Genomic DNA, 72,089 nt, shown 5'->3' on the forward strand with positions numbered 1-72,089 from the left:
GAGAGTGTTATACCTCCTTTTAGGATGTTTTTTAATAAATTGATTTGTTTTCATTATTTCTGACCCTGACTCCAATTGACTGTGTGCTGCTACAGTATCTTGTTGAATACACACAGGGAAATACAGAGATCCAGTGTAAATCTAACTGTAAAAACGATATAAATCCTAACTGTAAGGCAGGTGAGGTACATCGTAACCATAGATCATATCACAGTATACTAAACTACAAATAAAGTCACACAGAAAGGCACCATATTATAATCAATGTCCAGGCTCATCTAGGGTATGGAATCCACAGGAAAACAGACAGACAGCAGACAGACAACAGACAGTCCATTGAAATGTACCTACTCACTGCCGTAACAGCGACTGTACATCAGTTCAGAGATCAACAATTGGAACAATTGATATAGTTTTTTCTTATTTTTTTCCCCTGTATATAGATGGTTAAATATGGGGACATCATAGGTAAAACTACATTGTGCACACTTTCCACATCTACTGTATAGTAGATAACTGAAGAATTCTTCAACTATGTCGGTATACGGTATGTTTAAATGTACTGACAACTAAGGTATCGGCTAAATTCCTGGATCACTTGTGTACTATCCTAGTGGGTAAGGGATAGATAGAGAAGATTCTTCTCTGCCAGTGCTCAAAGTGGAACTAATTGCTTCTCTTGGGAAATAATTGGATATTGCACTTTTTAATGTTGGGAAAACCAGGAAATGTATGTTGAGTAAAGCTGTATAATGGTCAAGATATGCTCAGAATAAGGGTGTGGGTAACATATAGAAAAGGGATGTCAAGGGAACCTGAGTGAACTAGGGACCCTGACCCCTATCTAAATAGTAACTCCAACAGCCCTCAGAGCTAGACCATAAAAATAAAATACAGTGTCTATGACAGATTACTCATGACCCTTAGGCTTGCGGTCCTTCTGGTTGTTGCGTGCTGTCGGCCCGATATGTGCAGAGGTAGGGGATCACCCTAGATAGGGAGAAGAATGGCGGTGCACAGCGTGCCAACAAGTGCCTCGTGCGTTCCGGAAGCAGGAAGAATACCGTAAGCTGGTTGTCAATATTCATACAAAAAAGTTTAATGCACAGCAGTGAACAGCAAAGACAAGAAGTTTAAAAAGAAAAAATCATCTTTGAGAAAGGACTCTGACACGTTTCGTGCATCCACTGCACTTTGTCCGAGCCCCTGAGCCACTACACGGCAGACCACATCTCAATCTAATTGAAGCTCACCCCTTCCCACATTTAAATGGTTAAAAGCTCACTCCACAGCATCTCCCACTCTCAGGGGAACTTGCTTGCTTGCAGTATGATTGTGACAAATCTAATACAGAGTGCTTTTCCTGGTAATGTACAGGTTAATAAAAGCTTCAATCAGACTTAGAACTATGCAACTAATTTTGACAGATTTATTATAAATCATTCTTCCTGGAAATGCACAGGTTATTAAGAATTTATATTAGTGTTAGGGACCCTTGAGATGTGGTCTGCCGTGTAGTGGTTCAGGGGCTTACAACAATTTGGCCAAAATGTTAAACTAAAAGACCATTTTATTTAATAGATATCTATACATATATATTTAGGCACTGTACCGTGTATAAGTTTTCACTGGATGTGCTACAACTGAGCTTTGTCTGTGTTTTATGTTCTGTCTCTGGTTTTAAATATATATTGCCATGCTCAGTAGCACTCCTCTGTGACACTTATATGCTTATATATATGTTGTGGTTATTTTGGGGGTTCAATATGAACTTGTAGGTGTCCTGTATGTTCTTTCTTTTGTAGCAACATTTTTCTATCACTGACGCAGATTTGTCATAATCATTTTGTATCAATTTTTGGGGAGAACCCTTTCTCTAGACCTGTCTGAGCAAATAGTTCAGCTTCTAAATTGAAGAATAATATAATTAATTCTAATGGTTGTTTTTTCTTGTACAGAGCTGACAATGTAAGGAGCACTGTACATAGAGTTTTTACAGGTACAAGTCCCTCCATAGATCTTATAATCTATTGTATTAACTGGAAGTTAATTGTCTAATAGACACAAGGAGGAAGAGGACAGGAGAAGTGGGCCTTCTGAAATAAGATTCAGAAATGTGATTCATTGATAGTGTCATTATTGTCCTTCTGCTTATACTTCCTGTGAGTTTAATGATAATGTGTTTGAGTACTAGATCATCAACACTTCTAACAGCACCAATTTGAACTAATTCAGCTTTATCAGATTCATTACCACCACCACCAATTCCATCACGACAATGACCTCCACCAAAAAGATGTCAACCTCTTCTTCCGCCGCCTCTATGTCTACTTTCCAAATATTTATCCAAAAGACTATCATTGGTATTTCTGCTATTAGACATCATTATTTAGTTTGCTTTGCTTGTATATAGAGCTATATTATTATGCAGTGGCAGCCAGTGATTGCTGCTGTTGATGTTTGTCCTGCTGCCGCTGCGGAATGGACGGCACATTAGGTGCACTGCAAAGAGAGAATGAATGAAACTTAATTTGGGACCAGTTTAGTTTCCCATGGATTATCCATAATTGATTGTACAAACTGTTCTGCAAGCTTAATTATTTTTGGGATTAGTGTTACCAAATAAACAAGAAAATGGACAGCCTTGCTTCAACTGTTAGAGGAAAAGGAGAGTGCTACCTAGGATTTGAGCTTACTTATGTAGCCCAGTGCCCCATGCTACAGTATATATTCCTGGCCCTAACACTATGTCCTGGTAAGAAGCAGGCAGTGTTAGGGTTAAATTCCTCTCACAAGGGCCGACATGTGGGTCTCCCCACAGGAATGATAATTTGCTGCGGTTTACAGGTGCTAGTCTGGAAACCGTTGGAGCATATGCCAATAGTCATATTCACGATGTTTGAGGGGTATATAAAGCAAAATCCAAAATCAGTGGCAATCCTGATGGTCTTGGTAATGTAGTGGGCGATTCGGTGATGTGCTCATGGGAAGGAAAAAAACACAGCAATAGTGTAGATAGTAACAGCAATATTTTACCACATAAACTTCCAAATCAAGGCTTACATCAGCTCAGATATATACGGCATTGGTGTGTATGATGTCCTGGGGACCTGGTAAGTTGTAGTCTCAACGTGCGCACGACATCCACCGCTCGCCTCAAGCTGACGGTGAGACTGCAGTTGTGGGGTGCATGGTAAGAGAAGAAGGTGATGAGTGTTGTAGTTACATTGGAGGACAAAGCAGCATATTGAGTTGTAGAAGGTGTCTATGTCCTCATAGTCTATAATTGGTATTGGCATCTGCTGGGCGATTCGCTTTCTGACCAGCGGACTTGGGAGGATTTGTTCCTATAAAGTACACCTACTGTAGTTTGGCATAGGGTTTGGATGACAGGGTATCAATGTGCAACCTAAATGTTAAATAGGAGTCAAAATATATGCCCAGATATTTGAAACTAGTGACAGGGGCTAGGATGGTATTAGAGTTGGTTCTGATCTGAAGCTTCATCATTGGTAGCTTTACAAATGTAGCCCTGGTCCCAAATACCATTGTTCCAGTCTTGTCAGTGTTTAAGAACAGTTTGTTTTGGGAAATCCAGTTTTCAAGTCTCAAAAAATCAGAATGGAGTACGTATTCAAGGTCAGAGAGGCCAGGGTTGTGTGCATATAGATTGTGTCATCTGCATACATGTGTATTGAAGCTCCCTTACAAGCGGTAGGTAGATCATTGATGGACTGAAAAGAGTAGGGGCCCCAGAACAGAGCCTAGTGGGACACCCCAGGTGATATCCAAGGGGTTGGAGCTAGAACCCGAGATAGACACATGTTGTGATCTACCCAATAAGTATGAGTGAAACCAGTTTAATTCATGTTTCCCTATTCCAGAGCACTGAAGTTTGTTTAGCAAAATAGCATGATCAACAGCATCAAAAGCTTTTGCAAAATCTGTAAATATGGCATCAGTAAGTTGTCCCAGTTCCATTCCACACTGGAACTCATTGCAAACTTTTAGCTACTGTGGAGTTCCAGTTTTCCATTACTTTGGATAGTATTGGGGGAAAAGAGATTGGACTATAGTTTGAAACAGTGTTTTTATCCCCATTTTTGAAGATTGGGACAACAGTTTTCCAGGTTTCGGGGACATGGCCTGCAGAGAAAATAGAGTTCATTAGCGAAGCAAGCGGTTTGGCAATGACTGTGGCACCAAGTCATAGGAACTGTGATTGCAGCAGGTCAGGTCCATATTGGCTGCTTAGATTTAATTTGAGGAGCGCTTGTGTAATCTCCTCTCCAGATTTTGGGACAAATTGAAAATTGAGAGCTGGGTTGGGAGCGGGTGGGGCAGCAGGGGTTCTCCCAGACTGAGCTTCATGTTTGTAGTTCGGGTTGCGTTTTGCTAATAGGGAGGTAGCACACCCCAGAAAGTATTCATTGAATGCGTTTGCAATGTCAGTGGGGTTTGTCAGAGTAATATCATCCTTAATGTAATTTGATGGTTGTTGATGACCTTCCAGACGTTAGCTGGATTTGATTGTGATGGGAGGGTGTAACCAGGCTATATAATAAAGGTCTTGCCCGTTTTGGGTACCCCTACTCCGTGTATAATGGTGCACAAGAGTTAGCTCTTGGGCCCAGTAACATTGTATTGTTGCCTTGAACAGTATTTGCAAAATATAATAAAAAAACATTGGTTGTGTTTTTCCCTTTCCTGTCATGCAATCAAGCAGGGGTTGCTAGTGGGTGAGTTTCAAGGGGTGTTTGCGGAGGAACTGTTGACAGAATGTATCAAGAAGGTTGGGGTCCAGAGTTACTGGTTCCCCAATAAATGTACCCGGGAATCATGCCTGATTCTCAGATACATGTAGGCACATTGTCCCTGCAATACTTCCCCTTGAAAACGTAAGCGCGACTCACCACTAGAGCCCCCTGCTTCAGCACAGCCCAGAAAGGAGAATGATGCACAGGGATAAATATGTATTCATGTAGCTGAGGGAATCCCTAGATTAAGGGGGGTACCCCAGCTAGTGCCAAGGTGACCCAGATCCAGTATATGGTTTCTGGGTGCCCAGCAGTATATAAGGTTGGGGGGACTCTGAGAGTCCAAACTGAGTCAGAGTGAAAGTGTGTGGGGAAGAAGGCAGGCAGAAATAAAACGACAACTTGTTTCTTTTTCTGTTCCCTGTACCCCCAAGACCTTCACCTAAAGTCGTACATAGCTGAAGGGGTTCCCCGAGTGTTTATTAAAATGTATTTCAGTGCGTTTTACATTCGGAACCGATTTTCAAACAGGCAGGCGTGCGAACCCATAGGCGCCGGGAAGGTCTGCTGTACATCAGAGTTCAAAGCAGCCAGAGGATGCCCAGAAGTGTGAACAGCATTTGGTCAGCGGGGAAAGGCGGAGTACTAGGTCCGGAGATCAATAGCAGTCCTCCGGGAAGCCACTTGTTCTGCCAGACCTAGGGGCGCCTGCCCAGCGAGTGGCATTGGGATAGCTGGGGGAGAGATGTGTCAGGCTTGCGCATGTCTCTAGGCTATTTCAAATTTCCCGCTGACCCGGCATTTCTACCCCACTTGGCTCTGATTGGCTGCTTGAGAAAGTTCCCACGCGCTGATTGGCTGTCTGATTCAATTTTATGAATGAAGCAGAGAAGCCGTGAGCCCTTGTGTTCCCCTTGAATCAGAGCCGAAAGAACGCGGGCGGGCTTTCAAAGATGCTTTGTTTGTAATAGCAAAGTAACCGGCTTCGATTTCAAGCCTGAAAATCCTGCCCAGCATTTTGTGCCTAAATTCTCAGAATCGAACGTAGCGGTCGCGGCTGGGATTTTATGCCGATTTTGAGTTCCAGGAGATTTGGGCTGACTCACGGTCAGGAGGGACCAAGGTCTCAGAAGAGAACGTAGCGATGGTGTATGGAATTTTATGCCGATTTGGGTTCATGGAGATTCCGGGCTAAGTCCCGGTCAGGGTAAAACTCTCCCATAGAGTTACCTACACGTAGGAAAGTCTAGTTTTCATCCCCAGCCCCAAAGTAAATGTGTATTTTTGTCTGTATTTTGTGTTTCCCTGTGTGTAAGCGAATTTATGCCGAATAAATTACAATTTATTTCTCTACCTTGTTTTGCTCAATGAAAGATCCCAGTAAAAAGGTGTAAATAGCCTGGTCTCCCGTGACATTGATGTATTCTGGAGAAGATTTTCAGAGTAATATTGGGCTTTTGTGTGTCTTGTTTGCCTTGTGCATGCATTCCACAGGCATCTGTACCGGTAGTTATTAAGATCCTTGGTAGTGCCAGTTATTTTGCAGCTTTTCCACTATGCATCCTTAAAATGGTAGAGCGCTATAAGGTCGGTTGTAACCCAGGGAAGGTGGACCCTTATTCTGCATAGTGGAGCATGGGTAATACAGAGTTTTAAGAACTCTGATTGGAAATAATCGAGCATAGAATCGGAGTCAGGTATTAAGTTGATTCTGTACCAAGGGCATTCGGTAAGATCAGCCAGAAACTGTTGTGTGTTAAAGTTTCTAAATGTTCTAGTGAGGAGAACTTTAGGGCTTGATTAGAGTGGTCTGATTTTCCTTACACGGTACACTATTGCATGGTCACTGGAAATGTCAGGTAGGATACCACAGAATTGGATTCTGTTGAGACTAGAGGAGAGAATCCATTTTAGCAAGGAATGGTTGTGAGATTTTAGGTTTGTGCATGTGGGTTAGGAAATTAGTTGGGTTAGGTTTAGTGACTTGGTGTGTCTGGATTTTGATGTTTTTAGGGTCAAGCCAATTGAAATTCAAATCCCCAAGAACTAAGCTCACACTTTTAGAGAGGAAATTGAGCCAAGAAACTGAGTGATATCAGTCAGGGACTGTAGTGGGGGTGTAGGGGGGCGGTAGATACCAGCAATAATGGGCTTAGTAAAGGGGAGGCACATTTTGCCATCTAGGATTTCAAAAGAGGGTGGCTTGGGGGGCAATTTAGCAGCGTAAATTGTAAGGAGTCTTCAATACAAAGTAACACACCTCCTCCCCTCTTTGACCTATCTTTCCTAGAAATGGAGTATCCCTTAATGGTGATAGTTGCATTGAGGGTTTTAGGAGTTAGCCATGTTTCTCTTAGCTAAATTCCCACACACGCATGCTGTGTTCCTCCACTCATTTTTCCGAACGCCTCTGGAGGAAATCTCACACTCTCGCAGACTTCCTTCACTACAAATTTATGCTATCCTGTTTCAACTCTGCACTCTCTCAAGCTACACAAACCTACTTTTGTTCACTAATCAATATGAACAAGTCTAACCATGCCGACTCTTCTCTGTCTTTGATGCTCTACTCAAACCACCCTCAGCTGCCACTTCTTCCTCCATTTCACCTCAGGACTTTGCTGACATTTTTAAGGAAAAGGTGGAAACCATACGTCAGAACATCCCCTCTGTTTCTTCTTCCCATCCTACACCGCTTCCTAACTCTCCTCCTGCCTTCCTTGACTTTTTTTCCACTGTCTCAGGGGAGGATGTGTCACTGTTGATCTTTTCTTCTCCCTCTACCACTTGCTCTCTTGACCCCATTCCCTCCCATCTCCTAAAACCTCTTGGTCCTACAATAATCCCTACGCTAACACACATTATTAACTCCTCCCTCTACTCTGGTACCTTTCCATCCTCCTTCAAGCATGCAACAGTTATACCATTACTCAAAAACAGCAAGCTTGACCCTACCTGTCTTTCTAACTATCGACCTGTCTCTCTCCTGCCTTTTGCCTCTAACCTCCTTAAACGTCTTGTATTCTCTCGCTTGCTCCATTTTCTCAACACCTATTCTTTCCTAGACCTTCTACAATCTTGCTTCTGCACTGCTCACTCCACTGAAACAGCCCTCACTAAAATAACTAACTGATGACCTTCATGCTGCCAAAGACAGAGGTCATTACACTCTGCTCATATTACTCGACCTCTCTGCAGCATTTGACACTGTGGACCACCCTCTTCTCCTTCACATTCTCCAAACTCTTGGTATTCGGAGCAAAGCTCTATCCTGGGTCTCCTCTTACATCTCCCATCGTACTTTCAGTGTCTCTTCTGCTAACACCACTTCCTCCTCTATGGGGGTACCCCAGGGCTCTGTCCTGGGACCTCTTCTCTTTTCTCTGTATACACTCTCTCTAGGTGACCTAATAACATCTCATGGGTTTAAATATCAGCTCTATGCTGACGACACACAAATTTACTTTTCAACCCCGACCTTACACCTGCTGGTCAAACCAAAGTTTTTGAATGTTTCTCTGCGATATCATCCTGGATGCCCCTCTGATGCCTTAAACTTAACATGGCAAAAACAGAGCTCCTCATACTTCCTCCAAAACCTGGCCCTACAACCTCCTTCCACATTATTGTTGGAAGTATGATCATACACCCCGTAGCCCAAGCACGCTGCTTAGGGGTCACACTCGACTCCTCTCTCACATTCTCCTCTCACATTCAAAACGTTTCTAAAACCTGTCACTTTTTCCTCCACAATATCACAAAGATACGTCCGCTCCTCTGTTGCTCGACTGCTAAAGCTCTGACTCAGGCCCTCATTCTCTCCCATCGATTACTGTAACCTCCTGCTGTCTGGCCTTCCTGCTTCTCACCTGTCTCCCCTACAATCCTAAACGCTGCTGCCAGAATCGCTCTACTCTTTCCTAAATCTGTCTCCGTGTCTCCCCTGCTGAAATCCTTCTCCTGGCTTCCGATCAAATCCCGCATCTCACCCTCAATTCTCCTCCTCACTTTTAAAGCTTTACACTCTTCTGCCCCTCCTTACATCTCAGCCCTAATTTCTGGCTATTCATCATCCCGACTCTTGCGTTCTTCTCAAGGATGTCTTCTCTCTAACCCCTTTTTATCTAAAGCCCTCTCCCGCCTTAATCCTTTCTCATGTACTGCCCCGCACCTCTGGAATGCCCTTCCCCTCAATACCCGACTAGCACCCTCTCTATTCACCTTTAAGACCCACCTTAAGACACACTTGCTTACAGAAGCATATGAATAGCACTGTGGATAATACTGGACACATGATACATTGTTTGGCCCCCTGCAGACGCACTTACCAGAATTCCCTCCTACTGTCTCTGTACGTTCTCCCTTCCTACCAATTAGTTTGTAAGCTCCTCGGAGCAGGGACTCCTCTTCCACAATGTTACTTTTGTGTCTGAAGCACTTATTCTCATGACCTGTTATTTATATTATTGGTTCTTTATATGATTACCACATGTATTACTACTGTGAAGTGCTATGTACATTAATGGTGCTATATAAATAAAGACATACAATACAAAGTAGGTAATTATGGTGAGTACAGAATTAAGAGACTACAGTACAGTAGCTAACATTTGCGGTGACCTTGCTTCATTTCAATAGCAGTCCAGGATAGAAGATTAAACAAAATGATAAAACTACAGTACTGCCTCAATGCAGATGTAATAATACTCAAAGTGAACATTTTACTTATTTGTGTCTTGTGAAAAAATGTATACATTTGTATTCCCAACACATCCTGTGAGATATATATATATATATATATATATATATATATATATATATATATATATATATATATATAATGTAACACACGTGTTGTCCTTACAATAGCATCTTAATTTAGGCTACCTTTCCAATTAATCAATTCCAGGTTTATATATTATTTGAACTAATGGTAAAGTCCTTGTTTCCTAACACATATCACTAACTTATATTTACCCTAGAACATGGTTTTCTTGGAAACTAATGTGACTTATTCATCTGAAAAGGGATCTTTGGTCTAAGGAGAGTTCACCTGCAAAACATTCTATAAACACATGAGCATCATTGTAACCTGCACAGGTGCAAATAATCCTTACGGGATTACGTGTGTTTAACTGCTAGGAAATGAACTGTGCACTGTACAGTAAATTGAAGTGAATGTTGATTAGTCCCTCGCTTATTCATGTGAAACAAAATAACTTTCACAACTCAATGCCTAAGGGCTGCTGAATAATAACTCCATGGTCATTAGGACCCAAGGGGAGGAATTCTCATTGGAGATCCGGGGAATTATTTACTAAAGTCTTCTTGCTGCAAAATTGGGGCAACACCAGAAGAAAATAATGAAACTATATATTAAAAAATCCAATAGCTTTAAATCTGACCGATTTCCTTTGATAAATGTAGTTCTGTTTTTGACTTTAGTAAAAATGTATCATCTCTGTGCCATGTTTGGAAAGTCCCTTTGTTTTCCTGTCTCTGGCATTACAGGATACATTTTAATTTCTTCAAAAGAAAGACTTTGGGGGTTATTTACTAGAGTCTCCAGGCCTCAAAACTGGATCAGAACCAGTGCATAAGAATTGCACCAGATGTATAAGAAGGAAAAGACTAATCGCTTTCAATTATATTCCTTTTCTTTGATAAATCTGGTGCTCATATTTGCAATGACATAGACCCCTATGAAGAGATTCAGGAAACGGTGATAGCCTCAACAGCACATTGATCTTGTGTTAACAGCAATCCAAGTCAGTTTGTCACACACAATCCCAGTGGGATCATTGCTATCGTAATTTAATTAGTCTTTGTAAACCAAAATTGCATGGCACAAAAAAAAAAATATTCTGGCCTCTACCACTTAAAATAAAATGCACTGCTTGAGTTTTGCACCTGTAATTTTATGTCTAACTGAATTGTTGAAACATCCATGGGAAATGTAGTTCATTGAAATCATTAGTCATTCTCCAGGGGAATTAAAGACTTCCCAGGGCGTAAAGTCATGTAAATAAAAAGTAAGGGTTTTTGCATAAAAAGCCAATTCCCCTTTCAGAGATTTTGATAGCATGATAGGCATCTCTTGCCAGAATGAACTTAAACCAGTTGCTGTTAGGGTGGAGATTTCTCTTTCTATTAAGGGCCCGAGCTGAAGTAGAGTTCCACCCAATCTGCAAATTGGAAGGACAATTTGACCTGCCTGATGTCATGAAGACAGGAGATGTGGATATCGGAGGAATCTTTTCTATACACTACGCTGTGTCAGAGCCAGATATATCTTTCAGGAAAGTGCCTGATACATTAACATGCATGAGGTAAGTGCCAGGCTTTTATCCCCCCATCTCACTCTTACCCCCCTCTTCCTCACTCAATCTGCCATCACCCCCTCTTATTCACCCCCTATCTAATCTCACTCCTCCCCCTCCATCAACCCCACTCTCGCTCAATCCTCAATCCCCACTCCTCACACTCATTCTCTCCCCCACAGCCTGGCTACACACAATCCCCCCCACAATAATTACCCCTGCACAAAATACAAATCCCCCCCAATACATACAATCCCCCCCCCCCAAATACATACAAACTCCACAAATATATACAACCCCCCAATACATACAAAATTCAAACTCCCCAAATACATACAACCCCCCAAACACCCAAATACATACAAAAAAACACCCCCAAATACATTAAAAAAAACTCCATCCCTCAAATATATACAAACTCCCCCCATCCCCCAAATACATACAAAAAAACACGCCAAAATAAAGCAAAAAATAAATAAAAACACGCACCCCCTATCCCAAATACTGTACATACACAATACAGACGTCAGGATAGTTTTCTCACTATGATGACACAAATATGTTTGTGTAACTACTACATATTTGAAAGTTTAGGAAAATAACTTATATGGGATAGGAACCGCAACATACTACATTATTCTGACCCTGCCTTCCTTTCAGTTTCAGTTTAAGAAATTTCCGTTTTTCACAAACAATGATTTTTGCCATTGAAGAAATAAACAGAAACACCAAACTTCTTCCTAATGTGACGTTGGGATACAGAATCTACGATGGCTGTAATGCGATCTCCCAGTCAGTACGGGCAGCAATATCAATGACAACTGGGACTGGAAAGAGGGTTTATGATTGTGAGCAGCTTCCCTTAGTACCAGTAATTATTGGAGATTCAATGTCCACCCAATCCATTGCTGTGGCAACACTGATGGGGGTTTTTAACATCCCAATGGTATAATTCAATTACATTTTAATCTTTTTTTTAATCTATGTATTTGTTATTTTTTTTATTATAGAGGGCATGTTTACATTTGCACTGGGAGCATTGTTCAATAAAAGCAGATAGTACAATGTACATTAGCACTGCAAGTATGTATGTATGTACAGTATGTACAGTATATCTTTATTTGTAAAGCATCCTCCATGTACATAGCTCTTCACAGCAATAATGTGCTTGACATAAAAAAAAAAGGAGACATAATAGGCATAAACACTTCATATATAAAAGTAGACATTACGAAAATGAGTCCCTGTCCCAAAGAGCTTACAATCTACGTTTTAATTAGGTAGAACATACAGTGGCGACACGTTTTATTCTAATGCGGCTAGAGCCGCAAACCGCGCTACTGTCTCCGTTAGAATAAACTCGGCCGCGACAGTACAGAGACAGTAGCAGGTTGTTAGGGTTAATGTGTATTCAAGGGGTCATGGTAAATGCATATGAGATGTATAGTATCAGCAAAGGGAGCTACGCAAATGCTTCAGTAAAGAGGTGTGGTCTAAGATATATTTTACCTCCAGTTTTCTTGTAAAAAAAACCCCTAACTGGTACATCTGCATCAAATGTAACAAGCTTAATAACAGGCATCTTATCCTTAATGAAGCCACACGCAGAAATAAAAGCCAACGTTTGATATGCATCCTGAGAAGCTTGATTTCTTCACCAATATTATTGAGAAAGCAAAGAAAACAATCCTTCCAAAATGGCAGGGAAATCTAGAAACCAAGATACAACTTAATAAAAGTCCCTAGATATAAAGCTGAAACAACCTGGAGAACTGTACGATATAATGAAACCGCCAGTATATGGACTAAGAGGGACCAAAGTTCCTGCGTTGTTATAGTTAGTAACCAGGGTACCGGTGTGTATGTGTATATATATATTTGATATATAATAATTTCTTGATACCGGTAAGTATATGTACATGATCTGATACTTTATGGGCAGAGTGCAGGGTTATGTAAAGATTGAGGTCAGAAACCAACCAATAAATAAATGATAACATTGCATTTTCCTGTAAGTAATATTAGTATCGTCTGCATTTTCTTGTTTTCCTGTATGTAGTGTTCATCTTTCTCAACAACTGTCGTGTGTGTGAGACTTGTGTGTGTGATATATATATATATATATATATATATATATATATATATATATATATATATATATATATATATATATATATATATATATATATATATATATATATATATATATCTTATACTATATTAGTGAAAGCACTGTATGTTTGCCTGCCTGGATGTCCGGTGTCCCTAGCGGCAATCTCATTGGTCCCTTGGCCCGCCCGCCCCCGCACACCTCTCATTGGCCTCACACACTCACACCACCCCCTTGGCCCGCCCCCCCCACCTCTCATTGGCCTGAGGCGGAGTGACGGGCCAAAGGTCCAAAAAAATAAATAAAACACACACACACACACACACCTCTCTCCCCGCTCCAAATCACCTCTCCCCCCTCCCCAGTGGCATCACCTCTCCCCCTCCCCGCTCCAAATCACCTCTCCCCCCTCCCCAAATCACCTCTCCCCCCTCCCCAGCGGCATCACCTCTCCCCCTCCCCAAATCACCTCTCCCCCCTCCCCAGCGGCATCACCTCTCCCCCTCCCCAAATCACCTCTCCCCCCTCCCCAGCGGCATCACCTCTCCCCCCTCACCGCTCCAAATCACCTCTCCCCGCTCCAAATCACCTCTCCCCGCTCCAAATCACCTCTCCCCGCTCCAAATCACCTCTCCCCGCTCCCCAGCGGCATCACCTCTTCCCCCTCCCCAGCGGCATCACCTCTCCCCCTCCCCAGCGGCATCACCTCTCCCCCTCCCCGCTCCAAATCACCTTTCCCCCTCCCCGCTCCAAATCACCTTTCCCCCTCCCCAGCGGCATCACCTCTCCCCCCTCACCTCTCCAAATCACCTCTCCCCGCTCCAAATCACCTCGCTTCCCGCAGCTGCCACGCGGCGCATAAGATGGCGGACCCCCTTCCTCCCTCGCGGCGCCGAGTCAGACGGTGGCGGCGGCCGGAAGTACAGGTAGGTGTCGCTCCCCACCTCCGGCGCCAAACGGAACTGAGAAAGGGCGCATCAACTGAGGTGTGTGTGTGTGTGTGTGTGTGTGTGTGTGTGTGTGTGTGTGTGTGTGTGTGTGTGTGTGTGTGTGTGTGTGTGTGTGTGTCACTGTCCACTGCCCCCCTCCTGTCCACTGCCCCCCCCTCCTGTCCACTGCCCCCCCCTCCTGTCCACTGCCCCCCCCTCCTGTCCACTGCCCCCCCCTCCTGTCCACTGCCCCCCCCCTCCTGTCCACTGCCCCCCCCTCCTGTCCACTGCCCCCCCCTCCTGTCCACTGCCCCCCCCTCCTGTCCACTGCCCCCCCCTCCTGTCCACTGCCCCCCCCCTCCTGTCCACTGCCCCCTCCCTCCTGTCCACTGCCCCCCCCCCTCCTGTCCACTGCCCCCCCCCTCCTGTCCACTGCCCCCTCCCTCCTGTCCACTGCCCCCCCCCCTCCTGTCCACTGCCCCCTCCTGTCCACTGCCCCCCCTCCTGTCCACTGCCCCCCCCCCTCCTGTCCACTGCCCCCCCCCTCCTGTCCACTGCCCCCCCCCTCCTGTCCACTGCCCCCCCCCTCCTGTCCACTGCCCCCCCCCTCCTGTCCACTGCCCCCCCCCCTCCTGTCCACTGCCCCCCCCTCCTGTCCACTGCAGGAAATGCAGGGGGAGGAATCCATGCCTTTGAGGCGCCCCCCCCCTCCCTTTGACGCCCCCCCCTCCCTTTGACGCCCCCCCCCTCCCTTTGACACCCCCCCCCCCCTCCCTTTGACGCCCCCCCCCTCCCTTTGACGCCCCCCCCTCCCTTTGACGCCCCCCCCCTCCCTTTGACGCCCCCCCCCCCTCCCTTTGACGCCCCCCCCTCCCTTTGACGCCCCCCCCCTCCCTTTGACGCCCCCCCCTGCCTTTGACGCCCCGCGCGCACACACTGACTGACTGCCGCACGCACGCACACACTGACTGACGCGCACACAAACCCTGACTGACGCACGCACACACTGACTGAGGCACACACTGACTGTGTGTGCGTCAGTCAGTCTGTGTGTGTTTGTGTTTCTGCCTCAGACTCACTGACGCGCGAGCAAACACACAGTGACTGACGCACACACGCTACATGAAGCTGTAAAGGAGGGAGGGAGGGGGGGGACTGGATTGATGTGAATGGGGGACAAACAGAGAGAGGGGGGAGGAGAGAGAGGAACGGGAACATTACATCCCGGGCAACGCCGGGTCTCTCAGCTAGTATATATATAAATGTTAAAAAACGAATAGACGATACCGTTCCGTAGTTAATGAAATGCTTTTATTTGTGCAAGATGTCGAGATACACTGTTCTCTTCTCCGGCGGTGTTACTATATATATATATATATATATATATATATATATATATATATATATATATATATATATATATATATATATATATATATCTTCTTCACTTAAAAGTATTCAGTGGTCAAATAAAAGTTAACAAAACAATATCTTCTTTTTTTTGTCATGTTAAAAAAATATACAAGTCTATCTACCAAGTTGTTCTTTATTCATTAGTAGTTTTGCTTTTTGTCACTTTGAACCCGTTTTCCTCCTATAGATCAGTTACTTCTCCACATGTGCCTGTTTAAGCAATAAACAGAAGTATCCAACATTTCTTCGCACCATCCCAAGTGATCTGTTCCAGTCCCGAGCATTAGCACAGCTGGTTAATCATTTCAAATGGACATGGATTGGCTTTATAGCTGAAGATACTGATTATGGACAAAATGCTGCCAGCATATTTAAAGATGAAGCTAAAAGACTGGGCACATGTGTGGCTTTCACTGAAATTATTCCTACAGTTCCTACTCCTAGAAAGATCTCACAGATTGTAAACAGTATCTCAGTTTACAAGGTAAAAGTTGTCTTGATGTTTACTAGTGACTATCTAGTGCAAATTGTCTTCCAAGAAGTAGTTTATCAAAATATAACTGGAATTCAATGGGTAGCAAGTGAAGCCTGGTCTACATCCAGCCTGTTGTCTAATGATAATTCGCACACATATTTTGTTGGCACCTTAGGGTTTGCCATTCGCAGAGCAGACATTACTGGGTTGAAAAGTTTTCTTCTCAAAGTCCACCCATCCCAGCACAAAAACAACCCCCTCGTTGTTGAGTTGTGGGAAAACATTTTTAACTGCTCACTGGGGAGTGTTGCGAATGTAACTAATGTGAGCAAACCGATTTGCTCTGGGCTGGAAGATTTAAATTCAAGGGACAACATATTTCTGGATGTGAAAAACCCAAGGATTTCATACAATGTGTATAAAGGAGTTTATGCCGTTGCTCACGCTTTGCATAATATGTTGGCACTGGAAGAAAGCAATGGTCCTTTTGTCAATGGAACACACATTAATTTGGATACTTGGAAGGTAAAATATTAATTAACAGAAACCTGATTTGTAGATATCCCTGTAAAATATATTAGTACATGAGAGTTGTGGATCATCAACCTTCAAAGTTGTAGACTCTACTGCCTCCCACCCCATCTCAGCTTTGATTTCTTGCTATACCCCTGCTCATCACCTACGCTTAGCTCATAATCTCACGTCTCTTTTCCACCCTTTTCACCTCGTCCACTCTCTCTTGCATATACAATATGCCAAACACCCCCACATTTTGATTGAAGCATTTCAGTAGCCTGGACTCATGACTATTTATTCTCACACCCAAAAAAAGCATTAAACAATACTCTTGCCCAGGCACTTCTATCTTGCTGTCTTTATATACATCCCAACATACCGCTTAGACTATAATCGCTCTGGTGAAGAGACTCACCTGAAAAGCCACCTTTACAATGAGGCTTTCCCTTACAGTACTGTACATGACATGAATGATACCTACAGACTCTCCTAGCTCTACACAATGTTCACTTCTACTGTATGTATTCTTTTTGTATGTGTATGTTTCTCCATGCACCCGTTAGATTGTAGGAGTTTATGTGTGTTTTGACTCACTGCTGCGTTTTCTTTGGGCATAGCTGCAACAAATGTAAGAACTATTTCTTACAGCTGATGCAGAATTGTAGACTTCCACCACTTCAGATATGGAGGACTTTTGGGGAGGAAATAAAAGGTGAAAAGATTGATGCAAGAATGTGATACATCTCCTTAAATACTTTGATACATAGGAGCAGGATGACAATGACACAGTTGTGCACCAAAATTGCCTTTTTACATACTGTAGGCTCCTGGGCTCTATGGGGCAGGAAGTCCTTCTATCCAATGTTCAGTCTTATATATCATTCACTAATCCCTAACTATATCATTCTTTTATAATAACTCTATAGAGCACTACTTTCACTGAGTGACACTATATATATAAAAACACAGATAAAGTACAACACAATAATTTCTATGTTAGAATGCGTCTGTGTTGGGTAAAACATATCATTTATTCGTAATAGCTGTTTTTCTTGAAATACTTAGCTGTTGAAATACCTGAAACGTGTTAATTTCACCACAAGTGCTGGTGACAAAGTAAACTTTGACCAAAATGGAGATCCCTACCCATCTTATGACCTTGTGAACTGGCAGAAGAGAAATGATGGATCCGTTGTATTTGTCCCTGTGGGAGAATTCAATGAAGATGGAAACCTCAGGGTGAATGAAGATGTAATTATGTGGCAAGGAACCCAAAAAGAAGTATGTTTTCTTCATGCTACAGTACAAATTATAACTTGATATATAAGTAGTTCATGACACTTTAGCTCGAGTCTATAGGGATTCTTAAAACCTACTGTATCATTGAACATGGCAGTGATTAAGATATATTGTTTAACTTATCATTACTTGGGTGGCACTTTTTGTTTATGGTTGCTAACAATTGCCCCAATTGGCATACTTATTGTAAGTAACCATAATAGTTATTTCTGGTATTCATGCTACAAAACCAAAGAAACCAGTGAAGAAACTTGCCCTAGGTTTGTTAAAGGGAAAAATCCCATTCTATGGAATTCATTTCATTTTATAAACATGGTGCAGTTTTGCGTACCCGTTCTGCAGTCAAGACACTTTGATAAGTAGACCCCAAAGTGACTAGTAAGTGTATTAAAATATTTGCCTAATCACTATATATAGCAGCTGTGGGTTTATGAATAATTCCCTTATTAGGCTAATTTATATGTACACAGAATATTTCTATCTGCAGTATAAACACTGTATGAAGTTTCAAGATTCTGAAAAAGGGGATTCTGTGTGTTTCTTTCTTTTTTTGTACTTACTATCTAAAGTAGACAAAGCACACAAACATGCAAACAAGACATTCACTTAAATATAACTAACTCAATTTGCCAGTAATAGACGGAAATCCTCTTCTACAGGTACCAATATCAGTGTGCAGCAAAGACTGCCCTCCAGGGAGCAGAAAAGCAGTCCAAGCAGGGATGCATCCTTGCTGCTTTGATTGCATATCATGTGACAATGGCGAGATCAGCAATCAGACAAGTGAGTTATCTATTCTATATCTGCTGAAGATGCCGTTTCGGTCATTTTGGGCTAAAAATCCCCATAGACTTCAATGACACAAAAACATTAATGGCCGAAATAAAATGACTCACTAAATGTGTTGCCATTTAATTTCAAATATTAGCGTGCCATTACCATATTTGCTGCCAGAGAGGCCAGCAATGTGAAAGGGTTAAAACCTAGTGCCAATCTTCTATCAAAAGGGTTACGCTTTATTTAGAATAGAATACGACAGACTGGTTTTAATGCAAACCAGTGTACGTACGTATTTAAAGTGTATGTATTTAAAGAAATTTTTTTGCTATGTTCCTTTAGTCCCATTACACTGAATTTAATACACTTTCCAAAGGAAGCTTAATTGCAGTACAATTAGAGAGTGTAATCTTTTTAGCAGTTAGTGAAACATGTGACAAATTCATATCTGTTGGTGTCCACGACATTCATAATATCCTGTTTTGTATGCTACAGCACCATCTGATACAGACAATATTTCATTGTAACAAGTTCAATCAGAATTTGTATACTGTAAAACTGAACAAAAGCTCAGTGAGCTAATGTGAACATCACAGGATAAGACGTATGAGCACGTGGGTTACATTCATGTTACTGAACATGTCTTTGCCCTTCTTTAGGTAGCCCAAGTACAGTAGGAAGGAGGCATTCATAGATACTATTCAACTAACAGTAAATAAAATAAAGATTGATGTAATATGCAGCTTCTCCTGGAAAAATAAGACCAGATATTTAGTGGATCATGAACTAAAGACCCCTGGGTGGAAAACTGGAGCAAATCAAGTGCAGCAGACTTAACTCGTATAGCCCCCCATGGCATTTGTTTTCTTACTCTGCTCTTTAGTTTGTAGAGAAATAGAGTTGTTTACAGTATGCGTCTCAGACAGGCACACCCTTCTCTGTCACAGTACATACTGCATATATTACTTGGTTGTTGATGGTTAGGAGGCTGGAATATATTGTTGATAACCTTCTGGAAGGTTATCAACAATATATTCCAGCCTCCTAACCATCAACAACCAAGTAATATCACTAAGGGGGATATTACTCTGACAAACCCCACTGACATTGCAAATGCATTCAATGATTACTTTGTGGGGTGTGCCACTAACTTATTAGCGAAACGCAGCACAAACCCCAAACATGAATCTCATTCTGGGAGTATCCCTACAGTCCCACCCCCTCCCAACACTGCCCACAATTTTCAATTTAGCCCAGTATCTGAAGAGGAGATTACACAAGCGCTCCTCAAACTAAAACTAAGCAGCCAATGTGGACCCGACTTATTACAATCTAGGTTCCTACGACTTGGTGCCCCAGCCATTGTCAAACCAATTGCGTCCATAGTCAACTCTATCCTGTCTGCAGGCCATATCCCTAAGACCTGGAAAACTGCCAGAGTTGTCTCAATCTTCAAAAGTGGGGACAAAAACACTGTCTCAATCTACAGGCCAATCTCACTTCTCCCAATTCTATCCAAAGTTATGGAAAAATGTGTCCACTCCCAATTACACCAAGACAAATTTCCCTAGCCAATTCCAGTCTGGGTTTCGTCCCAAACACTCCACCGTAACTACCCTGCTAAAAGTTTGCAATGAAATCTAGTGTGGAATGGAACGGGGACAACTCACTGGTGCAGTATTCCTAGATTTTGCAAAGGCTTTTGACACAGTTGATCATGTTATCCTGCTTAACAAACTCCAGAGCTCTGGAATAGGGAAACATGCTTTAAACTGGTTTCAGTCCTACCTATCAGGAAGATCCCAACATGTGTCCATCTCAGGCTCTAACTCCAACCCCCTTTAATATCACCTGTGGTGTCCCGCAAGGCTCTGTTCTGGGGCCCCTACTCTTCTCAGTGTTCATTAATGATCTTCCCACAGCTTGTAAGGAAGCCTCAATACACATGTATGCAGATGACACAATCCTGTATGCACACAGCCATAGCCTCTCTGACCTTCAACACATACTTCAGTCTGACTTTTTGAGACTCGAAAAATGGATTTCCCAAAACAAACTGTTTTTAAACACTGACAAGACTGTAACAATGGTATTTGGGACCAAGACTAAATTTGTAAAGCTTCCAGTGACTGAGCTCCAGATTAGAACCAACGCTAACACTACCCTAACACCTGTCACAAGTTTTAAATACCTGGGCTTATGGTTTGACTCCCACTTAACATTCGGGATGCACATTGATACCCTGACAACCAAGACCTATGCCAAACTAGGGGTACTTTACAGCAACAAATCCTCCCTAAGTCTCCTGGTCAGAAAGCGTATTGCACAGCAGATGCTAATGCCAATTATTGACTATGGAGACATAGTATATGGCTCGGCTCCTCAAACACACCTTAGCAAACTTGACACCCTCTACAATTCAATTTGTCGTTTTGTTCTCCAATGCAACTACAACACACATCACTGCGAAATGCTCAAAGAACTAGATTGGTCATCACTAGAGTCTAGGCGCAAAGTTCACCTTTCCTGTCTCACCCTCAAATACTTTCTGGGCAAGCTACCCAGCTACCTGAAGAAGCTTCTCACCCCTACCACATGCAGCACCTATCACCTGAGATCAGACTCCAAAAGACTATTCATGGTCCCAAGACTCAACAAAGTATCCGGACGTTCCTCCTTCTCCTTCCGTGCACCCCAAAACTAGAACAACCTACCAGAGACTCTCATATCCACCACCAGCTTAAGTTCTTTCAAATCTAAGGCTGTCTCACACTTTAATCTGGTCTGTAACTGTTTCATACGCTCATAATATATATTAACTTTAACTGTGCACGCAATGTCTTGTATATAATGTATACCTTGTTCATTTATGTAACTGTACTTGTAACCATGTATTATTTGTTTTACTCTGTGCCCAGGACATACTTGATAACGAGAGGTAACTCTCAATGTATTACTTCCTGGTAAAATATTTTATAAATAAATACATAAATAAATATATATTTCAATCGGAATAAGGAGGATCGCACACATCAAATCTGTGAAGCTCTGTGGAGACCATTTATTTTGTGTATAGAGACACAAAACGTTGCACAATGTTCCGGTGAAACCTGTTCTAAACATTTCAGCCAGGGTTTTGCAATTGATAATAATTGTGCATTTAGAGCAAATTGACCTGTTTGAAATATATTAGGTACATTTTGGTATTATTTTTTCTTCCGTTTTTTCTTTATTTCTTCCATTTATCCTTTCTAAATCTAACCAAGCCATGTATTTGTTATTGTTTGCAGATTCACTGGATTGTATAAGATGTCCACTTGAGTACTGGTCCAACAAAATGAGTGACCGATGTGTGTCCAAGGAACTGGAATATATTTCCTTTAAAGAAACATTGGGGTCTATATTACTTGGAGGAGCATTGCTTGGAATTTGTCTGACAGTATTAGTTGTTACAGTATTTGCATATCACAGACACAGTCCCATTGTAAAGGCAAACAATTCTGACCTCAGTTTTTGTATATTGGTCTCTATCGCACTCTGTTTTCTTTCCTCAATTACTTTTTTAGGCCAACCAACGTCTCTGTCCTGTGTGCTGAGACACACAGGATTTGGGATCACCTTCGCCCTCTGCATGTCTTGTATTTTGGGTAAAACTATTGTAGTACTAATAGCATTTAATGTTCAACTTCCTGGCAGGAATGTGGCTTCATTTTTTAGCCCTTCGAAGCAAAAAGCTCTAATTTGCCTGTGCATTACGTTTCAGATTATTATCTGTGCAACATGGAATATCGTATCTCCTCCTTGGCCTGTAAAGCGAATCACCTATGATACTTCTACAATCGTTTTACAATGTGATGCTGGCTCAGTATTGGCCTTCTCTCTTGTCCTAGGTTACATTGGGATTCTTGTGTGCATATGTTTTATTCTTGCTTTCTGTGCTCAGAATCTACCGTCTCGTTTCAATGAAGCTAAACTCATAACGTTTAGCATGGCCATTTTCTCTGCAGTTTGGATAGGATTTATTCCGGCCTATCTGAGCTCTCCTGGCAAATATTTGGAGGCTGTTGAAATGTTTGCAATATTGTCTTCTAGTTTTGGTCTTCTCATGTGTATATTTGCTCCAAAATGTTATATTATAATATTAAAACCTGAGAAAAATGACAAAAAATACATGCGGAGAAAATGAAACACATAAAATTAATATGTTAAAATACTGTAGTGGCTAAATTTGTAGCAAATACTATACAGTATGTTTATATAAATATATAATTTTATTTATATATATATATATATATATATATATATATATATATATATATAACAAAAACAAACAAAAGTGAAGTAGCGCCTCTATTATACCCTGACCAAAGCTAATACATTGAAGAACTAATAAAGCTAACCATGAGTGCGTTTAGTGGGGCGGTATGATATTAACTAATACACAATGATAAAGACTATGTAATATCAAAAAATTAAATAAATTGATTCAAAATGTTTGTATCAACACTGTGAATACTTATGAATTTATGAATATAATGTATGTTTAATAAAAATATATATTAAAAAATAATAATAAAAAATATATTATTTAAAAAATTTTTTTAATAAAGTGAAGAAAAAACCCTTGAAAAACAAAGTCCTGTTCCAATGCCAATAGCATCCAGGTTACTGCAGCCCGTTTCAAAGGGATCACCAATCCCTGACCAAATCTGTGAAAAAGAAAGAAAAAACAGGCGCTCACCTAGTGCATTAACATAATAAAAATTGTATTCAATGAACATAAAATCGAACAAATGCCCACTCACAAAAGTACTGCAATAAAAAGCATGTATGAGATTGGCTCTCATGTGCCAACAACACGGTCCTCTCAGTCCAGCTCGAGGCAGCGGCGTCCTCACGTGACCCTCCTTCCAGCTGGCTGGCAGATTGGACTGGAGGCTGGAAGTCAATTCTCACGACTATTGGATTGATTTTGTTATGTTTATTTGTCTTTGCTATCCTTGTGCTTTGCTGTGTCATCCCTCTTTATCGGAAACTAATGTATAAAGTGGTCGGAGCAGAAACAATGATGAATACAGGAAGTGAACTGGAATCATTTTTGCAAACTAAAGCTAAGTCGGATATGCCTATCCGAAGCCCCCCGAAATATATTATGCGTAATTCTCTATTGTGAGGTTCAAGGTATCTGGGGAGAGAGACTCCTACGATGTTGACAGTCTTGATGGAAGGTATGAACATCTGTTAGGGATGTATTGTGCCAGTAGTCAAGTGAAGAAGTCCTTTACCCATTCCCCACATCGTAGGACAGCTTGTATCCCCTAGGGAGTGAACGAATAAACATAAATTCAAGGGGGGATTGTGAGGGTAGAAAATATTATGTGAATATATGTTTATCCATTATTCCGAAAGTTATCCAACTCAGCAATGCAAACAGATATTGTACAGTAAAGATGGTGCCTGTATCCGGGAACACACCCTGAGATTATCCTGTAATGGAGACATCCGGCTGATGAAGAATGTACAAACAACTGGCTTATCAGCACGAGCTGACTCACGAGCTGATCACGCACCCATGCATGAAGGAATGTACACCAATGAGAGATGAAAGAGTGTCCCGGATCAAGATATAAGCAGCTTAAGCCCAACCCTTGGCTCGCCCCATTGCTATGCTACATAAACTTTGTGAGCTGAATAATAAAGCAGCAGTTCCTGTGTTACCCCTGGGATGACGCATGTACTGAGATTGAAGCTGAACTTTGTGTCAGAGTCTTTCTTAGTGAGCTAGCGCATGCATGACTGAATTCGGAGCAAGTGACTGAAGAGAGAGACCCTGATATAGTGAGATTCACGACCTCATTAGTATAGCCGGAAATGGAATTACTCCTATTCAGTGCTCGGCGAGAGGGGTCCCTCCGGAAACCAATGTTTGGAAATCCTCTGTGCTGATGTCGGGGCCGTGTGAGACACACAGGAGCTTAATCCTCACGTCTGATAGCGGCAAAGTTCATGAGCAAATGGCGGCAACAATCAAACCACGCCCTTGGAGGAGGGTGAAAGAGGGTCACGTGAGGACGCCGCTGCCTCGAGCCGGACTGAGAGGACCGTGTTGTTGGCACATGAGAGCCAATCTCATACATGCTTTTTATTGCAGTACTTTTGTGAGTGGGCATTTGTTCGATTTTATGTTCATTGAATACAATTTTTATTATGTTAATGCACTAGGTGAGCGCCTGTTCTTTCTTTCTTTTTCATATATATATATACTATAAAAAAAATAACTAAGGGATAGACACTATAAATATGCAAAAAAATATATTTTATTGGCCTAAAAAGGACTTTTTTTTGCATATTTATGGTGTGCCAATCTTTTTCTGCAGTACATCATAGGTACTCTGCTAGCAGCACCCTCTCCAGTAGTCTAACATACTAAATTACTGTAAGTGTGTGCCCCTTCACACTGTAATTATATATATAGTATGTATTACCCTTATCCCCCGCTAAGGGAGATCTGTAGTTACAGGATGTTGTTGTGGTGCTGTGTACTGTAGCCCACCTGTAGGCTCTCAGGAGGTCTGAGTCTCCGCAGATGGTAGAGGGAGTAAGCAACAGGACAGGCTTTCGTTTCATTTGTGCAGTGCCTCCATCCTGCAGGGCTTTGCCATAGGCAGGGAGCATTCCCTACAGGAACCTTTCCATAAACTCACATCCAGGCAAGGAAACAGTTCAACCATTTATTGGCCGGCCAGTTCTGATCCTTCCTTCTCCTGCAAGAGAGGTACTTGTCACACTGCATTAGTCATAGAATAATTCCCTCGCAGCTTGCATGCTGATCAATTCTTGAAAAGGCCCCCGGGAGCTTGAGGGCCCTGGGCTAGTCTCAACCCCCCTACCACCTGATGGGGTAAGGTAGAAACATTACCCACTCCCTAAGGAGCAGGCTAACTGGAAAAAACTCAATTTGATAGGGAGCCATCTTTTATACCGGGGGAGGGTCCCACTCTTAGGCTCTTGTAACTGGGCAGCACTCCTCCAGTGAGACCTTCCCCTTTGTCACATGCTCCAATGGTTTCCAGACTGCACCTGGAAACTACAACAAATGAACTATATATAGGCTAAGAGAATTCACATGCTGGTCTATGTGAGAGGGATTTAACCCTAACACTATCTGCGCCTTACCAGGACTTACAATGATAGGGATAGGAAATATATAGCCAGGGGCACTGGGCTACATATATATGTATGTATATATATATATATATATATATATATATATATATATATATATATATATAATCCTCGTGCTTTCAATTAGTATATATTATATACTAATTGAAAGCATGAGAATTCTAAGAAACCAACCTCATCCCTCTCTTCCTTCTCTTACCACCTACCACCTTCTCTTCCCCCCCCCCCACCCCTCATCTCTCTCCCTCCCATCACTTTCCTTTAATACCTTATGATGTTCCCAATTATTTCCACCTCTTTCTTTCTCCAGCATGCTTACTTTCTCCTCACGTGACACCTGACTGCCTCTCTTTCTTTCTTCGTCTACTTTCTGTGTAAACATTATTGCTACAGATGCAGCGGCCGTTACCCGATCATTTTACGGGTTGAATTCCTTGGTGCACCCGGTCTTGGTGCGTGATTTCTTGAAATGTTCACACGTTAAGACGCGAGTTTACTAGTGTTTTAATCGAGTGCAGAAAATTGGATTTTAGCATTGTCTGCAATTCCGTCGAGAAACTCAAGTGGGCGATCGCGAGTTGTTGTCTTAAAAATCTAATACAATGCAACCTGTCTTTTATTCCCGTACAGTACTTGAAGTGTGTGTAATTGTAATTTGAAGATTATAAATATGAACACACACAACAAAAAGTATTTTTAATGAATTAAATGTTTTATTTGTACAGGATAATAAAGTTAAAATAAATAATACAAAAATATAATGTCGCCTCTTCTTCCGAATGTAAAATGTATATTCCGTGCATGCGTGTATGTCAAAATGGAACCTTGTTGAAACGCATATGCGTGTCATCACATTTCTGCGCATGCATGTCATTATGTAACCTTGTCCAGAATTAAATTACTGTACAGTAAGATACAGTACATTTCCTCACTGTGCTGTATATGTATGTAAACAGTAAATGCAACATATTTTAAAGATTTTTATAGTGTATGTCAAAGATATATTCAAAACAGTATATTTAAATGACATCAGTACTTTATTTATAGTACAACTGTAAGTTTATTTAAGCACTAAAAGCAACTTAATTTCAAGATTTATATATACAGTATGTGAGATATTTATATATATTTAAATGCCTTTACAAGTTTATTTTACAGTATGTACAGTATAGTGCTACTGTAAGTATATCTAAACAGTAAATGCACCTTATTTGCAAGATGTTTATACTGTATACCAGTGGTGTGCAAAGTGGCGGGCACGAGATTCACTGCGGGGGGCGCAGGGTTTACAGAGGCCCCGCACACTTCCCGAATACATTTAAATTAATGGCGGGGGAGCTGCAGGGCCTCTGTAAACCTTACTTACCTTGATTCAGACGCTCTTGGCATGTTGTCGTCGCCCAACTCCAGACTTACAAATTAGAAAATAAGCATTAAACAATGAAATAATTTAAAACAATCAACATTTTTTTTTTAGATTTAAAACATTGGCGGCGCATCTTTATTTGTAAATACATTTATAATGTGTAGTCGTCAAACAAGTTGATGCACCTCCAGGGAAGAGCCCTTGTATGCCTCAAAAGGCCATTGATGCTGTCTCACACGGTTCTCGCAAGAAGACTGGTAACACTAAAATAGCGCTTCACTTTGTCCAAAATTGTTCTCCTTAAATTTGCAGGAAGCCCCTTCTTGTATTTATTGCCTTCATAATTTACATTTTTTGTCCACTCGCTGTACATCTCAAAACTGATGTTTTGTTTAAAGATGAACTGGGTATATTTCTGAGGTAGACCACCACATCTGATCCTGTATTTCTCCCGGACGCTCTGGGCAGGTCGTTCTGCATGATGTCTGGGAGCTGTAGAGTCCTGGGTGCTAGAGCGGGTGTGCTTCTGGCAGCGGGCGGGGGTAGATGGTCTGGGAGGATGCTTTCCTCCTGTCATGGCCTAGCTCTTACTGGGGTTGTCATCGCCTCCAACAGAAGGGTATGCGTGTAACCTGGAGATGGAGGGGGTCAGCGCGGGGGTCCCATGGTGTGCTTGGTGTTAGCAAGCTGATCCCATTAAGGTTTGAGGGTGGGGATGTTACATAGCGGGAGATGGTCAAGCTGCAAAGTTGATCCCAACTGGGGTTGGAGGGAGTGGGATTTTAGATGTATTCAAGATAGGCTTCTTTGAAAAGGTGAGTTGTCACAGAGTTTTAAAATGTCTAAAATCTGGGGGAGTGTCTGATGGTGCGTGGTAGGGAATTCCAGAGAGAGTGAGCAGCACAGGAGAAGTCTTGAAGGCGGGAGTGAGAGGAGGAAATAAGGTGGGAGGAAAGGCAGATGACATGGGCAGAACATTGGGGGTGTTTAGGGATATATAATCCCTATGACAAATCTTTATTTCTTGAATAGTGAGCAGAGATGAGCAACATGTTTGCCCAAGTTTCCAAATCATACACGATTGATCCATTTTGTTTGAGAAAAGTTAGCAAATGTTTTTTATAGCAAGACTGAGAATTCAAGAAACTAGAAATCAAATCAAAATCAATATTGTAGGGTCTACTGTACATCAAATGTAAGAAACTTGTTAATCAAGTTCCTTACATTGTGTAAAGATCTGTAGGATAGGCAGTATGTTGTCACTTTAGCTCAGGCACTTGTTACGATACACAAAAAAGAGAATAACATAGCCCTGAGCCTTTGAATGAAGGGTGGCATGGCTTCTAGGGGGAGGTACCCGGCCCCCACCCCATCAATTTATATCCTTAAGCAATGGGGAGGGTCATGATGTGGCGGTGACAGGTGTGACCTGCAGGGAAGTACAGGGGTGGGAACAGGCATTCCGCACATCTTCTGCAAACAGTTTCCCGCCCACCCTTCCCCTTTGCCGGTTTCTGTTTGACTTTGTACTTGTATGTGATGTCTGATATATTTTAAAAAAATGATAATAAGAAAAGAAAAAAAAAGTGTTTTTCTCAGAGAATATGAGTTGGGGTATGTTGTATGAGTATGTTGCCTCTGTCATGCTCGCTGATTGGTGGGTAAGTGCGGGGTATCCTTGCCAGATGGGTCTCCGTAGGTACAGTAATTGCCTAGTGGTGGCATTGATTGGCGAGTGGACAGAGATAATGTGGTTTGGGTACCTGGGGCCCATTATCACAGCTGTTGATGCGTTATCTGAGGGGCTGGGGCTGTGCGGTGCCTGGCTTGTGGGTTTTGTGGGCAATGGTTGAGCACTATTGACCTTACTGGTTGGTGGAGCAGCCTGGCTGGGTTTTTGGCAACTACTGTTTTGTTATTAATATTTTAATGGTATATATTGTGTGCACGTTTTATTTGAGGGTATGCTTTAAGGGGGTGGGGAGGGGTCTGCATTAAAGTCTCTAAAGTCAAAGAATATCCCAAATTGGTGTAATTGAAATTGATGGAAATAACTGGAAATTATACTGAATGGTAAAACATGAAGACAGTAAGAGAAGTATTAGAAATAGAACAGGAAAATTGAAAAGGCAGTATCTCTAGTTACAATCTAAGCCTAGATCTATTACGGAAGGAATTTTGATGTCTTGGTTTTCTTTAATTAAATTGGCCCTGTAAATAAATTTCTGCTAATGCTATTTAACACATGTGACGTCACAGCACTGGATAGCCGGAGCACTATGGAAGATGCCTGCCGCCATCTTGTCACAACGGTCAACGCTCAGAGACCGGCGTTGTTTGTCATCAAGGGGTTGGGAGGAGAATTGGGTGCTTGTTTAGACAATATTTAGGGGGATCTGACGAAGGGGATGTGGCCCTGAAACGTTATGGTTTTGCTCTCCTTTCTTGTATTAATATGCCTCATATTAATATGCCTGTGCTTAATACCTCGTGTTTTCCTTTTGCTATTTAACGTGGTACAAACTGTTATTGTTAAAGTACATTTGCTTTGGATTTACTGTAGGAAGGATTTAAAAAAAAAAAAAAAAAATACATTTGTCTATGCAGTATTGTAAAAATGCAAATATTCCTTCCCAATAAATGCATTGTAATTTATTAATGATATTGTTTTCATGACTTGAATGATAAACTGAGATGTGTAATGTACGTTTCACTCTCACATCATGTACTCTTATCCATGTGTTGTATCATACCCGCATTTAACATTTTGTGTATGCTTTTCATAAAAACTATTGAATACAAGGATGACACTGTGCCGAGTAATAAAACACATTCTGTAATTGTAGTATTCTCTGATTAAATAGTTCTTGGTTGCCATCTGGTGGAGGTAATGCGTTCATAGATACTGTGTACAATGTAAGCACTAACGTGTGTTTTTTCATAGAATATTATTATTATCATTTATTTGCAAAGCGCCAACATATTCCACAGCGTGGTACAATGGGGGTAAAGAGTGATGTAAACATAAACAGAATGACACAGATAAAGGCGGATATGAGTTATTATTATATTTATTGTATTATTGGGAGAGGGAGTGGCTCAGTGAGTAACGACACTGACAGGCAGGGGAGCCTGGTTCAATTCCCGGTGTCGGCTCCTTGTGACCAGTAGTGGGTGCCGCTGATGATGGGGCCAGATGTCCAGTGCAAGCACGGGCTGGGTTATCGGACAGGTAAGAGTAGTAGGGGAGGGAAGAGCATGTATAGTGTAGCGGTGTGAAGCTGCCTTGAGGTAGTGATTGTGAGGAGCGGTGGCGTGGACGGGTAAGAGGGGGGGGGTGGACATCAGAGAGGTGGAGCGCCACTTTGTGACAGTCGCTGTTCAGACAGTAAGCGGCCTGCTGAGCGCGGAGCGGGCAGGAAGGCGGACATTTTGATAGAGTAAGCGAGAGCGGGCGATAGGATGATGATCTTGTGGGACATATTTTGTAGGGTAAGCGGGGACATAGATGAGCATGCAGGATAGCGTAGAGACAGTAAGCGGACTACTGAGCGCGGGAAGGCGGAGGGAGGTCGTCATTTGTGAGGGGTGTACAGCGGTGGCGTGGACGGGTAAGAGGGAGGGTGGACAGCAGAGGCGGTTATATTGATGGTGTGTGATGTTGAAGGAGATAGAGAGGTGGAGAGAGGGTTTGAAAGTGAGGTGTGTGATGACTGAGGAGGTGGAGAGAAAAGTGGGTTAGACTTACCAAGGTCGGTGGGTGACTCTCCGCAGGGAGAGAGTCTCCGAGGCTATGCTGAGGGCTCAGTTTAGGCTTCAGAGTCTCGGGTGACAGTCTCATGGGGTATGGTGAGTCTGCAGGGGTGGCAGTATGTGTGTGTGTGTCTGTGTGTGTCACAGTTGAGTAGGTGTGTCTGTGATGTCAGCGTACCTCTTAGCCAATGAGAGTCGTGGGGAGGCGGGGCATGGGCGGGCAGACCGACGGACCAACATCTACTAACAATCAAACACTTTTCATTTATATATATATATTGATTTAGCCACTACAGTGTTTTAACATATTAATTTTATGTGTTTCATTTTCTCCGCATGTATTTTTTGTCATTTTTCTCAGGTTTTAATATTATAATATAACATTTTGGAGCAAATATACACGCGAGAAGACCAAAACTAGAAGACAATATTGCAAACATTTCAACAGCCTCCAAATATTTGCCAGGAGCACTCAAATAGGCCGGAATAAATCCTATCCAAACTGCAGAGAAAATGGCCATGCTAAACGTTATGAGTTTAGCTTCATTGAAACGAGACGGTAGATTCTGAGCACAGAAAGCAAGAATGAAACATATGCACACAAGAATCCCAATGTAACCTAGGACAAGAGAGAAGGCCAATACTGAGCCAGCATTACATTGTAAAACGATTGTAGAAGTGTCATAGGTGATTCGCTTTACAGGCCAAGGAGGAGATACGATATTCCATGTTGCACAGATAATAATCTGAAACGTAATGCACAGGCAAATTAGAGCTTTTTGCTTCGAAGGGCTAAAAAATGAAGCCACATTCCTGCCAGGAAGTTGAACATTAAATGCTATTAGTACTACAATAGTTTTACCCAAAATACAAGACATGCAGAGTGCGAAGGTGATCCCAAATCCAGTGTGTCTCAGCACACAGGACAGGGACGTTGGTTGGCCTAAAAAAGCAATCGAGGAAAGAAAACAGAGTGCGATAGAGACCAATATACAAAAGCTGAGGTCAGAATTGTTTGCCTTTACAATGGGGCTATGTCTGTGATATGCAAATACTGTAACAACTAATACTGTCAGACAAATTCCAAGCAATGCCCCTCCAAACAATATAGATCCCAATGTTTCTTTAAAGGAAATATATTCCAGTTCCTTGGACACACATCGGTCACTCATCTTGTTGGACCAGTACTCAAGTGGACATCTTATACAATCCAGTGAATCTGCAAACAATAACAAATACATGACTTGGTTAGACGTAGAAGAAATAGAGAAAGAGAAAAGGAAAAAATACCAAAATTGACCTAATATATGTTTTGAGTGCACAATTATTATTAATTGCAAATACCTGGCTGGAATGGTTAGAACATGTTTCATTTGAAGTAGGATTTACAGGTCTACTTAATAAAGTTTCCCAACTGAAAAACAGTGGTAAAACCAATGAAAATAACAGCACCACATTTATCAAAGAAATAGATTCAATCCGAATAAAGAGAATCGCACACATCAACTCTGTAATTGTCTATTGAGACCATTTATTTTGTGATGTTTTAGGGAATGCAACCCCCTTCTCATGTGCAGACAGGAAGAGGTTGCATGCTGAGATGGATAACCCAATAGGCAGACTAAGCACCCTGCTTAGGGCACCAGCAATGCAAGGGGCTCCAAAAAAAATGAGATTTTATTATTTATTTTTTAAGAATTTGATATTTTAAAAAAAGCATTGATGTAGTGACCATGGGAAAAATCTCAACTTTGTTGGATTTTCTTACACTCCACTATATACTTTTCCCCATATTATATACAACATATCCCCACCTATACCAGGTACTACTAACGCAGATCGAAATAACGCGAGGAAATCAGATCCTTTTCATGTGTTGCAATACATTTATGTATATTTTTATGAATTAAATATACTTGATGAATTTTTTTTCTTATATATTATATATACCGAAAACTGTGGTAACATTGACCTTTTGTGGACATCTTTGGCCCACCATGCAAGAGAGATGAGCATTTTTTAATCGATTATTAAGCGCAAAATGTGCAAAATGTGTACGTGTTGCTTTGTAGGTCACAATGCAACCCCCACCATGAAAAAAGTTGAGCATTTTTTAATCGAATATTATGCACAAAATTTGGAGAATTGATTTGTAGGTTACAATAGTTGCAACATCTGCCGTTTCTAATATCATTCTCATTTTCACCGTTAGATGTCAGGATGCGAAGCCATCTTATATGTTACGAAATTCAGTCAGATTGATGTTTATGACAAAATAGTAAAAGACGGAATACAATTTGTATTAACACATGAAGAGTTGCACTACGTATTTTTGTAACATTGATGATTACTAACTACTCTGCAGAACGCTCTTATTCTCAGCTGAAACTAATATAAAACCCTCAGAGAACAACAACGTGTCCCAATAGACTTGATACACTTTCCCTGCTGTGTATGGAAGCGGACATGCTTTGGCGGGTCAACTTCGATGAACTTATTAAAGATTTTGCCATCAAAAAAATCTAGAAAGAAGCTGTTTTAATTTCAGCATACATGTAAGTTTTATGTCAAAAACAATTTCATTCTACGGTTTAGTATTGTTTTAATTTTAAATTACATATGGGGGGCACCGTAATCTTTGCAATTCTTAGGGCCTCTAAAGGCCTTAATCCGGCCCTGGTTGCATCATGCCTCGAAGCGTTGTGCAGTTTTTTGTGTCACAATACATCAAATAAATGTGTCACCGTCAGATTTCTGTGTGTGACCCTCTTTATTACACTTGAAATTTACATTACTGTGACAGTGACGGGAATGTCTCGCCGAGACGCATTGTCAGTATCGCGTTAACAACTTTATTTCTCTACAAAGAAGAGAGCGGGGTAAGAAAACTTTCTTTGTGAAAAGAAAACAAATCCCATTGAAAGCAGTTGGAGTTTTGCCTGCAATAAGTGTGGAGCAAACGTTTCTCACCCACTTTGCACCCGGAGGACTTTAGTACACAACCCACTAAATGTTTTGTGACCTGATGAATCAGTGCGCACAATTCTTTCGACCCTAATGTCATTATACCAGGAGAAGCTGCATATTATAGAACATCTTTATTTTATTTAGTGTTTGTTAAATAGTTTCTGTGGATGTCTCCTTCTTGCTGTACCTGGGTTACCTAACTAAGGGAAAACTCTTGGTCAGTAAAATGAATGTAACACACGAGCTCATACGTCTTATCCTGTGATACAGTTCACATTACCTCACTGAGCTTTTGTTCAGTTTAATACAGATTCTGATTGAACTTGTTACAATGAACTATTGTCTGTATCAGATGGTGCTGTATCATACAAAACAAGATATTACTGTATGAATTTCATGGTAACCAACAGATATTAATTTGTCACGTTTTACAATCTGCTAAAAACAATACACCCTCTGATTGAGCTGCAGGCTTCTTCCCATCACCGTTTTTCTAAAAGTTATTAGGTACAATGGATTTTGTAACACTCAAGCTTCCTTTAGAATGTGCATTAAATCCAGTATAATGGAACTAAAGGAACATAGCAAAACATTTTGGTTTACAAACGTACACTTTTAAATGCTTTGCTTTAAACAAAATATTAAATGATTTACATTAAAATTAGTCTCATTCTATATATATATATATATATATATATATATATATATATAATTGAATTTTGTGAGGTTGGTGCTAGATGTGGTGAATCTGATTGGTCCTCAGCCTCTGGCCAATCAGATTGGTCCGTATCCCTGCCCCGCCCCGCACGCCTCTCATTGGCCTGCGTGGCTCTATGACATCACCCAACTGCCACTCTCTTCTCCTCCTCACCCGCAGCTCACCTTCCCCCTCGGCCTCACCCAACCGCCACACACACACATGCACACACACGCACACACACACACATGCACACACACACACACACACTATCCTCTTCAACCAGCTCACCTCCCCGCCGGCTCCCCCCCCTATCACCCCCCCAGCCATCAACCCCCCCGCTCACCTCCCCGCCAGCTCCCCCCAGGGAATCCACCAGGCTCACCCGAGCCCCGGCCAGCAGCAGCATGCGGGTAGTGTCGCCGCCAACACAGCTCCGTGCGGGGGTGGAGGGGGGAACCGCCGCCGCCTCCAGTCGCCTCTACCCCATCACAGGAGAGAGGGGGGGAGAGGGAGTCAGGAAAAGGTGGGTGGGGAGGGAGACAAGAGAGAAGGGGGGGAAGCCCACACATAAATATATACTGACTGACACACACTGACTGACTTACTGACACTCACTGACTGACTAACTGACACACACACTCACTGACTGACACACACACTCACTGACTGACACACACTCACTGACTGACACACACACTCACTGACTGACACACACTCACTGACTGACACACACTCACTGACTGACTGACACACGGGGGGCACGGAGCTGTGAACAGGGGGGGGGGTCGGAGCTGTGAACGGGAGGGTGGAAACAAAGCATTGAATGGGGGGATAATCGGAGCTGTGAACAGTGGGGGAGGGGGGCGCAGCTCTGAACAGCTGTAAAGAGGGGGGAAGGGAGTTGAGAGGGAGGATGGGGGAGCCAGAACATTACATCACGGGCAACGCCGGGTATATCAGCTAGTATTCTATATAAAGCATAAACTGTTGATAGATGATTGTCATTGTGGTAAAAAAAATTAGGCAGTAATTCTATATTTGCCAAAGTAACCATTAGTGCTAATTTCATATGAAAATCCCCATCAATATCTATGGGAATTACCCAAAAGACTTCGGTAGATGTAGAATAAGACTCTTATAGTTGACTCACTTGTCTGATTGCTGATCTCACCATTGTCACATGATATGCAATCAAAGCAGCAAGGATGCATCCCTGGTTGGACTGCTTTTCTGCTCCCTGGAGGGCAGTCTTTGCTGCACACTGATATTGGTACCTGTAGAAGAGGATTTCCGTCTATTACTGGCAAATTGAGTTAGTTATATTTAAGTGAATGTCTTGTTTGCATGTTTGTGTGCTTTGTCTACTTTAGATAGTAAGGACAAAAAAGAAAAATCACACAGAACCCCCTTTATTAGAATTTTGAAACTTCATACAGTGTCTGTACTGCAGATAGAAATATTCTGTGTACATATAAATTAGCATAATAAGGGAATTATTCATAAACCCACAGCTGCTATATATAGTGATTAGGCAAATATTTTAATACACTTACTAGTCACTTTGGGGTCTACTTAGCAAAGTGTCTTGGCTGCAAAACTGGTACGAAAAACTGCACAATGTTTATAAAAGGAAATTAATTCCATAGAATGGTATTTTTCACTTTAACAAATCTAGTGACATTTTTTGCACTGTTTCCACTAGTTTTGCCGCAAGAAAATATTAAAATTATGGTTATTTACAATAAAAAAAACAATTGGGGCTATTGTATAGCAAACATTAAAAAAACACATTAGGCTGTGATTATAGTAGGCGCGACGGTGTGTGCAATTTCGCGCGCTGCGAGAACAAAAGATTTTGTTTTTTCGCATGGCGGACGCATCACGGCCTCATCACATGAGCGGTTCAGCCAATGAGGGCAAACCAGTCTGGTGACGCATCCGCCACGCCTCCAGCTCAGTTCACCCATCACTCAGGCGACAGACATGCACGATGCCATGCGCTCTCTCGCGCCAACTATCATCTTAGCCTTAGCCAGCAAAGCGCCACTCAAGTACTGGTAAGGTCAAAAAATATGATCAACATTTCTGCCATGTTAAAAGATACAGTTGTTTTTAAGAACATCTATACAGTGCATAAAAAGTATAAGATACAGACAGCACTCAGGGAACTATGATATATATATATATAGTGATCACCGGTGATTGTGCCTGCTGTTGAATACATTTTTTTCATCATCACTAAGTGTGCTGCCTCTTCCTTGCTGTGTGTTCCCTGGATTCTCTGGATCCTATGGTCTGCCTGGTAAGGAGCCTTGTATTATACCTTACTTATGGGACTAGCACCTATCTACATCTGTATTTGTGTGCCTTCTGCTCTCTTATACTATATATAATATATATATATATACTATAAATTAACTAAGTGCGCACATAGACACAATAAAACAATAATTACAACGATAAATGCTGCCACAGTGTTATACTATACACAATAGTTATATATGGGGAAAACAGGAGGGAAACACAGGCGCAGAGAATCGTTAAATGTAATACTGTATATAAAATATATAAGAGAGAGCATGGAATTGAAACAATGGTTGGTATCTTGAAGGTGATTTCTGAAATGAATACAAAAGAGACAAAATATAGTGAAGCACGTTTTAGTAACACAAATGCGCAACAGTAGACAGCTACTTACAAAGTAGCCAATAGCTTAGGCTTGTAGGACACATTCGTTCCTCTCCATCCTGCTACTCGGTCTGCTTGTCTGCCTCTCTCCACGTGGGACGCCGAGATGCAATACCTGTTCCGTCTGCAGATGATTCCAGTACTCCCATGTTCCTCTGTAGATCTCGCGGGATCGCGAGTGTGACGTCACCCGGTTCGTCTTTATCCCGGAGCGGGGAGTTTTGCAATGTCCACGATTTAAATCAATATTGCGTCATGGAATCAAAGTATGATAATTTTGGAGATAGGGGGAGCTAGATATATGTGATCTTAAGCCTTATATATATAGATGGAATTCTGGTGCAGAAGGAACAACACGAAGCCCAGAAACTCTAGAAAATAATCACACTAAACACACAGAGTTTTCATCATTCAGTGTAGAAATAATAGATAAAGTATGATTATAATTTGTGTATCTATACAGCACATATATCAAGTTATAATTTGTAGCATGAAAAAAACGTACCTCTTTTTGAGCTCCTTGCCACACAATTACATCTTCATCCACCCTGAGGTTCCCATCTTCGTTGACTTCTCCCACAGGGACAAATACAACGGATCCATCATTTCTCTTCTGCCAGTTCAGAAGGTCATAAGATGGGTAGGGATCTCCATTTTGATCAAAGTTTACTTTGTCACCAGCACTTGTGGTGAAATTAACACATTTCAGGTATTTCAACAGCTGGGTATTTTAAGAAAAACAACTGTTAAGAATATATGATATGTTTTACCTAACACAGACGCATTCTAATATAAAAATTATTGTAATGTATGTGTGTTGTCTTTTTAATGTATATTGTGTCAGTCAGTGAAAATCGTGCTCTACAGAGTTATTATATCAGGATGATAACATTAGAGATAAATGCATCATACATACTGTAAGAGTGAGCACTGGAAGAAAGGACTTCCTCTCCCAAAGTGCTCAGGGGCCTATATATTAAGGCAATTTTGGGGCCAAATCGGGGCATTTTAATCCTGCCCATATGGATCAAAGCATATTGTTCCAATTTTGACCCATCTTCACTAGCTTGGGACTTGGGGAGAGTCAGTAGGAGGAGTTGAAGAGGAGTTACGTGGTGCATATACAATGAGTTGTTTCACCTTCTGCGTCTCTGTGCATCATTTATTTACCTTTTTATTTGCCCCGAAAAGTTCTGCATATCTGAAGTGGTGGAAGTCTAAAATTCTGCATCAGATGCAAGAAACTGTTCCTACATACAGTATGCAACAGCTCTGCTCCACAAAATGTAACAGTGCGTTGAAACACGCTTTTCTCTCAGTCAATACAGTACATAGACCCGTAACAATGTAGCTGGTGTATTGAGAAACATACACATTCAAAAAGAATACACAGAAGTGAACATTTTATTGGGCTAAGAGAGTGTTTATGTATCAGTAATGTACATTGTATGGAAATGCCTCATTGTAAAGGTGGCCTTTCAGGTGACTCTCTTCCCCAAAAGCGATTACAGTCTAAGTGGCATGTTGGGAGATTTAGAGAAGCAGTAGGGGAAGGAGTAAGTTCAGTGGCGGACAGTGTCTGGCCGAGATTATTGCTAAATGTCTTTTTGGTGTGATGAGAAATAGTCATAAGTCCAGGCTACTGAAATGCTTCATTCAGAAGGTGCGTTTTAGATATAAATTGAAGGTGGCGAGAGAAGGTGTGTGGCCTATATGCGAGAGAGAGAGAGTGGACGAGGTGAACCGGGTGGAAAAGAGACATGAGATTATGAACAAAGTGTAAGGAGATGAGCAAGGGTATAGCGAGAAATCAAAGTTGAGATGGGGGCAGGAGCAGTAGAGTCTAGAGCTTTGAAGGTTGATGATTTACATCTCTCATGCACCAATATATTTTACAGGGATGTCTACAAATCAGGTTTCTGTCAATGAATATTTTACCTTCCAAGGATCCACATTATAGCCATTAATGTGTGTCCCATTTACAAAAGAACCATTGCTTTCTTCCAGTGCCAACATATTCTGCAAAGCGTGAGCAACGGCATAAACTCCTTTATACACATTGTATGAAATCCTTAGATTATTCACATCCAGAAATATGTTGTCCTTTGAATTTAAATCTTCCAGTCCCGAGCAAAACGGTTTGCTCACATTTGTTACATTCTCAACACTTCCCAGGGAACAGTTAAATATTTCTTCCCACAACTCAACAAGGAGGGGGTTGTTTTGGTGCTGGGATGGGTGGACTTTGAGAAGAAAACTTTTCAACCCAGTAATGTCTGCTCTGCGAATGGCAAACCCTATAGTGCCAACAAGATACATTTGAAAATTATCATTAGACAACAGGCTGGATGTAGACCAGGCTTCACTTGCAATCCATTGAATTCCAGTTATATTTTGATAAACTACTTCTTGGAAGATAATTTGTCCTAGATAGTTACTAGTAAACAGCAAGACAACTTTAACCTGGTAAACTGAGATACTGTTTACAATCTGTGAGATCTTTCTAGGAGAAGGAATTGTAGGAATCATTTCAGTGAAAGCTACACATGTGCCCAGTCTTTTAGCTTCATCCTTAAATATGCTGGCAGCATTCTGTCCATAGTCTGTATCTTCAGCTATAATGCCAATCCATGTCCATTTGAAATGATTAACCAGCTGTGCTAATGCTCGGGACTGGAAAAAATCACTTGGGAGGGTGCGAAGAAATGTCGGATAATCATGTTTATTGCTTAAACAGGGACATGTGGAGAAGTAACTGATCTATAGGAGGAAACTGTTTCAGTGACAAAAAGAAGAAACCGGAAAGCACAACTACAGTACTATTAAATACAGAAGAGCTTAGCAGGTTTGTCAATTATTTCATGCTATAAATGAAACAGAAAAAATGGATATTGTTATGTTACCTTGTATTGTACCAGGAAATACTTTTGAGTGTAAGGCTACGGCCCCGGTAACTCAGCTGCAACGCGCGCCCGCGAGATTGGCGGCGTGTGCAGCCGATTACCTGGTCTGCAGGGAGCTGCACGAAGAGAGACCGGGGAGGGCGTGGCGGAGGAGTGACGGGGGCACGACCATGACGTCACCCGGCAGGTTCGCCCTCATTGGCTGAACCGCCGGGGGGCGTGCCGTATCGCTCGACGCGAGCCCTGCTCTCAATTCTATTGAGAGCAGGAGTAGCTCTCGCGCGAGCGCTGCGGCCCCCTCTCGCAGCGGGCCCGGCACCATTGCGGGGAGGGCTCTTGTGCGCGCAGCGTCCGCCACAGCAGACGCTGTAGTAGGCAGCGGGGGCAAGGCCTAAAAGCTGTCATACAGATGCAGTGGCTGTTATCCGAACATTTCACGGAGTCGTTTTTGTGAACTCTGCTGTATTCCACGTTGCATTCACTCGTTACTCTTCCGTGAATGCTGATGTTAATGCTGCCTATCACACCTGTAATCTTCTACAATTATAGGATTTGGGTATGGCTAAGGAGCCTCAGAAAGGACTTCTTTCCCATGTACAGTATACAGTATGAACTCGTAACGTTACTCTTCATATAACACATACACACACTTGCAGAACTGTACGGCAATAAAAGACAGGTTGAATTGCACTTAGATTTTAAGACAACAACACCCAATAAAAACACTAGTAAACGAGTCTTAACGCAGGAACGTTTGAAAAAATCATGTGGCACGACCTGGGTATGCCCAGGAATACAGATCGTGAAATGTTCGGATTACGGCCACTGCATCTGTATTAATATAGGACGGTTGTTCAGAAAGACTAAGATTATATACAGAAGATAGCAGTGGACATACAGTACAGTAAGATAGTTCATATAATGTATTTATTGGTGGTTGTGTGGCCTGTTCAGATTTATACTTGATGGGGTTTTTTTTCCGTTTTTTGTAAATAAATTGACATTTCAGTGCTATTTTTTTTTGGATATCTTCGTTTACTCTCTCAATAATGATTGGAGATGCAAAATGTTAAGCATTTCCAATCCCCCCTCCTCCTCTACCCCCCCCCACCCCCGTCTGATTGATTCCATGCAAAAAGTTTTCACAGGCCTTAAGAGGCCAATGAAGTTACAAAATTAGTCTTAAATTTTGACATTTCACTAGCTTAAAGCAAACACTGAGCCAAACATGGGATGTCTGTCCTATTTATCATTTCAGCAATAAGCAAATCTAGCAGTTTTAAAGAATTTCACAAATTTGCTTATTAAAGAAAATTGCAATGCGGATCGATGGAATACTTGGCGAACCACAGCTATTTATCGCAACTCAAAAGGGCCAATTTTGCATGGTTTGTAACCTCATGTGAAAGCTTTCACATCTCTAATACTAGTTTTAAATCATTAAAGCTTCTCAGGATGCATATTCTTTCTGCTTGCAGCTGAACCAAGTGTAAGATCCAAATAATCAACCTTTGTACATTTGACGCAGGTCTATCAGTTAGAGGGGTTTATGCCATCTCTGACCTGCTGGGTTTTTGAAACCAGAATAAGGGAGACAAAAGAGGTCCCCAGATGCAGAATTGGATGCATCCTGATTTAGTATGTGCCTTGTGGAGCTGATGAGCTCCATGGAAACACTTCCCAGATAACAACTAAGGCACAAGGTGCTGTAGCAGTCACAATTAATAGGAAGAACCTTGAAACATCGATGTGAATGCAATTCTTCACATTTCTCATGTTGGCACAAACGTGATGGGAAAAACACTTTTTTTTTAAGTGTAAAAGTCAACACGATTCATTTTATATATCAGAAAAAAGACTCCACACTTTCCAAGCTGAGATAACAAAGATATTTCAATGATTATTTGTAATGGCAATAAAAGAACATTCATGTTTCCTAAATGGTTTCCTTTAAACATTTTTGTAGGTGAAATAAATGACAAACCCATAATATTAATGTGCAGAGCTACGGTACATTGCAGTATCTGCTTTCATTTGACAATACTCCCAGGGCACTTTTTATTGAAAACATGAACAAATAAATATATATATTTTTTATCTATTAAAATCCAATTGAAATATACCATTGGGATCTTGAAAACACCCATCAGTGTTGCCACAGCAAGGGATTGGGTGGACATAGAATCTCCAATAATTACTGGTACTAAGGGAAGTTGCTCACAATTATAAACCCTCTTTCCAGTCCCAGTTGTCATTGATATTGCTGCCCGTTCTGACTGGGAGATCGCATTACAGGTATCATGGATTCTGTATCCCAACGTCACATTAGGAAGAAGTTTGTTGTTTCTGTTTATTTCTTCAATAGTAAAAATCATGGTTTGTAGAAACTGGAAATCTCCTAAACTGAAACTGAAAAGAAGTCAGGGTCAGAACATTTGCAGAATAATGTGCTATGTTTCTGTTCCTATCCAATATATAATTTTCCTAACCTTCCAGATCTGAAGCAGTAACACAAACATACTGTAGCTGTGTGAGTTCATAGTGAGAAAACTATCCAGAGATTGGCCAGGCAGTAAAAAAAATCAGAGTATGCCCTGACTTACAGTACCTGGCAGAGGACTTAAGGCCTAGACTAGAGCAGAGCACAATGACCCATCATAAGGACACTTCCTAATTTAAAAAACAAACAAACAACGGTATGATTCTTATGATCGGTATACTAGAAAGGGTACCCCCGCCTCAACTACAAAGTATATATGAGTAGTGGCGGTGCTCCTCTGGGGTTAGGTAGACAAATGACACTAAATAAGAAAAAGAAAGCCCCAGTTATGGGCACTCACCCACCCAAGCTGGATGATTAATGAAATGAAGAAACTTTTATTTACAATCAATATAAAATAATGGGTATTAAAACCGAACAACGACGCGGAGATGATCCAATGGTAAGTACTGAGGTAAGTACCTGGATCAAAACTAATGTGTGTATGGAGTGAGGTGTATCAAATAAACACAACTCCTATAGTGATATTATAAAGTCAATTGTACCAATTTAAACCAATTTAATACCCATTATTTTATATCGATTGTAAATAAAAGTTTATTAATTTCATTTAATTAATCATCCAGTTTGGCGGGTGAGTGCCCATATCTGGGTTTTTTTCTTATTATTATTTAGTGTACTTATTTTGTGTATTTATTTAGTGTACTGATTCAGAAAATGCATTTTGGATTGATACTGCATAAAGTGAATGCAAAGACATATGAAACATTTATCAACGTCCTTCAGCTGCACACATCTGCCAAACCAATAACATATTTATCAAAGGACAACTACCCAGTGAGAGGAAAGGAAATTGTTGTTTTGGCCTCTTTGACAGCAAAGGATTTAAAGGGGCAGTCCGTGCAGCACATTAAAAAAAATATATTTTTTTTTATTTTAATATATGCAGCCTTTGATTCTCTTTATTGAAAACTAATTACCTAAGTTGCCGATCGATTTGTTCTCCCGTGATCGATCAGCAAAGATCCTCCTTCCCAGTGTTCACTAAATGTCTGCCTTTCAGTTTCAATCAATCCTTCAGTCAGTGTCACTCAACAGCTACAATGTATTCTTATATTAGAAAGGTAACATTATCTATTGTTACAGTTCGCAGCTCAAACAGCCGGGAAAGTTGGCAACAAATGATCACAAACAGGTAAGTGTTACAAAGGTCTTGCACTTCTGGGAAGTATGTTCAAAGTGTGATAGAAATCAAAGGATGCTCAGTATATTAAAATTCATTAAAAATTGCATTAAGAGTTGAATTACAAAAAAAAAAAACTGTGTGTGTGCCGAGCACACGCATTTGGAGAATTCCTTTAAAGAGAAAGACTAATACATAATGACCTGAGTACTATACACATACCAGATTGGACATAATGTAATAGTCAGTATCCTTAGTATTTAAAAAAATGCTTTTCTGCAACAGAAAGTTCTATGACTCCAGCACTGCAGGTTAACAAATGCAGATCATGTGCTGTAATTGTGTGTTACACATTAAACAAACAGCCTGGCACTTACCTCGTGCATGTTAATGTATCAGGCACTTTCCTGAAAGATATATCTGGCTCTGAGAAGGAGAAGTGTACAGAAAAGATTCCTCCGATATCCACATCTCCTGTCTTAATTATACCAGGCAGGTCAAATTGTCCTTCCAATCTGCAGATTGGATGGAATTCTATTTCAGCTACAGCCCTTAATAAAGAGAGAAATCTCCACCCTAACAGCAACTGTTTACATTTCATTCTGACAAGAGATGCCTAACATACAGTACTTCAAAATATCACAAGGGCACTGGCCTCTTACGCAGAAACCCTGGCTTTTTATTGACATGACTTTATGCACGAGAAAATCTTTCTTTCCCGTGGAGAACGACTACATTTCCCATGGAGGTTTCACAAGTTCAGTCAGACATAACATTGCAGGTGCAAAGTTTATACAGTGCATTTTATTTTAAATGGTAGAGAAGGGAATTATGTTTTTGTGCAATGCAGTGCTGCACTAATACCAAAATACTGGCACGCAAAAGGGGATCTAATTAAACAGTCTCCCAGTTATAAAACTGGGGCAAAGTCAGTGCCAATGTCAGCACAATTTAAATAAAAACTGAATGATGTATATTTTTTTATTTATACTTTGTGTTCATATACAGTATAGAAAGTATTAGTGTAATATTATTTAAGATTTATAATAGCCATACTAAACAGTCACAGACCAGACAATGTTGGTGTTAACTTGTAAGAGTGTACTAGCCTACTCTGTCTGCCCCTCAGGTCAAAACGGATATCTAGGTTCACACTATATCCCTGGATCCCCTCCTCATGATAAAAATTGCGGAGTATATTGTTGTCTGTAGTTTCATATATTCACAAAAATGGGGAGAAAATAAATCCCTCATCCAAGCCCTGAGGGCTAAATGTTTTTAAAGTATAAATCCATGGCCTGTTTAGTTCCATATATCAGTACTTTCTCTCACCTTTTCCACTTGCACTCCACTCCAGCGTTAGAAATAAGATCTATTTAACACCATGACCTTGGGGTAGGGCTTTAGTCAGTATACAATCATCTGATATTGACATTGTTTCACTATCCACTGTGAGAGCCACCGTCACAATTGTGACTGAACCTTAGGCTGAGTTCATGGTCAGCACTTATCCGCTGATCCATGCTGAGGCGCGCTGACGCTTGTCAGTGATCCCCTGCAGCCGCAATGAGAGCGGCTTTAGCAGGGGCTTGCACACGCTTACGCAGGCGTGCGGAGGCGTAGCCGACAATTTTTTTTAGTTTGAGCGCTCACGGGAGCGCAGGGCCGGTCACGTGAGTGGTTCGCCCAATGAGAGTGAACCAGCTCCGTGACGTCACTGGCCCGCCCCCGGACGGAGCGCGCACTAAGGCCAGGGAAAGCACCCGGCTGAAGTCTGTATGGGCTCAGCCTAAGTGGGAGAAGATGTGATACCGTTGATCTAAACAGAGATAACTACAGCAGACCTTATTCTCTTTATCTACTTTAATGTGGAGGGGATCCAGGGATACAGTGTAAACCTAGATGTCCACTTTGACCTGTGGGGCGGACAGAGTAGGTTAGCACATTCCTACAAGCCTACACTGTATTTGTCAGGTCTGCTGTTGTTATTATGCTGTGTTTCTATCTGATCTACTTTCATTCAATGTTTAATAAACAACATTCATCAACCATGTTGTTGTTACTGACTTTCTGTACATAGGTATATACTGTAAGTTACTACTCCTGTATATAACCATCTTATAGTATTGTGTCGTTATTCGTGGGACAGCATAGGGTTTACTGTAGAAATCCCTGTTCACATTATATTGAATAAAGACTGTTAGGCTTGTTCATTTGTGGATATCTCTTAGCCACTACCCCTTTGGAGGTATAAAGTACGCAGGATGACACACATAAGCACCTCCTACCTTGACAAAGCGCCTATTCCTAGTGCGAAATGTTCATTGGTCATGACGTCATCGCGTTGACGTCTGAGGAGGCACATGATAAACCGCCCCTACCATTGTGGAAACTGGTTGTATACTGCCGCGTTGCGATAAAATATCTAGTAACAATTGTATCACATTGTATCACGGAGGGTCACATATCCTTACTCATATCTGCTATAGTGTGGCTGATTGTTATTGTACAGACACTAGTGGTTACTGTTTCGATTCTATCATTAAGAGGGGGCACTGCAGACAGCCTTAAGAGAGCCACAGACATTCACTGCAGAGCTAAGGATTCGTATTCATTACTGCTTTATTTACCTTGTGTTTCTCATGCTAGTTAATACACAGTGAGCTTAGGTGCTACTGCATAGCGATTCATCATTCATTGCTGCTATCTCCTGTCAGTATGCCCATACTATCTGCATTTTGGATACAGTTTAGTCAGTGTTTTAGGTTATCACCGTTAGGTGATAGGGTGACTGTACAGACCAGGTTTAGTAAGGTTTACTCACCTTACTTCAGTGGAGAGCTATATAGGTAGGAGGTGTATTCATTAGGGAAGTACCATAGACTGTTATAGTCTGTGGGAACGGGCTTGAGAAAGGGGCTCTGTAGGCTCCGAAACGTTAACGTTGCCCCCCTATATCACCTCAATTTATTCTTGTGTACTGTACTTTTTTTGTTGTTGTTTTTTTTGTTACGTTTCCCTTTGTTTTCCCTCCTTCCCTCCTCTCCCTTCATTGTTTGCATGTTCCATGAGATGTACTCTCCTTGCCTGTGCTGGGATTGATTTTGTAGCTGCTCTATTCACAAATATATCATTAGATTCTATTTTTGACAAGTTTGTCTGCTTTTCCTCATTTGTGTGCTGGGGGCCTTTTGTATATATTGTTGCTACCATTAAGAGTATTCAACACTATGTACATATTAGGCCGCGCTTATAGTGCCGGCGACGCGACCGGTGACGTCACCCGTCGCCATTTGCAAAAGTTGTACTTGGGATTTGGGCGACGTTGCTGGCTGCAAGGCCAGGGACGTCATAAAAGGGGAGGGCAGAGGCACGGAGAAGCTCCCGATTGGCCACAAGGGGAGACCGTCGCCGAAAAAATCAAATAACAGTGACCATCAGATTTCTGGTAGCAGTGTCGCTCCGTTGCTGTCACGTGCACTATAAGCGCACACGACGGCGACAATGCATTTGTTTTGCCATACGGCACCGTCGCCGGCACTATAAGCGCAGTTTACTCTGCTGCAGCTTCTCTGACTAATCATGCAGGACACTCCCAGTCCAATACTTAACATGCTATTACTTATATAGCTGTATGTACACAACTATTGGTTTGGATTATGATTATGGTTATAGCTCCTTGCTTTTAGATCATAGAGTTTAGCTGCATCCTGTGTACACACTTTATATGCACGACCTATTAGAGGTTGTTACTATCATATATGCAATTAAGATATAAGAAGGACATGAGGGCGAGTTTGAGTACTATGAGTTCTACTCTTGCGTACTGCTCAAGGATGTCTTCTTTCTACCCCCTTTTATCTAAAGCCCTCTCCCGCCTTAAACCTTTTTCACTGACTGCCCCACACCTCTGGAATGCCCTTCCCCTCAGTACCCGACTAGCACCCTCTCTATCCACCTTTAAGACCCACCTTAAGACACACTTGCTTAAAGAAGCATACGAATAGCACTGTGAACATTCTGAACACATGATACCTAAATCTTGGCCCCCTGCAGACGCACTTACCAGAACTCCCTCCTACTGTCTCTGTCTCCCTACCTACCAATTAGATTGTAAGCTCTTTGGGGCAGGGACTCCTCTTCCTTAATGTTATGTTTATGTATAAAGCACTTATTCCCATGATCTGTTATTTATATTATCTGTTATTTATTCGATTGTTTCAGACAATCCAGGAGGAGCAAAATATGGGGAAATAAGGAAACAAAAAACAGTGCAGATTTAAGTGCAGACGTTGAGACTAAAATCCAATATGATGTCAGTGTCTTGGCTCTACTGGTTAATCTACTCACAGGATGTAAGTGGTATATAAGCAGTTGGCAGATTGGGCTGCCACCCCAGGTGAATGCTGTATACTGTGTGACTCCCTCCAGGCTCGTCTCATCAGAATGGTAGATGCACATGCAGAGGAAGAAACAGAACTACATAGCGCGATCTGTCTTTGAATTGACTTTATAAAAGGTATTAGGCATATAAAATGTGCACTTACACTGTGCCAAAATTAAAATCGCATTTTTCACATATATAGTGAATCTAGGGGGTACTCCGTCGTTCTCACCGCCTCCTCTCTGGCTCTGGATCTTCTCCGTCTGCAACCTGGGGCTCTGGACTCCGTGTCTCCTCCGGTGCATGTGACGTCACTGCTCAGTGGATGGTGCAGCTACGGATCCCTCACTAGACCAAAACACCACTCAACGCGTTTCGCCCAGCTCCTACAAGCTGTCAATGGCTTCGTCAGGAGTGTGTGAGTGGTAGGGTTAATAGGTGTCCATATATACCCTTTAGGATCTTATTAAACAATTACTATACAATTACCCCCTTTTATCTAAAGCCCTCTCCCGCCTTAAACCTTTTTCACTGACTGCCCCACACCTCTGGAATGCCATTCCCCTCAGTACCCGACTAGCACCCTCTCTATCCACCTTTAAGACCCACCTTAAGACACACTTGCTTAAAGAAGCATACGAATAGCACTGTGAACATTCTGAACACATGATACCTAAATCTTGGCCCCCTGCAGACGCACTTACCAGAACTCCCTCCTACTGTCTCTGTCTCCCTACCTACCAATTAGATTGTAAGCTCTTTGGGGCAGGGACTCCTCTTCCTTAATGTTATGTTTATGTCTAAAGCACTTATTCCCATGATCTGTTATTTATATTATCTGTTATTTATTCGATTACCACATGTATTACTACTGTGAAGCTCTATGTACATTGATGGCGCTATATAAATAAAGACATACAATACATACAATACTATCTACCTCACGCTATTTAGTGTTTAATGACTCATTGACACCTTGTCATCACTGTTTTTAACACTTGGTTATTCTTATTTTTACACTGTATATTTCTACACATATTGTGTCGTCGTCTCAATATTTTTTCATCATTAAACGATTTATTATTTTGTAGTCATTATGTGGCTTTTAGTAGTGTCTGTCCTTCCACAATGATGGGAGCAGTTGCTATATGTGATTGATGCCTAATGATTACTTGACCTGTTACAATTGGGACCACTGAGCCCCACCATTATATGTCATTACACCTTGTGCAGGAAATAGGGTACTTGGGGAGATGTCTGTTCACTCCTCTTTTGTTGCATATCTTGAATATGTTATCCCTATATGCACCGGATATGTAAGTATTTCCAGCTATATTGAGTTAGGTGAGCGGTTTTCCATTTGATGTGTAGCTGCTGAGTTACGCTGACTTAAGGATGGATTGAAACTGAAAGCACCCATTAAGTGAACCCTGGGATGCAGGATTTTGCTGTCGATCATGGGAGAACAAATTGATCAGCAGCTTAGGTAATTCGTTTTCAATAAAGGTAATCAAAGATAATCAAAGGCTGCATATACGGTATTAAAAAAATATACATATATATATTTATTTTCTTTAAAGTGCGGGCTGGATTGCCTTTTTAAAGCCTATCTTAGACCACACCTCTTTACTGAAGCATTTGAGTAGCGCCCTTTGCTGATACTATACTTCTCATATGCAACCATAACAACCTGCTACTGTCTCTGTATGTTCTATCTACTTAAAACTATTGTAAGCTCTTCGGGACATAGACTCAATTCCTAATGTCTACTTTTGTATCTGAAGCATTTATGCCTATTATGTCTCCTTTTATTATGTTGAGTGCATTATTGCTGTAAAGAGCTATGTACACGGATGATGCTATACAAATAACGATATACATATATATATTCTTGCAGTGTTAATGTACATTGTACGGTCTGCTTTTTTTTAGCACAGTGCAAATGTAAACATGCCCTTTATATAAAAAAAAATTAACAAATAAATAGATTTAAAAAACTATTAAAATGTAATTAAAGAATACCATTGGAATGTTAAAAATCCTCATCATTGTTGCCACAGCAATGGATTGGATATGTATGTATTGTATGTCTTTATTTATATAGCGCCATTAATGTACATAACGCTTCACAGTCGTAAGATACAGGACAGTCATATAAATAACAAATAATATAAAGTACACATAAAGGGGAGAAGTGCTTCAGACATAAAAGTGACATTTAGAAAAAGGCTGCGAAGAGCTTTAAATCTAATTGGTTGTGGTAGGGAGGACGTACAGAGACAGTAGGAGGGCGTTCTGCTAAGTGCGTCTGCAATGGGCCAAGGTTTATGTATGCAGTGTAGTAAAACTATCACTCATAGAGCTACTCATATGCTTCCTGAAGCAGGTGGGTTTTGAGTTGGGTCTTAAAGGTTGATAGAGAGGCTGCGTGGTGGATATTGAAAGGAATGGCCTCCCAGAGGTGTGGGGCAGTCAGTGAGAAAGGTTTAAGGTGGGAGAGGGTGGTAGAGGACTGAATAGTTTTTTGGTAGAGGACTGAATACCTTTGTGTGCAATGCAGTGCAGCCCCTAATATGGAAATACTGGCTTACAAAGACTAATTAAATTATGATAGCCATGATCACACTGGGATTGTGTTCAATTCTAATCAATTGCAGTTAGTGGGTAGTTGTCCTATCTTTTGGTGTCTCACGCAGTCACTTAATAAATTAGTTTTATTCAATGGTGTGCCGGTTCCTGATTACCATATCCCAGCGCAGTGCTCCACTTTCCTCCCTCAAGGTTTTTCTTTGCTGTTGATCTTCTATCAATTTTGATGCACGCTTTAACCGAGTTCCTGTATGTCAATGATGATGATGGTTACCTAAGAGAACCTCCATTTCTACTTACAGTGTGTGTACTGTGGAAGTTTCCTGCTACTTATTGACATTGTTGCCTATATGCTCTGTGGTCTTATCTGAGTGTGGTTGGTTAAAAGGGGACGCTTTACCTTTTGGTGTCTGTGCCTTCCCAGTACCCCACAATCCCACTTTATGATTTAAGCCAGTTAGGTTGGCGGCCACTTGTTTATGAGTCATAGGTTGTTAATTACACTTTAAGTCAATACTCCATTTCAATATATTGGAGCAGCTATATAAGGCTTTATATTCCCAGGATTAAGACTTATACTGCTCAGTCTATATGGGATATATCGGATGTTATGTTCTATGACTGTGGATTGTTCCTGTTGCACCGAGGCTGGACTGCATGTCCTCTTTCTGTTCTGCACTTGACACAAGATCGATGTGCTGTTGAGGCTATTGCAGTTTTCGGAATCTTCTCATATGGGTCTTTTTACTAAAGCCTCCAGAAGGAACAACCAAAAGCCAAGTACAGAACTACATTTATCAAAGGAAATCGGTCAGATTTAAGACTATTGTATTTTTAAAAATATATATCTAGTGTCATTCTTTTCTTCTGGTTTTGCCCCAATTTTGCAGCACGTGGACTTTAGTAAATAACTCCCGGGTCTCCAATGAGAATTGCTCCCTTTGGGATCCTAATGACCATGAGGTTATTATGCAGTAGACAGTAGGCATTGAGTTGTGAAAGTTATTTTGTTTCACATGAATAAGCGAGGGACTGTCATCAACATTCACTTCAATTTAATGTACACAGTTCATTTCGTGACAGTTAAACACACACGTAATCCCGTAAGGATTATTTGCACCTGTGCAGGTTACAATGATGCTCATGTGTTTATAGAATGTATTGTAGGAGAACTCTCTGTAGACCAAAGATCTCTTTTCAGATGAATAAGTCACATTCGTTTCCAAGAAAACATTGTTCTAGAGTAAATATAAAGTAGTGATATGTGTTAGGAAACAAGGACTTTACCATTAGTTCAAATAATATATAAACCTGGAATTGATTAATTGGTAACCTAAAACTAAGCTATTAGTGCAAGGACAATACATGTGTTACATTATATATATCACAGGACGTGTTGGGAATAAAAATATATTATCTTTTCACAAGACACAAATAAGTAAAATGAGCATTATTACATCTGCATTGAGGCAGTACTGTGGGGCGATTCACTAAGCAGTGATAAGTGAATCGGACTTTAAAAGCATGCAAGATTTTTGCAACAGTTAAAGGCTGGCGCAAAAGAAAAGGAGCCTTGAAGAAAATAATTGTTTACGTTTTTCTCAACACACAATTAATACAACAGGCCGGCGGGTGTCCCCGGGTGATCCCTGCGGGAGTCCGGGGCCCACGTGTGATCCCCATGGGAGTTCGGAGCACACGGGTGATCCCAGCGGCAGTCCAGGGCACTCGGGTGACCCCACAGGAGTTCGGGGTCCCCGCTGGCTTGCGGTACTAATCAATAATGGTAAAAATTGCTATTATCCAGATATGGATAATAACCCATTAAAAAATAATGTCCTCTGTTGCCACAAACAATGCAGTACAATCAAAAATACAATCTAATGTCCCTAATGTCCCTTAACCCCTTAATCAAGTTAGCGGTTAGTAACCGCTATAGTAATTAAGGGGTTAGCCCACCCTCTCCCACTACCCACCAAGGAGGGCTAACCATCCTCCCCAGGCAACTACCTCCACCCTTCACCCATTCATTGGTACAGTGGGTACATCATGCTCATACAATATGGTCATGATTTACCCCTATAGCAAGAAATGATGAAGGGATAAAAAAAACATGCATTGCAAATGAACATATTACTAATGCCAATCAAAACAATTGAATGGCACAGTGGGTACATCATGCCCATATAATATGGGCATGATTTAACACTATGCCAGTCAATGGTCAACCTAAACAAAACAATCACAAACAAGAACCAATGCATTCAAAACAATCACAAACAAGAACCAATGCATTCAAAACAATCTCAAACTAAAAACAAATAAAGAAGTAAACCAAACAAAATTACCACCAATCAATTAATCAAATCCAAAATAAAGATCAGAATAAATAATTAAAACACCAAAACAAAACTAGGAATAAATAAAATAAATATCTAAATAAACGGCATAATTCAAAATTAAAAGTAAAAAAAGCAAACACCAATCAAAATCCAGAAATAAACTATTTAATACACCAGAAAAAAATCCTGAACACTACATCAATATGCAATATTAATAGCATACAAATTTAAAATCAAAGAAGCAATATACATTTAAAATACATACGTACAAGCAAGCATTTGCTAAAACAACCATTGCTTCTTACGGTATGTATGTATGTATGTATGTATGTATGTATGTATGTATGTATGTATGTATGTATAGCCCTAAAGGGACATTCATAAATACATTTGGAATTAATGTGTAAAAAAAAATGCAATCACAAAAAAAAGTGAATCCCACATCTGGCTTTTATCGTGCGATAACAAATTTCCCAATCGGGCGCAAAAGCTCACTGCTTAGTGAATCGCCCCCTGTATGTTTTATGTAGTTTAATCTTCTATGTTTGACTGCTGTTGAAATGAAGCAAGGTCACGGCAAATGTTAGCTACTGTACTGTAGGCTCCTGATTCTGTACTCACCATAATTACCTAAAAGAGCCCAAAAACATAGGAAGAATGCAGAAAACCCTTTAATATATTTGGGGTTTATGTACAGTACTAAAAAAAAATTGTGCTACAAAATGTTAATGCTAAAAGTAGTACAGACCTTCCGAAAATGTGCATCGTATGAATGGAAGCGTCATACATGTTATACAATTTGTTGTTTTAATTGCATTTTTACACATTGCATCATGTTGAATACTTAATTGATACAATTTCAAATAAAACAGTGTTATGTATATATATTTTTTAAATGTTTAACTAGTGGTAGAGCTGATATAAATTATTAGTGTAATATTATTTATAATTGATATAATAGCCATACCTATATAATAAAACCTCAGTGCTGCGACAAATACATTTTTGGTTGATACATAGAGTAACTTTTTTTGCCCTAACAAAACAAACTGATTTTGTAGGATTTACGTCTGGTTCAACTTGGCAGACAATTTTTATGTACTTTATACTGTTCTTTGGTGCACAGAAACATTCTTTTTTATTACATACCATCAACATCTGCATGCCTAGTGCAGGAAATGTTTGTGCACCATAAAAAAAGTTTTAAAAATGCATTTTTTGACATGGATGAGCCAGATTAAGAAATTTCAGGTTAGCCCATTGACGCACATAAGCGCAATTTCTAATATTTCTGTGCGTCAATTTTGCACCAAAAAGGCGGTTGTGATGCTCAGTACACAGGCACCATGGTTTCTTCTCCCCAACCTGACTTCATCCTGAAGGTATTCTAATCACAGTTGAGTAAAGGAGATACAGATGTAGCAAGAATCACTGTCCTTGGTGCTGTTGCCCCGCGCATTCATGCGACGGCGGTGGTTGCGGCTCAGATTGATTAATGCTGCCGGAGTCTTATTTAGAAGCATCTGGGTGTTTGCTGGTTTGTACCCAGTGATGAGGACAATGTCTCGCTACATCTGTAGTGACAGATCAAACCTAAAAACGCAATAGTGTGGACTCATGGCTACTGTCCCACACCCACAGTCGCATCTACACAAGCGCTCCTCAAATTAAAACTAAGCAGCCAATGTGGACCTGACTTACTGCAATCTAAGTTCCTAAGACTTGGTGCCCCAGCCAATGCCAAACCAATTGCTTCCATACTCAACTCTATTCTGTCTGCAGGTCATATCCCGAAGACCTGAAAAACTGCCAGAGTTGTCCCAATCTTCAAAAGTGGGGACAAAAACACTGTCTCAAACTACAGGCCAATCTATCTTCTCCCAATACTATCCAAAGTCATGGGAAAATGTGTTCACTCCCAATTACTACTGTACAGTATACCAAAACAAATTTCTCGAGCCAATTCCAATCTGGCTTTCACCCCAAACACTCCACCGTAACTACCCTGCTAAAAGTTTGCAATGAAATCCAGTGTGGAATAGAATGGGGACAACTCATTGGTGCAATATGCCTAGATTTTGCAAAGGCTTTTGATACTGCTGATCATGTTATCTTGCTTAACAAACTCCAGTGCTCTGGAATAGGGAAGCATGCTTTAAACTGGTTTCATTTCTACCTATCAGGAAGATCTCAACATGTGTCCATCTCGGGCTCTAACTTCAACCCCTTGGATATCACCTGGGGTATCCCGCAAGGCTTTGTTCTTGGGCCCTACTCTTCTCAGTGTTAATCAATGATCTTCCTACAGATTGTAAGGGAGCTTCAATACACATGTATGCAGATAACACAATCTTACAGTATATGCACACAACCATAGCCTCTCCGACCTTGAATACATACTTCAATCGGACTTTTTGAGACTTGAGAATTGGATTTCCCAAAATAAACTGTTTTTAAACACTGACAACCAGTAGAAAAAAACGAATGGCACAGCCAGGGAGCCAGGTGTGGAGTAAAAAACTTTTCTTTTATTGCAGCATGATGAGAGACAAATTCACCCCCTTGGGGGACACAGATAGGGACCTCCTACGCGTTTCAGACCAACAGGTCCTTTATCAAGGAGTATGGGGTATGTTTAGACTGGGCACCTTATATATCCAAGATTTAATGAGCAAATTACAGAAATCTGTGGGTAATTGCATCACGGACCCACCGCGCATGCGCATGACGTCACACGGAGCGTCGCTCCAACAACCCGAAGGATTGTGGGTAAATACCGCCCCCAAGTGACGCCCGCGCATGCCCCTGGTGTTCCGTGAAGGCAAGATTCTAACACACAGCACATTGACTATCTGGACCTCCGTTTGTTCATTGATATTAAAGGCCAAATCCAAACGGAAACATTCAGGAAACCGAACTCCAGGAATATGTTATTACGAGCTGACAGCTGCCACCCTCCTGCGGTCATCAGGGGCATCCCCAAGGGCCAGTTCCTCAGACTGAGGAGGAATTGCTCTACTGAGGAGGCTTTTTCTCGTCAGTCTGAGGAACTTTGCCTTCGTTTCCACCAGAGGGGCTATAATATGGATGGCCTGATTGATACCTCCAAAGAAATTGCACTAACAAACAGAGAGGATTTATTCAGCAAGGGTGACTCTGACGAGAATAGAATAACATTGAGACAAAGGAAAAGAAACACTGGTTTTTCGCAAGGGGATGTACCACTCATGATTACACAATATAACAGATGTAATCATAAAGTACAAAACATTATACGCAAACATTGGAACATTCTCCAAATGGATAGTAGCCTTAAGGAATGCGTTAAACAAGGCCCCCGTTTTGTATATCGTAAGGCAAAAACCATCGCAAGTTATGTGTCGCCTAGTTATGTTGCATCCTCCACCTTATCTACCAGAAAATTTGTAACAAAGGGCTCATACAGGTGTGGAGGCTGTAAGATCTGCAAATTTGTGACACCCGCACAATGTTTTAGAGGTCTAAATTCTAAACAAGAATTTCGTATAAAATCCTTTATAAATTGTGATACTAACAACGTAGTGTACCTCTTAACGTGTGGGTGCGGGATAAACTACGTGGGTAGGACAATTAGACCGCTAAAGAACAGAATCCTTGAACACATAAGGTTAATTAGGAAAGGAGACACTTCTCACCCGGTCTCCAAACACTTTTCACAATGCCCAAAAGGGAGCCTTAATGGGCTAAAAGTCCAAGGTATCGAACAGATCTTTCTAAATGAAAGGGGAGGTGACTCACTCAACCTTCTGGACCGCAGGGAGGCATATTGGATATTTATGCTTCAGACTAGAACCCCCTGCGGTCTGAATGTAGAGTGGAATCTGAGTCATTTCCTTAAATAAATTTAATCAAATTTTCTAGAAATGCTGTAAAATTACAATTCTTATCCTATTGTCATCATTTTCTGACATAATAACGAGATCTTTACATAGATGTAAAATATAAAAAATTGCATGAATTATTCAGTTGCTTAGTACCATGTTTCTGACAGTATATTGTGGCAGTTCCTTTTTATATTGTGTCTTGTATTAGACCCGGACATACGGGTGATGCCCTTATAATAGAGGTGGCATTGCCACAGATCAATACCTGAGCTTATTGTTTAGCAACTACCTTTATGAGCCATGGATTAATTCCAGGTTATGATCTGCGATAGATAAATGAGTAATCGCAGGAATAGCATAATTGATTCCCCTTCGCCTTTGGAGGACCCAGAAAAACAAGACATTATATCTAAGTCTTGCTGATCTGATTCATTTTGTTTTTAATCAATTTTATATGTGTATGTTAAATTTGCCAGCATTTGTGCTGATAAGGATCTTAGATCCCTGATATGTATCCATTTGTATGTTTTGTCTCAAGTGGGTTTTTATGTTAGAATGGGCACCATTTGCAATAGGAGCTTAAAATGATTTTGTTCACTGTATTATTTAGCTTACTCCTACTGTGAACTTAACTTACACTTTTTCTCTCTCTGTCTGTCCCTTCCAGCTCATATTGTGGCTGCGCGGGGCTCCGTGTGATTGGAGCTGTCCCGTCTGCCCCAATACAGTCATTGGTGGCACAGCGGTGGGCTTCAGCCAGTCGGAGCACTTCGTGACGTCACGAGGGGCGGGAAGGGAGGCTGAGAGTAAGGGAATAGAATCTTGCCTTCACGGAACACCAGGGGCATGCGCGGGCGTCACTTGGGGGCGGTATTTACCCACAATCCTTCGGGTTGTTGGAGCGACGCTCCGTGTGACGTCATGCGCATGCGCGGTGGGTCCGTGATGCAATTACCCACAGATTTCTGTAATTTGCTCATTAAATCTTGGATATATAAGGTGCCCAGTCTAAACATACCCCATACTCCTTGATAAAGGACCTGTTGGTCTGAAACGCGTAGGAGGTCCCTATCTGTGTCCCCCAAGGGGGTGAATTTGTCTCTCATCATGCTGCAATAAAAGAAAAGTTTTTTACTCCACACCTGGCTCCCTGGCTGTGCGCCATTCGTTTTTTTCTACTGGATATCTCTGGACTCTGGATCCTTCTTGGCTTGCACGCCGGCAGAAAAAACCTGGAGATGACGTGAGTGGGGCTTATTGGCTTAGACTATTATAGTTGGGTTTGACAGCAAATAGTCATTATTATACTTACATGTCTTTATTATGCCTACCCACTCCCATTGGTATCTCCAGGGGTGATTAAGATTTATACCTCTGGATGGAGTTACTGTGGGTTTGAGCACCCCAAATTCTTCACCTTTAAACACTGACAAGACTGTAACAATGGTATTTGGGACCAATGCTACATTTTTAAAGCTTCCAATGACTGAGCTCCAGATCAGAACCAATGCTAACACCACGTAACTCCTGTTACTAGTTTTAAATACTTAGGCATATGGTTTGACTCCCATTTCACAATCGGGATGCACGTTGATACCCTGACATCCAAAACCTATGCCATACTAGGTGTACTTTACAGAAACAAATCCTCCCTAAGTCTGCTGGTCAGAAAGCGTATCGCACAGCAGATGCTAATGCCAATTATAGACTATGGGGACATAGTATACGGCTGGGCACCCCAAACCCACCTTAGCAAACTTGACACCCTCTACGATTCAACTACAACACACATCATTGCGAAATGCTCAAAGAACTAGATTTGTCATCACTTGAGTCTAGGCGCAAAGTTCATCTTTCCTGTCTTGCCTTCAAATACTTTCTGGGCAAGCTACCCATCTATCTGAACAAGCTCCTCACCCCTACCATACACACATGTGAGGGTTTGTAGGTGAAAATGACCAGAACGACCACTTCAGCAGATATAGAATAAGAGCCGTAGTTAACTCAGCAGATGCTAATGCCAATTATCGACTATGGAAACATAGTATATGGTTCAGCACCCCAAAACAACCTTAGCAAACTTGACACCATCTACAATTCATATGCCGTTTTGTTCTCCAATGCAACTACAACACACATCACTGTGAAATGCTCAAAGAACTAGATTTGTCATCACTTGAGTCTAGGCGCAAAGTTCATCTTTCCTGTCTTGCTTTCAAATACTTTCTGGGCAAGCTACCCATCTATCTGAACAAGCTCCTCACCTCTACCACATACAGCACTTATCATCTGAGATCTGACTCCAAAAGACTTTTCATGGTCCCAAGGTTTAGAAAAGTATCCAGCCGCTCCTCCTTCTCTCTCTCTGTGCACCCCAAAACTGGAACAATCTACCGGAGACCCTCACAGCCACCACCAGTCTAAGTTCTTTCAAAACTAAAGCCGTCTCACATTTTAATCTGGTCTGTAACTGTTACATACGCCCATAATATATATTATCTCTTACTGTGCATGCAATGTCTTGTAAATAATGTATACCCTGTTCACTTATGTAACTGTATTTGTAACCATGCATTGTTTGTCATCTTAACTCTATGCCCAGGACATACTTGAAAACGAATGGTAACTCTCAATGTATTACTTCCTGGTAAAACATTTTATAAATAAATAAATACCAGGCATCATGGCCAAGCTCTGCCATCTACTGCACTTACACCCTCACCTGCTGTCTCTGTACGTCTCCGAACATAACACTCAGATTTCGAGCTCTCATGGGCAGGGATTTTGTTTCCCATTGTCTGATTTTGTTGGTTGCACTTATTGTATTACAGTCCCCTGTATTGTAGTGTCTCTTTTTTAAAGTGCTGAGTACACTGTGAGTGCTATATAAAGATATACACAGGACCAGCTTCATGGCGGTACCATCGCACCGAGTCCTGCAGTTACAGAACATATATACCGGACCGGCTTTATGGCGATGCCATCGCACCAAGTTCTGTGGTTACAGAACATATATACCGGACCGGCTTTATGGCGATGCCATCGCACCGAGTCCTATGGTTACAGAACATATATACCGGACCGGCTTTATGGCGATGCCATCGCACCGAGTCCTGTGATTACAGAACATATATACCGGACCGGCTTTATGGCGATGCCATTGCACCGAGTCCTACGGTTACAGAACATATATACCGGACCGGCTTTATGGTGATGCCATCGCACCGAGTCCTGTGGTTACAGAGGCCCCACGCTCTTCCCCACAACAATAAAGCTGATTGCTGGGGGAGAGAACAGAGCCTCTGTTTCTGTCTCTTACCTGTCCAGCGACATCTCCTCCTGCAGTGTCCCATTATGGTGGTGCCGCAACGTCAAATGGCCCTGCATTGCCATGACAACATGATGCGACATGGCAACGTAATGTCGTAACATCATGACGCCACGTCATCTGAGCAGTAGATGTGGCACCGGACCAGGTAAAAGTCCCTTTGAAAGCCCCTGCACTGAGATCCTGCAAAAGAACAAGCCGGATATAAATACATACATACACCCCTGTCCCAGTAAGTTAAATACAGCCGCAGACAGGATGCTAAATAAATAAATGAACATGTATTAGAATGTAGTCTTTCCAAAATTAGCACATATTATTATTTTCTTGTTTAATTACAAGGTGCCAACTTATACAACAGCGTATAATGGCTAATGGGGATGAAACATATGGAAAGAAAAAGAGAATAGTGGTACCATAAAGCTGCAGTGGGATGAGGGGGAACCTGATGCTCCATGGTTGTTTACAGTGAGCTCCCTTGCTCTTAGTGTCTAGGGATAGGATCATTATAGAAGCAGGAGCAAGAAAAGATAAGGTGGATGTCAGTAAAGTGCAGCATAGGCTTCATCTCACAAATCCTATTTTAAGTAGTTTCTTTTAATATGGGAAGGGTGAGGGGATCCTGATAATTTTACCATGAAATATGGGGCGCCACTGGAGATGGCCGAAACTGTCAAACTCTATTTTTGCGGAATTTCCTGAGCTTTCCATTCAATATTCGTTCCGCGGTGTAATATCCGTCGGCGATTGTTCCAGTTTCAATCCATGCGGATTAATCAAAAACTGCCACTGGATACAATCCATTGATGGATTTTACCAATCCAATCTGCTGGTGAATTTTAAGAATCCAAACCGCGGATTCAGCAATCCGTGGATTGGATGCTTAAATCCACGAGTGGAGTGCAGAATGCGTGGATTGGATTGTCTGTGATCAAAAAAAAAATCAGAAAAAGACGAAACACCCTTATTTAGATTGATTCGCGGAAATCAGCGGGTCATAGGAACTGACGATTTGCTGCAGATTGAAATCCGCCCCAAAAATTGAATGCAACCTAAAAAAAAGATTGTGGGTGAGAGGTTTATATTCCCATCTGTAACAGTACATGTACATTTCTATATAGTCCACATGCCCTCTCCGTTTAAAAAGATGTCAGTGTTTCCTTGAGTGTGCAACAATTGTTACACATAAAAAGCCATTTTTTCAGCTGTCATAAGTGAAGCTCGAAGACATTTATCTGGTCAAGTCGTCTTACGTTTCTCTCTTACTAAGTACATCTACACATCATCTCAGCCTTAGGTTAAAGAGTATTCTCTGAACTTCAAATGGAAGGAGACACAAACAGACAGATGTAGCAGACGTTATTGGCGCATTGTTGTGGGACGCAGAACGCGACAGTGGGAGAAAACACCATTGTGAAACCCTGAGCCAAGTGTGGAAAAGGGGCGGGCTAGCACGTTATTACATTACTTAAAGGTTGCCATTCTCCTTGGGAATGTGACCTTACAGGACAATCCATTAAAATGAGTGCTTTTATCTGTATGCTGGAAGGATTTTCCATATCAGTGCTTTTATATCATGTACTGTGTATAATATAATTACATGAGAATGCCCCACTTGTTTGTCATACAGTATGTGCCCATTCATTCAAACATCAATTCAGTAGGCATGAAATTCTAATCTTCAGGGAGACTGAGAAATACCAGTTATATTGATGTTAAAAGCTATTAAAATTAAAGCTATATTATTTTCCACAGCGCACAGAGGATTTGTTTCCACAATATTCTGCTCAATTTAACCGTGAATAATTTTTTTTGTCCTTTTGTCAAATTTTACCTTGTAAACCGTAGTTTCTAAGCAGCATAACCGATCCATTTGGGTAGTTTTTCACATTCCAGTTATTACTGATGCTGGATAAAGCAGTGGAAGAGAGATGTGCCAATTGTCACTGAAGTTTGCTAACTTGGTGAAATTTGCTGTTTTTTATTTTTTATTTTATTTTACCGGAAATGGATACGTTTGCTAAGAATTTACTGGGCATTTAAAAAATCACTGTGACATGTGTGATTTAGATATCCTTATAATTTCTCCTACTGTGGAGACTATAAGGCACACCATTGGTAGTCGGGAGTGTTAATACAGATACAGTACAGATACACAATAGACAAATATGATATGTCTGTTGGTATTGGCAAAAGAGGAGGGTTAGGAAGGTGGCGTGGTGGCGATGGTGGTCATAGTCGTGGAAGGACTAGTATTGTTTGGGACATAGAGAAAAGACTAGCAAAACATACCACTAGTACAAAAAAAATAACTGTTGTTCTTCAGCCCCAATTCCAGTCTCAGCAGCTGTATCAACATTACTAGCAATCCCCCCTGTCCTCCTGAGAGTAATGTTCCACAACTACGACCACAATCGCCAGCACGCCATCTTCCCAACCCTCCTCTTTTGCCAATACCAGTAGTCATTTGTGTCTACTGTGTGTACATCTATATCTGTATTAACACTTGCAACTGCAAATAGTGTGTGTGCCTCATAGTCTCAGCAGTAAGAGAAAGGATGAGGATATATAAATCACACAAGTCACTTTGATTTTTTAAATGCTTGGAAAATTCTTAGCAAATTTATCCATTTCGGATAAAATTCAAAGCAAAAAAACGGCAAATTACACCAATTTCACAAACTTCCGTGACAATTGGCACATCTTTTATTCCACTGCTTTCTCCAGCATCAGTAACGACTGGAATGTAAAAAAAACGTCACAAATGGATCAGTTACGCTGCTTAGAAACTACGGTTTACAAGGTAGAATTTTACAAATGACAAAACGAAACAAAAATAATTATTCAAGGTTAAATTGAGCAGAATATTGTGGAAATTAATCCTCTGTTCACTGTGGAAAATAATTTGGCTTTAATTGAAATCACTTTTAACATCAATATAACTGGTATTCCTCATTCTCCCTGAAGATTAGAATTTCATGCCTACTGAATTGATGTTTGAATGAATGGGCACATACTGTAAGACAAACAACTGGGGCATTCTCATGTAATTATATTATACACAGTACATGAAATAAATGCGCTGATATGGAAAATCCTTCCAGCATACAGATAAAAGCACTAAATGTAATGGATTGTCCTGTAAGGTCACATTCCCAAGGAGAATGGCAACCTTTAAGTAATGTAATAACATGTTAGCCCCGCCCCTTTTCCCACACTCAGGGTTTCACAATGGTGTTTTCTTCCACTGTCGCGTTCTGCGTCGCACAACAATGTGCAAGTAACGTCTGCTACATCTGTCTGTTTGTGTCTCCTTCCATTTGAAGTTCAGAGAATACTCTTTAACCTGAGGCTGAGATGATGTGTAGATGTACTTAGTAAGAGAGAAACGTAAGACGACTTGACCAGATAAATGGCTTCGAGCTTCACTTATGACAGCTGAAAAAAAGGGCTTTTTATGAGTAACAATTGATGCACACTCAAGCAAACACTATGAGATGGGAAAATAAACCTGCATCTCACCCCCACTCTTTTTCAAGCTTGCAGCTAGAGATAGGTAAATATTTTTGGCGGATTACAATCCGGCTGGACGGACGGTTCCTTTGGCCTGCGGATTTCCACGAATCAAGAAAAAAAAGGGTGATACACTGGCGACACACTTTATTCGAGCTCGGCTAGTCCCACGAATTCGGGTATACCCGGGTGTATTGAGGTTTGTGACTGTTTTCTGCCCGAGTGCATTGAGGTATTTTCCAGGCAGGGATTGAAGCATTTTATTCCCTCTGGCTGCAATACTGCACAGTATATATATATATACTGCATTACAATTCATGAATTTATGCCATCTGGTAGACACGCGAAGCATTGCAGCCTATTAAATCCTAATCATTATCATTTAACAGATCAGCCGCCCATCAGCCAGGCATGAACCCAGGCTGGGAAGGCAAATGCAACGGGGCTTGTCAGAGGTGAGGAGTGGCGCATTCCAGGTATCTGCCAGGTACATACCGGGTATTTGCTCGAATAAAGTGTGTCGGTGCAGTACATCTTTTTCTGATTTTTTTTTTCCTTATCACGGATAATGCAATCGGTGGTGCAATCCATCAGCTCATGGATTTTAAGTATGTTGGGAGAAATACAGAGATGCCAGGTGAGGGTGTACAGTAAGTGCAATAGATGGCAGTGCATGGACACGATGGCTGGTAGGTGCGGCTGTGGGTGTGGGACAGTAACCATGAGTCCACACTATTGAAATGCTTAATTTAAAATGTGTGTTTTTAGGTTTGATCTGTCATTACAGATGTAGCGAGACTTACAGTCCTCAGCGCCACGTACAAACAAGCAAACATCCACGTGCTGGGGAAAGTGTCTGCCGCGATGGAGCTGCAGGTGGTCCATGCTTCTAAATAAGACCACTGCAGCATTAATCCATCGGAGCCACAACAGCTGCTATCGCATGAATGCGCGTGGCTACAGCACCAAGGACAGCGAGTCTTGCTACATCTCTATCTCCTTATGTGCGCTTGTCACAGATTCCTGTCGGCCAATGGTAGTGTTCAGTATTGAAACTACCATTGGCTGCAAAGTGTGGCGGCGACGCTGCTGCACTATCGGGAGACCTTTGAAGCTGTGATGTCCGGCTGCAGCAGCGCAACGTCAATTTCAGCAGCCAATGAATTTAATATAAACATTGATAGACCCAACCCACGTCTGGCCATGAGCACAAACTTTTCACACATTGAGACTCCAGACTCCATTTTATTTCATTGTGAAAGCAGCACGATCTATTTACATACATAGTCACTTCAGTTTATAACTATATATTCTAGATTTTTTTTTTTATAGTTGTGTAAATATCTTTTTTATTTACAATTCTTTGCCTTTCTGCCTGTGTTGTGTTATTTTTATACCACAGTCTGGAGACAGCAGCTCGGCTCACACAGTCAGCTGAATGATTCGGCTCTTGTTTCCTTCCTGTCTGTGAAGGATATGACATGCACAGGACGTCGCCTTGTGTCGGATCATTCCGTCTGCTGGGGATGATCACACATCGCCCAGCAGACAGAGGCGCGCACACGCGACGTGCGCATGCTGCGTCACGAAGTCCCTAGTGTGAACGCGGCCCTAGGCCACACTTAGAGTCCCTGCAATGGCGACGCAATGTCGCATCAAAACAAATGCATTGAATCTATAGAGTGCGCTTATAGTAGGAGCGACGCGACGGAGCGACAGCTTGGTCGTGATCTCTGGAAGTCAATTAAATTTGATTTTTTTCAACGACTGCAGCGTGACGTCGGCATCGGCGTCACGTCGCCATCGCAAGGACTATAAGCACGGCCTTTCTCAGCTGTGATTATAATGCCTTCTTTTTATGGTGCACAGAAATTTACTGCACTAGGCATACAGATGTTAATGGTACATACTAAAAAAATTATGTTTATGTGCACGAAAAAACTGTATATGATGCATCAAAATCGTCCGCCAAGTTGAACCTGACGTAACTCCTACAAAATCAGTTTGTATTCTTAGAGCAAAAAAATGTTTCTATGTATCAACCAAAAATGTATTTGAAGCAGCACTGAGGTTTTATTATGTAGGTTAACAAAATATATCATTTTCCCAGTATGGCTATTATATCAATTATAAATAATATTACACTAATAATTTATATCAGCTCTACCACTAGTTAAACATTTCTTTTTAAATTTGTTTCAATCAAGTAGTCAACATGATGCAATGCGTCAAAATGTATTTTAAATAACACATTGTGTCACATGTATGAAGCTTCCATTCCTACAATGCACATTTTCTGAAGGTTTGTCCTACTTTTTAGCACTAACATTTTGAAGCACAAATGTAAAAAATAAAAATAAATAAATAAATAAAATTATATATATATATATATATATATATATATATATATATATATATAAACTTAGCACACTTTTAGTTTTAGTACATAAGCCCCAAAATATTGAAATGTTTTCTGCATTCTTCCTACGTTTGTAGAGCTGTTTTAGGTAATTATGGCGAGTGCAAACTAAGGACTCTACAATAGCTAACATAAGCTAAGATTAGCTAAGTGTGCTGCTTTTCAAACATAGAAGACTAACACAAAAAAAGCAACATATTGAGTCAATGTACAGATCAAGCTTAGAAAGATTTAATGACCAACAAATTGAACATTTTACTTATTTTTTTCTTGGGAAAATTAATAAAACATATTTTTTTTCAACAGGCCTTGCGAAATATATAATGCAACAAACGCATTGTCCTTGCACTAGTAGCTAACATTTTGGGCTACCTTTCAAATTAATTTATTCAAGGTTTATATATTATTTTAACTAATGGTGAAGCTCTCGTTTCCTAACAATTTACCCTAGAACAATGTTTTCTTGGAAACGAATGTGATTTATTCATCTGAAAAGAGATCTTTGGTCTAAGGAGAGTTATCCTACAATATATTCTATAAACACACGAGCATCATTGTAACCTGCACAGGTGCAAATAATCCTTACGGGATTATGTGTGTTTAACTGCCAGGAAATGAACTGTGTACAGTACACTAAATTGAAGTGAATGTTGATGACAGTCCCTCGCTTATTCATGTGAAACAAAATAACTTTCACAACTCAATGCCTCCGGGCTGCTGCATAATAACCTCATGGTCATTAGGACCCAAAGGGAGGAATTCTCATTGGAGACCCGGAGGAGTTATTTACTAAAGTCCACGTGCTGCAAAACCAGAGGAAGAGAATGACACCAGATATATCAAAAGAAAAATCCCACATCTTTAAATCCAACTGATTTCCTTTGATAAATGTAGTTCTGTTCTTGGCATTGGTTGTTCCTCCTGGAGACTTTAGTAAAAAAAGACCCCACGATATCATCTCTGTGCAATGTTTGGAAAGTCCCTTTGTTTTCCTCTGTTTGTACAGGTTACATATTTATTTCTGCCAAAGAAAGACCTTGGGGGTTATTTACTAAAGTGTTCAGGCTGCAAAACTGGATCAGAACCAGTGCATAAGAATTGCACCAGATGTATGAAAAGGAAAACTCCAATTGATTTCAATTGTATTCATTTTCTTTGATAAATCTGGTGCTCATATTTGTTCTGATTTTCCCTGGTTTTCCAACAAAATAGACCCCTACGAGAAACCCATGAAACTACAATAGTCAACAGCCCATCGATCTTGTGTTACCTGCAATTTAAGTCCATTGGCAGGTAACACACAATCCCGGTGGGATCATGGCTATCGTAATTTAATTAGTCTTTGTTAGCCAGTATTTCCATATTAGGGGTTGTACTGCATGGCACAAAAAAACTATTAAATCATCTACCATTTTAAACAAAATGCACTGTTTGAATTGTGCACCTGCAATTTTATGTCTGACTGAATTCTTGAAATGTCCATGTGAAATTGTGTTCATTAGCCGTTCTCCAGGGGAAAGAAAGACTTTCCTGGGCGTAAAGTACTGTCCATAAAAAGTAAGGGTTTCTGCATAAAAAGCCATTGCCTTTTTTGATAGCATGATAGGCATCTCTTGTAGAATGAATTTTAAACAGTTGCTGTTAGGCTGGAGATTTCTCTTTCTATTGAGGGCTCAAGCTGAAGTTGATTTCCACCCAATCTGCAAATTGGATGGAGAATTTGACCTGCCTGGTGTCATGAAGACAGGAGATGTAGATATCGGAGGAATCTTTTCTGCACACTACGCTGTGTCCGAGCCAGATATATCTTTCAGGAAAGTGCCTGATAGAGTAAGATGCGTGAGGTAAGTGCCAGGCTGTTTGTTTTATAAGTAACACACCTATTCTGCATTTGTTAACCTGCACTGCTGGAGTAGTAGCACTTTCTGTTGCAGCAAAGCCATTTCAGAAGTAATAAAAGTAGGAATACTGACCATTACAGTAGGTTAATTTAGTATGTATATAGTACTGGGTTCATTAATTATCAGTCTCTCCTTAAATCCTTTGCTGTCAACGTGGCCTTTATCTTTGTACACATTGTACAAAAAGCAAAAAAATGTAGCCAAGGCAACAACTTTGCTATTCCTCCCAATATAACGTTTTCCTTTGATAAATAGGTTATTGTTTTCGCAGATGCGTTGCAGCTCGAAGACTTTGATAGATTGAAACATTAGAATTTGACAGTCGATAAGAACCACAGCCCACCGAATCTGCCCATATTCCAACCTGATGTACAAGCTCAGACCCCATCTGATCCTTGGCTTTGTTTTGTTTTCTGGATAGCCTTATATCTATCCCAAACATGTTTTAATTCCCTTACTTTAATAGTCCCTACCACATCTGTTGGGAGGTGAAAACAGGTGAGGTCTCATCAATAATCTTTACAGTGGCATCACAATCCCTCTCTTTCTGCTGCTGAATGCCTCTCCCTGTACAACCTAACATCCTGCTGGCTTTCTGCGTTGCTTTGTTACATTGCTCACCTACTTTTAGGTCTTCTGAAATAATGACTCCCAGTTTCTAAGTCCTCAGGGAAGTAAGGGCATACTCATCTTAAATACTTCCTTCTTACTTACGACTCATTTAGTTACTTCCTTGCTCTGATCTTGATTGTTTTCTGTCTATGAACACACAGAAATATGTTTGTGTTACTACTACAGATTTGAAAATGTAGGAAAATGATATATGGGATAGGAACAGTAACATACTGTACCACATTATTCTGCAGATATTCTGACCCTGGCTTCCTTTCAGTTTCAGTTTGAGACATTTCCGGTTTGTACAAACAATGATTTTTGCCATTGAGGAAATAAACAGAAACACCAAACTTCTTCCTAATGTGACGTTGGGATACAGAATCCACGATGGCTGTAATGTGATCTCCCAGTCAGTACGGGCAGCAATATCAATGACAACCGGGACTGGAAAGAGGGTTTATAATTGTGAGCAGCTTCCTTTAGTCCCAGCAATAATTGCAGATTCTAAATCCACCCAATCCATTGCTGTGGCAACAATGATGGGGATTTTTAACATTCCAATGGTATTCTTCAATTAGTTTTTAATAGCTATTTTTAAATATATTTGGCCATTTTTTTATTTTTTATAAATGACATGTTTACATTTGCACTGGGAGCTTTGTTAATAAAAATAGCTAGTACAATGTACATTAGCACTGCAAGTATGTATGTATGTATGTCTTTATTTGTATAGCGTATTCATTTACAGCAATAATGCACTTGGCATAATAAAAGGAGACATAACAGCAATAAACGCTTCATACATAAGAGTAGACATTAAGAAAATGAATCTTTAAGTCCCCAAGAGCTTACAATCTAAGTTTGAAGTAGGTAGAACATCCAGAGACAGTAGCAGGGTGTTATGGTTACGGTGTATAGAAGGGGTCATGGTAAATGCATATGAGATGTATATTATCAGCAAAGGGAGCTACGCAAAGGCTTCAGTAAAGAGGTGTGTTTTAAGGTAGGCCTTAATGATGGAGAGAGAGGCTGCTAGTCACATATTGAGCAGAAGGGTATTCCAGAGGTGTGGGGCAGATAGCGAGAAAGGTTTCAGGTGGAAAAGAGCTTTAGATATAAAAAGGCAGACAGAAAACATCTTTGAGCAGAACAGAAGAGTCGAGCAGGTGTATAGCAACAAATTAGAGCTGAGATGTAAGGAGGGGCAGAGAAGTCTAAAATAGAAGAGGAATATTTTGTGTCATACCGGATTTAATAGGAAGCCAGGAGAGGAATAGCAGCAGGAGAGACGCTGAGACAGATTTAAGAGAAAGTAAAGTGATTAGCAGCAGCATTTAGGAAAGATAGTAGGGGAGGCAGGTGAGAGGCAGGAAGGCTGGACAGTAAAGGGTTACAATAGTCGAGGCAGGAGAGAATGAGGGCATGTGGTAGAATGTCAGCAGTAGAGCGACAGAGGAAAGGGTGTATCTTTATAATGTTATATAGGACAAATCGACAGGTTCAAGCAACATTGTGAATGTGAGAGGAGAATGTGATGAAGCAGTCAAATGTGGCATGTGGATATTATCGGTCATTTATTCCACCTGCAATAATGTTCAAGGGAACATTAACATTTAACATTTTCAATTTAAGAATAACATTTAAAAAAACATTAATTCATTTTTATTGCCTTTACAAACACACGTTTTAATAGTCTATCTTAGCTTGGAAAGTGTGGAGTTTTTTATTTACAATGTATGTAGCCAAATAATTCCCAGTGGCTTTCAAGCTTAAGAAAACATTACATTTATGTTAACATGGTGAAGACTCACATCTTAATGCCAATGTTTGAAGATACTTTGCATTAGTTTTATCTGTCATCGCATTAGCTGTGATTTGGGAAGGGTTTCTATGCAGCTCTAGCAGTCGTGATCAGTACCACAAGGCACATACTAAATCAGGATACATCCAATTCTGCATCTGGGGACATATTTTACCTCCAGTTTTCTTATGTCAAAAACCCAACAGGTCAGAGTTGGCATACAGTTAACCTCTCTAACTGGCACATCTGCATCAAATGTAAGAAGGTTAATAACAGGTATCTTATGCGACATGGAGGCATAAAAGCCAACGTCTGATTTGCATCATGAGAAGCTAGATTTCATCACCAATATTTTTGAGAAAGCAAAGAAATCAATCCTTCCAAAATGGCAGAGAAATCTATAAACCAAGATACAACTTAATAAAAGTCCCTAGATATAAAGCTGAAATAACCAAGAGAACTGTATGATATCATGAAACCGCCAGTATATGGACTAAGAGGGACCAAAGTTCCTGCTTTGCTGTAGTTAGTAACCCAGGTACCAGTATATATATCAAAGAGTATGATTTAAGGAGTGGTTCTGGCTAGGGGGGGAGTTCTGTGGGGTTGGCTGCAAAGGTGCCCCCGGTAGCAAGCCCTGCTAGGTAAAACGTATGGTGGTTTAAAGCTCCCACGGCTCGGGAGCTAAGACGAAGCCACAACATGATCTGTCACGACTTCCTATTCACCCATGTGCTGTGGGAGATTTAAGAATATTGGAGCCCCGGCAGTATCTACAGAAGTAAGTATCTCGGGCAGCAGGGGTCCCCCAAAGCTGAAATCAACATGCTTCAGCGCCGAGGACCCCCTGTTTCATACCAAATAAATGCTTGGAATGTCCCTTTAACTATGACCTCAACAACTGTATATATGAAAAAGAAATACAATATACTATTTGAATATCAATAAATATAGAGGAAAAAAAGCGGTCGTTTATGTCCATTGTGCTATTTTCTAGGGAAGCACCACAGTTTATGATAATTTCTTCATTCTGTTAATGTTATATACATTGCTTGATACTTTGTGGGCAGACTGCAGGGTGAGGCCAGGAACCGTACCAATAAATAAATGATAATGATAAATGATAACAAGTATCTTCTGCATTCTCCTGTAAGTAATATTAGTCTTACTGAACAACTGTCATATATTAGGATAAAAGCTTGTACACTTAACAAAATTATATCCTTTTTCCTGCTTTATTTGTCACATCAAAAAAAAGAAACAAGTCTTCTAAGTTGTTCTTTATTCCTTATGCTTTTTGTTACTCTGATACAGTTTTCCTCTTACAGATCAGTTACTTCTCCACATGTGCCTGTTTAAGCAATAAACATGATTATCCAACATTTCTTCGCACCATCCCAAGTGATCTGTTCCAGTCTCGAGCATTAGCACAGCTGGTTAATCATTTCAAATGGACATGGATTGGCATTATAGCTATAGATACTGACTATGGA

At 41.0% G+C, this 72,089-nt stretch overlaps 3 protein-coding genes across 3 annotated transcripts in view; 2 read left to right on the forward strand and 1 right to left on the reverse strand.

The window, feature by feature from the left end:
- Nucleotides 1–10,857: 10,857 nt before the first annotated feature.
- Nucleotides 10,858–22,782, forward strand: LOC142465463 (extracellular calcium-sensing receptor-like). Its single transcript, XM_075569419.1, has 6 exons — nt 10,858–11,086; nt 11,738–12,023; nt 15,717–16,529; nt 17,586–17,801; nt 18,479–18,602; nt 21,887–22,782. The coding sequence occupies exons 1-6, from the start codon at nt 10,863–10,865 to the stop codon at nt 22,780–22,782; spliced, it is 2,559 nt and encodes an 852-aa protein (XP_075425534.1). The 5' UTR covers nt 10,858–10,862.
- An 8,441-nt stretch (nt 22,783–31,223) lies between these two features.
- LOC142465464 (extracellular calcium-sensing receptor-like) lies at nt 31,224–41,354 on the reverse strand. Its single transcript, XM_075569420.1, has 5 exons — nt 41,331–41,354; nt 39,194–40,015; nt 37,761–37,976; nt 35,739–35,841; nt 31,224–32,119 (listed from the first exon to the last, which is right to left on the reverse strand). Exons 1-5 carry the CDS (start codon nt 41,352–41,354, stop codon nt 31,224–31,226), a joined length of 2,061 nt encoding a protein of 686 aa, XP_075425535.1.
- A 26,527-nt stretch (nt 41,355–67,881) lies between these two features.
- LOC142465980 (extracellular calcium-sensing receptor-like) overlaps nt 67,882–72,089 on the forward strand; it is a 14,908-nt gene continuing 10,700 nt past the window's right edge. Inside the window, exons 1-2 of the mRNA XM_075570517.1 lie at nt 67,882–68,123; nt 71,925–72,089. The exon at nt 71,925–72,089 is cut by the window's right edge and continues 648 nt beyond it. Coding sequence (XP_075426632.1) covers nt 68,115–68,123; nt 71,925–72,089 — 174 coding nt within the window. The 5' untranslated portion in view covers nt 67,882–68,114. The remainder of the gene's footprint in view (nt 68,124–71,924) is intronic.

This window comes from Ascaphus truei, chromosome 14 (assembly GCF_040206685.1).
Source record: "Ascaphus truei isolate aAscTru1 chromosome 14, aAscTru1.hap1, whole genome shotgun sequence".
NCBI classification, from domain to species: Eukaryota; Metazoa; Chordata; class Amphibia; order Anura; family Ascaphidae; genus Ascaphus; species Ascaphus truei.

What these genes read in the sequence shown, in the direction of transcription:
- LOC142465464 (XM_075569420.1), bottom strand. Translation starts at nt 41,354, where the DNA reads ATGTCAAAATTTAAGACTAATTTT. An exon ending in ATAATGTGGATCCTTGGAAG is followed by an intron (nt 37,977 to 39,193) that starts GTAAAATATTCA and finishes TAAAATACCCAG; the next exon opens with CTGTTGAAATACCTGAAATG. An exon ending in TTGCATATCATGTGACAATG is followed by an intron (nt 32,120 to 35,738) that starts GTGAGATCAGCA and finishes TATTGTTTGCAG; the next exon opens with ATTCACTGGATTGTATAAGA.
- LOC142465463 (XM_075569419.1), top strand. Translation starts at nt 10,863, where the DNA reads ATGAACTTAAACCAGTTGCTGTTAGGGTGGAGATTTCTCTTTCTATTA. An exon ending in GATACATTAACATGCATGAG is followed by an intron (nt 11,087 to 11,737) that starts GTAAGTGCCAGG and finishes CCTTCCTTTCAG; the next exon opens with TTTCAGTTTAAGAAATTTCC. An exon ending in GGCAAGGAACCCAAAAAGAA is followed by an intron (nt 17,802 to 18,478) that starts GTATGTTTTCTT and finishes CCTCTTCTACAG; the next exon opens with GTACCAATATCAGTGTGCAG.